Raw genomic sequence first — 72,089 nt, 5'->3', positions numbered from 1 at the left:
GCAAACCACTAAAACTGATGGGAAATTGCAACGACGAAAAGAGTAAATGCCGACAAAAACACTTTGAAAAAAACACTAAAATAAATGCAGGCCAATTCAACAGAACACTTTGCAAACCACTAAAACTGATGGGAAATTGCAACGACAAAAACAGTAAATGCCGACAAAAACACTTTGAAAAAAACCACTAAAATAAATGCAGGCCAATTCAACAGAACACTTTGCAAACCACTAAAACTAATGGGAAATTGCAACGACGAAAACAGTAAATGCCGTCAAAAACACTTTGAAAAAAAACACTAAAATAAATGCAGGCCAATTCAACAGAACACTTTGCAAACCACTAAAACTAATGGGAAATTGCAACGACGAAAACAGTAAATGCCGACAAAAACACTTTGAAAAAAAACACTAAAATAAATGCAGGCCAATTCAACAGAACACTTTGCAAACCATTAAAACTAATGGGAAATTGCAACGACGAAAACAGTAAATGCCGACAAAAACACTTTGAAAAAAAACACTAAAATAAATGCAGGCCAATTCAACAGAACACTTTGCAAACCACTAAAACTGATGGGAAATTGCAACGACGAAAAGAGTAAATGCCGACAAAAACACTTTGAAAAAAACACTAAAATAAATGCAGGCCAATTCAACAGAACACTTTGCAAACCACTAAAACTGATGGGAAATTGCAACGACAAAAACAGTAAATGCCGACAAAAACACTTTGAAAAAAACCACTAAAATAAATGCAGGCCAATTCAACAGAACACTTTGCAAACCACTAAAACTAATGGGAAATTGCAACGACAAAAACAGTTAACACCTGACAAAAACACTTTGAAAAAAACCACTAAAATAAATGCAGGCCAATTCAACAGAACACTTTGCAAACCACTAAAACTAATGGGAAATTGCAACGACGAAAACAGTAAATGCCGTCAAAAACACTTTGAAAAAAAACACTAAAATAAATGCAGGCCAATTCAACAGAACACTTTGCAAACCACTAAAACTAATGGGAAATTGCAACGACGAAAACAGTAAATGCCGACAAAAACACTTTGAAAAAAAACACTAAAATAAATGCAGGCCAATTCAACAGAACACTTTGCAAACCATTAAAACTAATGGGAAATTGCAACGACGAAAACAGTAAATGCCGACAAAAACACTTTGAAAAAAAACACTAAAATAAATGCAGGCCAATTCAACAGAACACTTTGCAAACCACTAAAACTGATGGGAAATTGCAACGACGAAAAGAGTAAATGCCGACAAAAACACTTTGAAAAAAACACTAAAATAAATGCAGGCCAATTCAACAGAACACTTTGCAAACCACTAAAACTGATGGGAAATTGCAACGACAAAAACAGTAAATGCCGACAAAAACACTTTGAAAAAAACCACTAAAATAAATGCAGGCCAATTCAACAGAACACTTTGCAAACCACTAAAACTAATGGGAAATTGCAACGACAAAAACAGTTAACACCTGACAAAAACACTTTGAAAAAAACCACTAAAATAAATGCAGGCCAATTCAACAGAACTTTTTGCAAACCACTAAAACTGATGGGAAATTGCAACGACGAAAACAGTAAATGCCGACAAAAACACTTTGAAAAAAACCACTAAAATAAATGCAGGCCAATTCAACAGAACACTTTGCAAACCACTAAAACTGATGGGAAATTGCAACGACGAAAACAGTAAATGCCGACAAAAACACTTTGAAAAAAACCACTAAAATAAATGCAGGCCAATTCAACAGAACACTTTGCAAACCACTAAAACTAATGGGAAATTGCAACGACAAAAACAGTTAACACCGACAAAAACACTTTGAAAAAAACCACTAAAATAAATGCAGGCCAATTCAACAGAACACTTTGCAAACGACTAAAACTGATGGGAAATTGCAACGACGAAAACAGTAAATGCCGACAAAAACACTTTGAAAAAAACCACTAAAATAAATGCAGGCCAATTCAACAGAACACTTTGCAAACCACTAAAACTAATGGGAAATTGCAACGACAAAAACAGTAAATGCCGACAAAAACACTTTGAAAAAAACCACTAAAATAAATGCAGGCCAATTCAACAGAACACTTTGCAAACCACTAAAACTAATGGGAAATTGCAACGACAAAAACAGTTAACACAGACAAAAACACTTTGAAAAAAACCACTAAAATAAATGCGGGCCAATTCAACAGAACACTTTGCAAACCACTAAAACTAATGGGAAATTGCAACGACGAAAACAGTAAATGCCGACAAAAACACTTTGAATAAAACCACTAAAATAAATGCAGGCCAATTCAACAGAACACTTTGCAAACCACTAAAACTAATGGGAAATTGCAACGACGAAAACAGTAAATGCCGACAAAAACACTTTGAAAAAAAACACTAAAATAAATGCAGGCCAATTCAACAGAACACTTTGCAAACCATTAAAACTAATGGGAAATTGCAACGACGAAAACAGTAAATGCCGACAAAAACACTTTGAAAAAAAACACTAAAATAAATGCAGGCCAATTCAACAGAACACTTTGCAAACCACTAAAACTGATGGGAAATTGCAACGACGAAAACAGTAAATGCCGTCAAAAACACTTTGAAAAAAAACACTAAAATAAATGCAGGCCAATTCAACAGAACACTTTGCAAACCACTAAAACTAATGGGAAATTGCAACGACGAAAACAGTAAATGCCGACAAAAACACTTTGAAAAAAAACACTAAAATAAATGCAGGCCAATTCAACAGAACACTTTGCAAACCATTAAAACTAATGGGAAATTGCAACGACGAAAACAGTAAATGCCGACAAAAACACTTTGAAAAAAAACACTAAAATAAATGCAGGCCAATTCAACAGAACACTTTGCAAACCACTAAAACTGATGGGAAATTGCAACGACGAAAAGAGTAAATGCCGACAAAAACACTTTGAAAAAAACACTAAAATAAATGCAGGCCAATTCAACAGAACACTTTGCAAACCACTAAAACTGATGGGAAATTGCAACGACAAAAACAGTAAATGCCGACAAAAACACTTTGAAAAAAACCACTAAAATAAATGCAGGCCAATTCAACAGAACACTTTGCAAACCACTAAAACTAATGGGAAATTGCAACGACAAAAACAGTAAATGCCGACAAAAACACTTTGAAAAAAACCACTAAAATAAATGCGGGCCAATTCAACAGAACACTTTGCAAACCACTAAAACTAATGGGAAATTGCAACGACGAAAACAGTAAATGCCGACAAAAACACTTTGAAAAAAACCACTAAAATAAATGCAGGCCAATTCAACAGAACACTTTGCAAACCACTAAAACTGATGGGAAATTGCAATGACGAAAACAGTAAATGCCGACAAAAACACTTTGAAAAAAACCACTAAAATAAATGCAGGCCAATTCAACAGAACACTTTGCAAACCACTAAAACTAATGGGAAATTGCAACGACAAAAACAGTTAACACAGACAAAAACACTTTGAAAAAAACCAATAAAATAAATGCGGGCCAATTCAGCAGAACACTTTGCAAACCACTAAAACTAATGGGAAATTGCAACGACGAAAACAGTAAATGCCGACAAAAACACTTTGAAAAAAAACACTAAAACAAATGCAGGCCAATTCAACAGAACACTTTGCAAACCACTAAAACTAATGGGAAATTGCAACGACAAAAACAGTTAACACCGACAAAAACACTTTGAAAAAAACCACTAAAATAAATGCAGGCCAATTCAACAGAACTTTTTGCAAACCACTAAAACTGATGGGAAATTGCAACGACGAAAACAGTAAATGCCGACAAAAACACTTTGAAAAAAACCACTAAAATAAATGCAGGCCAATTCAACAGAACACTTTGCAAACCACTAAAACTAATGGGAAATTGCAACGACAAAAACAGTAAATGCCGACAAAAACACTTTGAAAAAAACCACTAAAATAAATGCGGGCCAATTCAACAGAACACTTTGGAAACCACTAAAACTGATGGGAAATTGTAACGACGAAAACAGTAAATGCCGACAAAAACACTTTGAAAAAAACCACTAAAATAAATGCAGGCCAATTCAACAGAACTTTTTGCAAACCACTAAAACTGATGGGAAATTGCAACGACGAAAACAGTAAATGCCGACAAAAACACTTTGAAAAAAACCACTAAAATAAATGCAGGCCAATTCAACAGAACACTTTGCAAACCACTAAAACTAATGGGAAATTGCAACGACGAAAACAGTAAATGCCGACAAAAACACTTTGAAAAAAACCACTAAAATAAATGCAGGCCAAATCAACAAAAACACTTTGAAAAAAACCACTAAAATAAATGCAGGCCAATTCAACAGAACTTTTTGCAAACCACTAAAACTGATGGGAAATTGCAACGACGAAAACAGTAAATGCCGACAAAAACACTTTGAAAAAAACCACTAAAATAAATGCGGGCCAATTCAACAGAACACTTTGCAAACCACTAAAACTAATGGGAAATTGCAACGACAAAAACAGTTAACACCGACAAAAACACTTTAAAAAAAACCACTAAAATAAATGCGGGCCAATTCAACAGAACACTTTGCAAACCACTAAAACTGATGGGAAATTGCAACGACGAAAACAGTAAATGTCGACAAAAACACTTTAAAAAAAACACTAAAATAAATGCAGGCCAATTCAACAGAACACTTTGCAAACCACTAAAACTGATGGGAAATTGCAACGACGAAAACAGTAAATGCCGACAAAAACACTTTGAAAAAAACCACTAAAATAAATGCAGGCCAATTCAACAGAACACTTTGCAAACCACTAAAACTAATGGGAAATTGCAACGACAAAAACAGTAAATGCCGACAAAAACACTTTGAAAAAAACCACTAAAATAAATGCAGGCCAATTCAACAGAACACTTTGCAAACCACTAAAACTGATGGGAAATTGCAATGACGAAAACAGTAAATGCCGACAAAAACACTTTGAAAAAAACCACTAAAATAAATGCAGGCCAATTCAACAGAACACTTTGCAAACCACTAAAACTAATGGGAAATTGCAACGACAAAAACAGTTAACACAGACAAAAACACTTTGAAAAAAACCAATAAAATAAATGCGGGCCAATTCAGCAGAACACTTTGCAAACCACTAAAACTAATGGGAAATTGCAACGACGAAAACAGTAAATGCCGACAAAAACACTTTGAAAAAAAACACTAAAACAAATGCAGGCCAATTCAACAGAACACTTTGCAAACCACTAAAACTAATGGGAAATTGCAACGACAAAAACAGTTAACACCGACAAAAACACTTTGAAAAAAACCACTAAAATAAATGCAGGCCAATTCAACAGAACTTTTTGCAAACCACTAAAACTGATGGGAAATTGCAACGACGAAAACAGTAAATGCCGACAAAAACACTTTGAAAAAAACCACTAAAATAAATGCAGGCCAATTCAACAGAACACTTTGCAAACCACTAAAACTAATGGGAAATTGCAACGACAAAAACAGTAAATGCCGACAAAAACACTTTGAAAAAAACCACTAAAATAAATGCGGGCCAATTCAACAGAACACTTTGCAAACCACTAAAACTAATTGGAAATTGCAACGACGAAAACAGTAAATGCCGACAAAAACACTTTGAAAAAAACCACTAAAATAAATGCAGGCCAATTCAACAAAAACACTTTGAAAAAAACCACTAAAATAAATGCAGGCCAATTCAACAGAACTTTTTGCAAACCACTAAAACTGATGGGAAATTGCAACGACGAAAACAGTAAATGCCGACAAAAACACTTTGAAAAAAACCACTAAAATAAATGCGGGCCAATTCAACAGAACACTTTGCAAACCACTAAAACTAATGGGAAATTGCAACGACAAAAACAGTTAACACCGACAAAAACACTTTAAAAAAAACCACTAAAATAAATGCGGGCCAATTCAACAGAACACTTTGCAAACCACTAAAACTGATGGGAAATTGCAACGACGAAAACAGTAAATGTCGACAAAAACACTTTAAAAAAAACACTAAAATAAATGCAGGCCAATTCAACAGAACACTTTGCAAACCACTAAAACTGATGGGAAATTGCAACGACGAAAACAGTAAATGCCGACAAAAACACTTTGAAAAAAACCACTAAAATAAATGCAGGCCAATTCAACAGAACACTTTGCAAACCACTAAAACTAATGGGAAATTGCAACGACAAAAACAGTAAATGCCGACAAAAACACTTTGAAAAAAACCACTAAAATAAATGCGGGCCAATTCAACAGAACACTTTGCAAACCACTAAAACTAATGGGAAATTGCAACGACGAAAACAGTAAATGCCGACAAAAACACTTTGAAAAAAACCACTAAAATAAATGCAGGCCAATTCAACAGAACACTTTGCAAACCACTAAAACTAATGGGAAATTGCAACGACAAAAACAGTTAACACAGACAAAAACACTTTGAAAAAAACCAATAAAATAAATGCGGGCCAATTCAGCAGAACACTTTGCAAACCACTAAAACTAATGGGAAATTGCAACGACGAAAACAGTAAATGCCGACAAAAACACTTTGAAAAAAAACACTAAAACAAATGCAGGCCAATTCAACAGAACACTTTGCAAACCACTAAAACTAATGGGAAATTGCAACGACAAAAACAGTTAACACCGACAAAAACACTTTGAAAAAAACCACTAAAATAAATGCGGGCCAATTCAACAGAACACTTTGCAAACCACTAAAACTGATGGGAAATTGTAACGACGAAAACAGTAAATGCCGACAAAAACACTTTGAAAAAAACCACTAAAATAAATGCAGGCCAATTCAACAGAACTTTTTGCAAACCACTAAAACTGATGGGAAATTGCAACGACGAAAACAGTAAATGCCGACAAAAACACTTTGAAAAAAACCACTAAAATAAATGCAGGCCAATTCAACAGAACACTTTGCAAACCACTAAAACTAATGGGAAATTGCAACGACAAAAACAGTAAATGCCGACAAAAACACTTTGAAAAAAACCACTAAAATAAATGCGGGCCAATTCAACAGAACACTTTGCAAACCACTAAAACTAATGGGAAATTGCAACGACGAAAACAGTAAATGCCGACAAAAACACTTTGAAAAAAACCACTAAAATAAATGCAGGCCAATTCAACAAAAACACTTTGAAAAAAACCACTAAAATAAATGCAGGCCAATTCAACAGAACTTTTTGCAAACCACTAAAACTGATGGGAAATTGCAACGACGAAAACAGTAAATGCCGACAAAAACACTTTGAAAAAAACCACTAAAATAAATGCGGGCCAATTCAACAGAACACTTTGCAAACCACTAAAACTAATGGGAAATTGCAACGACAAAAACAGTAAATGCCGACAAAAACACTTTGAAAAAAACCACTAAAATAAATGCAGGCCAATTCAACAGAACTTTTTGCAAACCACTAAAACTAATGGGAAATTGCAACGACAAAAACAGTAAATGCCGACAAAAACACTTTGAAAAAAACCACTAAAATAAATGCGGGCCAATTCAACAGAACACTTTGCAAACCACTAAAACTGATGGGAAATTGCAACGACGAAAACAGTAAATGTCGACAAAAACACTTTAAAAAAACCACTAAAATAAATGCAGGCCAATTCAACAGAACACTTTGCAAACCACTAAAACTGATGGGAAATAGCAATGACGAAAACAGTAAATGCCGACAAAAACACTTTGAAAAAAACCACTAAAATAAATGCAGGCCAATTCAACAGAACACTTTGCAAACCACTAAAACTAATGGGAAATTGCAACGACAAAAACAGTTAACACAGACAAAAACACTTTGAAAAAAACCAATAAAATAAATGCGGGCCAATTCAGCAGAACACTTTGCAAACCACTAAAACTAATGGGAAATTGCAACGACGAAAACAGTAAATGCCGACAAAAACACTTTGAAAAAAAACACTAAAACAAATGCAGGCCAATTCAACAGAACACTTTGCAAACCACTAAAACTAATGGGAAATTGCAACGACAAAAACAGTTAACACCGACAAAAACACTTTGAAAAAAACCACTAAAATAAATGCAGGCCAATTCAACAGAACTTTTTGCAAACCACTAAAACTGATGGGAAATTGCAACGACGAAAACAGTAAATGCCGACAAAAACACTTTGAAAAAAACCACTAAAATAAATGCAGGCCAATTCAACAGAACACTTTGCAAACCACTAAAACTAATGGGAAATTGCAACGACAAAAACAGTAAATGCCGACAAAAACACTTTGAAAAAAACCACTAAAATAAATGCGGGCCAATTCAACAGAACACTTTGCAAACCACTAAAACTGATGGGAAATTGTAACGACGAAAACAGTAAATGCCGACAAAAACACTTTGAAAAAAACCACTAAAATAAATGCAGGCCAATTCAACAGAACTTTTTGCAAACCACTAAAACTGATGGGAAATTGCAACGACGAAAACAGTAAATGCCGACAAAAACACTTTGAAAAAAACCACTAAAATAAATGCAGGCCAATTCAACAGAACACTTTGCAAACCACTAAAACTAATGGGAAATTGCAACGACGAAAACAGTAAATGCCGACAAAAACACTTTGAAAAAAACCACTAAAATAAATGCAGGCCAATTCAACAAAAACACTTTGAAAAAAACCACTAAAATAAATGCAGGCCAATTCAACAGAACTTTTTGCAAACCACTAAAACTGATGGGAAATTGCAACGACGAAAACAGTAAATGCCGACAAAAACACTTTGAAAAAAACCACTAAAATAAATGCGGGCCAATTCAACAGAACACTTTGCAAACCACTAAAACTAATGGGAAATTGCAACGACAAAAACAGTTAACACCGACAAAAACACTTTAAAAAAAACCACTAAAATAAATGCGGGCCAATTCAACAGAACACTTTGCAAACCACTAAAACTGATGGGAAATTGCAACGACGAAAACAGTAAATGTCGACAAAAACACTTTAAAAAAAACACTAAAATAAATGCAGGCCAATTCAACAGAACACTTTGCAAACCACTAAAACTGATGGGAAATTGCAACGACGAAAACAGTAAATGCCGACAAAAACACTTTGAAAAAAACCACTAAAATAAATGCAGGCCAATTCAACAGAACACTTTGCAAACCACTAAAACTAATGGGAAATTGCAACGACAAAAACAGTTAACACAGACAAAAACACTTTGAAAAAAACCAATAAAATAAATGCGGGCCAATTCAGCAGAACACTTTGCAAACCACTAAAACTAATGGGAAATTGCAACGACGAAAACAGTAAATGCCGACAAAAACACTTTGAAAAAAAACACTAAAACAAATGCAGGCCAATTCAACAGAACACTTTGCAAACCACTAAAACTAATGGGAAATTGCAACGACAAAAACAGTTAACACCGACAAAAACACTTTGAAAAAAACCACTAAAATAAATGCAGGCCAATTCAACAGAACTTTTTGCAAACCACTAAAACTGATGGGAAATTGCAACGACGAAAACAGTAAATGCCGACAAAAACACTTTGAAAAAAACCACTAAAATAAATGCAGGCCAATTCAACAGAACACTTTGCAAACCACTAAAACTAATGGGAAATTGCAACGACAAAAACAGTAAATGCCGACAAAAACACTTTGAAAAAAACCACTAAAATAAATGCAGGCCAATTCAACAGAACTTTTTGCAAACCACTAAAACTGATGGGAAATTGCAACGACGAAAACAGTAAATGCCGACAAAAACACTTTGAAAAAAACCACTAAAATAAATGCAGGCCAATTCAACAGAACACTTTGCAAACCACTAAAACTAATGGGAAATTGCAACGACGAAAACAGTAAATGCCGACAAAAACACTTTGAAAAAAACCACTAAAATAAATGCAGGCCAATTCAACAAAAACACTTTGAAAAAAACCACTAAAATAAATGCAGGCCAATTCAACAGAACTTTTTGCAAACCACTAAAACTGATGGGAAATTGCAACGACGAAAACAGTAAATGCCGACAAAAACACTTTGAAAAAAACCACTAAAATAAATGCGGGCCAATTCAACAGAACACTTTGCAAACCACTAAAACTAATGGGAAATTGCAACGACAAAAACAGTTAACACCGACAAAAACACTTTAAAAAAAACCACTAAAATAAATGCGGGCCAATTCAACAGAACACTTTGCAAACCACTAAAACTGATGGGAAATTGCAACGACGAAAACAGTAAATGTCGACAAAAACACTTTAAAAAAAACACTAAAATAAATGCAGGCCAATTCAACAGAACACTTTGCAAACCACTAAAACTGATGGGAAATTGCAACGACGAAAACAGTAAATGCCGACAAAAACACTTTGAAAAAAACCACTAAAATAAATGCAGGCCAATTCAACAGAACACTTTGCAAACCACTAAAACTAATGGGAAATTGCAACGACAAAAACAGTAAATGCCGACAAAAACACTTTGAAAAAAACCACTAAAATAAATGCAGGCCAATTCAACAGAACTTTTTGCAAACCACTAAAACTGATGGGAAATTGCAACGACGAAAACAGTAAATGCCGACAAAAACACTTTGAAAAAAACCACTAAAATAAATGCAGGCCAATTCAACAGAACTTTTTGCAAACCACTAAAACTGATGGGAAATTGCAACGACGAAAACAGTAAATGCCGACAAAAACACTTTGAAAAAAACCACTAAAATAAATGCAGGCCAATTCAATAAAAACACTTTGAAAAAAACCACTAAAATAAATGCAGGCCAATTCAACAGAACTTTTTGCAAACCACTAAAACTGATGGGAAATTGCAACGACGAAAACAGTAAATGCCGACAAAAACACTTTGAAAAAAACCACTAAAATAAATGCGGGCCAATTCAACAGAACACTTTGCAAACCACTAAAACTAATGGGAAATTGCAACAACAAAAACAGTTAACACCGACAAAAACACTTTGAAAAAAACCACTAAAATAAATGCAGGCCAATTCAATAAAAACACTTTGAAAAAAACCACTAAAATAAATGCAGGCCAATTCAACAGAACTTTTTGCAAACCACTAAAACTGATGGGAAATTGCAACGACGAAAACAGTAAATGCCGACAAAAACACTTTGAAAAAAACCACTAAAATAAATGCGGGCCAATTCAACAGAACACTTTGCAAACCACTAAAACTAATGGGAAATTGCAACAACAAAAACAGTTAACACCGACAAAAACACTTTGAAAAAAACCACTAAAATAAATGCAGGCCAATTCAACAGAACTTTTTGCAAACCACTAAAACTAATGGGAAATTGCAACGACAAAAACAGTAAATGCCGACAAAAACACTTTGAAAAAAACCACTAAAATAAATGCGGGCCAATTCAACAGAACACTTTGCAAACCACTAAAACTGATGGGAAATTGCAACGACGAAAACAGTAAATGTCGACAAAAACACTTTAAAAAAAACACTAAAATAAATGCAGGCCAATTCAACAGAACACTTTGCAAACCACTAAAACTGATGGGAAATTGCAACGACGAAAACAGTAAATGCCGACAAAAACACTTTGAAAAAAACCACTAAAATAAATGCAGGCCAATTCAACAGAACACTTTGCAAACCACTAAAACTAATGGGAAATTGCAACGACAAAAACAGTAAATGCCGACAAAAACACTTTGAAAAAAACCACTAAAATAAATGCGGGCCAATTCAACAGAACACTTTGCAAACCACTAAAACTAATGGGAAATTGCAACGACGAAAACAGTAAATGCCGACAAAAACACTTTGAAAAAAACCACTAAAATAAATGCAGGCCAATTCAACAGAACTTTTTGCAAACCACTAAAACTGATGGGAAATTGCAACGACGAAAACAGTAAATGCCGACAAAAACACTTTGAAAAAAACCACTAAAATAAATGCAGGCCAATTCAACAGAACACTTTGCAAACCACTAAAACTAATGGGAAATTGCAACGACAAAAACAGTTAACACAGACAAAAACACTTTGAAAAAAACCACTAAAATAAATGCAGGCCAATTCAACAGAACTTTTTGCAAACCACTAAAACTGATGGGAAATTGCAACGACGAAAACAGTAAATGCCGACAAAAACACTTTGAAAAAACCACTAAAATAAATGCAGGCCAATTCAACAGAACTTTTTGCAAACCACTAAAACTGATGGGAAATTGCAACGACGAAAACAGTAAATGCCGACAAAAACACTTTGAAAAAAAACACTAAAACAAATGCAGGCCAATTCAACAGAACACTTTGCAAACCACTAAAACTGATGGGAAATTGCAACGACGAAAACAGTAAATGCCGACAAAAACACTTTGAAAAAAACCACTAAAATAAATGCAGGCCAATTCAACAAAAACACTTTGAAAAAAACACTAAAATAAATGCAGGCCAATTCAACAGAACTTTTTGCAAACCACTAAAACTGATGGGAAATTGCAACGACGAAAACAGTAAATGCCGACAAAAACACATTGAAAAAAAACACTAAAACAAATGCAGGCCAATTCAACAGAACACTTTGCAAACCACTAAAACTAATGGGAAATTGCAACGACAAAAACAGTTAACACCGACAAAAACACTTTGAAAAAAACCACTAAAATAAATGCAGGCCAATTCAACAGAACTTTTTGCAAACCACTAAAACTGATGGGAAATTGCAACGACGAAAACAGTAAATGCCGACAAAAACACTTTGAAAAAAACCACTAAAATTAATGCAGGCCAATTCAACAGAACACTTTGCAAACCACTAAAACTAATGGGAAATTGCAACGACAAAAACAGTTAACACAGACAAAAACACTTTGAAAAAAACCAATAAAATAAATGCGGGCCAATTCAACAGAACACTTTGCAAACCACTAAAACTAATGGGAAATTGCAACGACAAAAACAGTAAATGCCGACAAAAACACTTTGAAAAAAACCACTAAAATAAATGCAGGCCAATTCAACAGAACTTTTTGCAAACCACTAAAACTGATGGGAAATTGCAACGACGAAAACAGTAAATGCCGACAAAAACACTTTGAAAAAAACCACTAAAATAAATGCAGGCCAATTCAACAGAACACTTTGCAAACCACTAAAACTAATGGGAAATTGCAACGACGAAAACAGTAAATGCCGACAAAAACACTTTGAAAAAAACCACTAAAATAAATGCAGGCCAATTCAACAAAAACACTTTGAAAAAAACCACTAAAATAAATGCAGGCCAATTCAACAGAACTTTTTGCAAACCACTAAAACTGATGGGAAATTGCAACGACGAAAACAGTAAATGCCGACAAAAACACTTTGAAAAAAACCACTAAAATAAATGCGGGCCAATTCAACAGAACACTTTGCAAACCACTAAAACTAATGGGAAATTGCAACGACAAAAACAGTTAACACCGACAAAAACACTTTAAAAAAAACCACTAAAATAAATGCGGGCCAATTCAACAGAACACTTTGCAAACCACTAAAACTGATGGGAAATTGCAACGACGAAAACAGTAAATGTCGACAAAAACACTTTAAAAAAAACACTAAAATAAATGCAGGCCAATTCAACAGAACACTTTGCAAACCACTAAAACTGATGGGAAATTGCAACGACGAAAACAGTAAATGCCGACAAAAACACTTTGAAAAAAACCACTAAAATAAATGCAGGCCAATTCAACAGAACACTTTGCAAACCACTAAAACTAATGGGAAATTGCAACGACAAAAACAGTAAATGCCGACAAAAACACTTTGAAAAAAACCACTAAAATAAATGCAGGCCAATTCAACAGAACTTTTTGCAAACCACTAAAACTGATGGGAAATTGCAACGACGAAAACAGTAAATGCCGACAAAAACACTTTGAAAAAAACCACTAAAATAAATGCAGGCCAATTCAACAGAACTTTTTGCAAACCACTAAAACTGATGGGAAATTGCAACGACGAAAACAGTAAATGCCGACAAAAACACTTTGAAAAAAACCACTAAAATAAATGCAGGCCAATTCAATAAAAACACTTTGAAAAAAACCACTAAAATAAATGCAGGCCAATTCAACAGAACTTTTTGCAAACCACTAAAACTGATGGGAAATTGCAACGACGAAAACAGTAAATGCCGACAAAAACACTTTGAAAAAAACCACTAAAATAAATGCGGGCCAATTCAACAGAACACTTTGCAAACCACTAAAACTAATGGGAAATTGCAACAACAAAAACAGTTAACACCGACAAAAACACTTTGAAAAAAACCACTAAAATAAATGCAGGCCAATTCAATAAAAACACTTTGAAAAAAACCACTAAAATAAATGCAGGCCAATTCAACAGAACTTTTTGCAAACCACTAAAACTGATGGGAAATTGCAACGACGAAAACAGTAAATGCCGACAAAAACACTTTGAAAAAAACCACTAAAATAAATGCGGGCCAATTCAACAGAACACTTTGCAAACCACTAAAACTAATGGGAAATTGCAACAACAAAAACAGTTAACACCGACAAAAACACTTTGAAAAAAACCACTAAAATAAATGCAGGCCAATTCAACAGAACTTTTTGCAAACCACTAAAACTAATGGGAAATTGCAACGACAAAAACAGTAAATGCCGACAAAAACACTTTGAAAAAAACCACTAAAATAAATGCGGGCCAATTCAACAGAACACTTTGCAAACCACTAAAACTGATGGGAAATTGCAACGACGAAAACAGTAAATGTCGACAAAAACACTTTAAAAAAAACACTAAAATAAATGCAGGCCAATTCAACAGAACACTTTGCAAACCACTAAAACTGATGGGAAATTGCAACGACGAAAACAGTAAATGCCGACAAAAACACTTTGAAAAAAACCACTAAAATAAATGCAGGCCAATTCAACAGAACACTTTGCAAACCACTAAAACTAATGGGAAATTGCAACGACAAAAACAGTAAATGCCGACAAAAACACTTTGAAAAAAACCACTAAAATAAATGCGGGCCAATTCAACAGAACACTTTGCAAACCACTAAAACTAATGGGAAATTGCAACGACGAAAACAGTAAATGCCGACAAAAACACTTTGAAAAAAACCACTAAAATAAATGCAGGCCAATTCAACAGAACTTTTTGCAAACCACTAAAACTGATGGGAAATTGCAACGACGAAAACAGTAAATGCCGACAAAAACACTTTGAAAAAAACCACTAAAATAAATGCAGGCCAATTCAACAGAACACTTTGCAAACCACTAAAACTAATGGGAAATTGCAACGACAAAAACAGTTAACACAGACAAAAACACTTTGAAAAAAACCACTAAAATAAATGCAGGCCAATTCAACAGAACTTTTTGCAAACCACTAAAACTGATGGGAAATTGCAACGACGAAAACAGTAAATGCCGACAAAAACACTTTGAAAAAACCACTAAAATAAATGCAGGCCAATTCAACAGAACTTTTTGCAAACCACTAAAACTGATGGGAAATTGCAACGACGAAAACAGTAAATGCCGACAAAAACACTTTGAAAAAAAACACTAAAACAAATGCAGGCCAATTCAACAGAACACTTTGCAAACCACTAAAACTGATGGGAAATTGCAACGACGAAAACAGTAAATGCCGACAAAAACACTTTGAAAAAAACCACTAAAATAAATGCAGGCCAATTCAACAAAAACACTTTGAAAAAAACACTAAAATAAATGCAGGCCAATTCAACAGAACTTTTTGCAAACCACTAAAACTGATGGGAAATTGCAACGACGAAAACAGTAAATGCCGACAAAAACACATTGAAAAAAAACACTAAAACAAATGCAGGCCAATTCAACAGAACACTTTGCAAACCACTAAAACTAATGGGAAATTGCAACGACAAAAACAGTTAACACCGACAAAAACACTTTGAAAAAAACCACTAAAATAAATGCAGGCCAATTCAACAGAACTTTTTGCAAACCACTAAAACTGATGGGAAATTGCAACGACGAAAACAGTAAATGCCGACAAAAACACTTTGAAAAAAACCACTAAAATTAATGCAGGCCAATTCAACAGAACACTTTGCAAACCACTAAAACTAATGGGAAATTGCAACGACAAAAACAGTTAACACAGACAAAAACACTTTGAAAAAAACCAATAAAATAAATGCGGGCCAATTCAACAGAACACTTTGCAAACCACTAAAACTAATGGGAAATTGCAACGACAAAAACAGTTAACACCGACAAAAACACTTTGAAAAAAACCACTAAAATAAATGCAGGCCAATTCAACAGAACTTTTTGCAAACCACTAAAACTGATGGGAAATTGCAACGACGAAAACAGTAAATGCCGACAAAAACACTTTGAAAAAAACCACTAAAATAAATGCAGGCCAATTCAACAGAACTTTTTGCAAACCACTAAAACTGATGGGAAATTGCAACGACGAAAACAGTAAATGCCGACAAAAACACTTTGAAAAAAACCACTAAAATAAATGCAGGCCAATTCAACAAAAACACTTTTTTAAAAAACCACTAAAATAAATGCAGGCCAATTCAACAGAACTTTTTGCAAACCACTAAAACTGATGGGAAATTGCAACGACGAAAACAGTAAATGCCGACAAAAACACTTTGAAAAAAACCACTAAAATAAATGCAGGCCAATTCAACAGAACACTTTGCAAACCACTAAAACTGATGGGAAATTGCAACGACGAAAACAGTAAATGCCGACAAAAACACTTTGAAAAAAACCACTTAAATAAATGCAGGCCAATTCAACAAAAACACTTTGAAAAAAACCACTAAAATAAATGCAGGCCAATTCAACAGAACACTTTGCAAACCACTAAAACTGATGGGAAATTGCAACGACGAAAACAGTAAATGCTGACAAAAACACTTTGAAAAAAACCACTAAAATAAATGCAGGCCAATTCAACAGAACACTTTGCAAACCACTAAAACTGATGGGAAATTGCAACGACGAAAACAGTAAATGCCGACAAAAACACTTTGAAAAAAACCACTAAAATAAATGCAGGCCAATTCAACAGAACACTTTGCAAACCACTAAAACTGATGGGAAATTGCAACGACGAAAACAGTAAATGCCGACAAAAACACTTTGAAAAAAACCACTAAAATAAATGCAGGCCAATTCAACAGAACACTTTGCAAACCACTAAAACTGATGGGAAATTGCAACGACGAAAACAGTAAATGCCGACAAAAACACTTTGAAAAAAACCACTAAAATAAATGCAGGCCAATTCAACAGAACTTTTTGCAAACCACTAAAACTGATGGGAAATTGCAACGACGAAAACAGTAAATGCCGACAAAAACACTTTGAATAAAACCACTAAAATAAATGCAGGCCAATTCAACAGAACACTTTGCAAACCACTAAAACTAATGGGAAATTGCAACGACGAAAACAGTAAATGCCGACAAAAACACTTTGAAAAAAACACTAAAATAAATGCAGACCAATTCAACAGAACACTTTGCAAACCACTAAAACTAATGGGAAATTGCAACGACGAAGACAGTAAATGCCGACAAAAACACTTTGAAAAAAAACACTAAAATAAATGCAGGCCAATTCAACAGAACACTTTGCAAACCACTAAAACTGATGGGAAATTGCAACGACGAAAAGAGTAAATGCCGACAAAAACACTTTGAAAAAAACACTAAAATAAATGCAGGCCAATTCAACAGAACACTTTGCAAACCACTAAAACTGATGGGAAATTGCAACGACAAAAACAGTAAATGCCGACAAAAACACTTTGAAAAAAACCACTAAAATAAATGCAGGCCAATTCAACAGAACACTTTGCAAACCACTAAAACTGATGGGAAATTGCAACGACAAAAACAGTAAATGCCGACAAAAACACTTTGAAAAAAACCACTAAAATAAATGCAGGCCAATTCAACAGAACTTTTTGCAAACCACTAAAACTGATGGGAAATTGCAACGACGAAAACAGTAAATGCCGACAAAAACACTTTGAAAAAAACCACTAAAATAAATGCAGGCCAATTCAACAGAACTTTTTGCAAACCACTAAAACTGATGGGAAATTGCAACGACGAAAACAGTAAATGCCGACAAAAACACTTTGAAAAAAACCACTAAAATAAATGCAGGCCAATTCAACAAAAACACTTTTTTAAAAAACCACTAAAATAAATGCAGGCCAATTCAACAGAACTTTTTGCAAACCACTAAAACTGATGGGAAATTGCAACGACGAAAACAGTAAATGCCGACAAAAACACTTTGAAAAAAACCACTAAAATAAATGCAGGCCAATTCAACAGAACACTTTGCAAACCACTAAAACTGATGGGAAATTGCAACGACGAAAACAGTAAATGCCGACAAAAACACTTTGAAAAAAACCACTTAAATAAATGCAGGCCAATTCAACAAAAACACTTTGAAAAAAACCACTAAAATAAATGCAGGCCAATTCAACAGAACACTTTGCAAACCACTAAAACTGATGGGAAATTGCAACGACGAAAACAGTAAATGCCGACAAAAACACTTTGAAAAAAACCACTAAAATAAATGCAGGCCAATTCAACAGAACACTTTGCAAACCACTAAAACTGATGGGAAATTGCAACGACGAAAACAGTAAATGCCGACAAAAACACTTTGAAAAAAACCACTAAAATAAATGCAGGCCAATTCAACAGAACACTTTGCAAACCACTAAAACTGATGGGAAATTGCAACGACGAAAACAGTAAATGCCGACAAAAACACTTTGAAAAAAACCACTAAAATAAATGCAGGCCAATTCAACAGAACACTTTGCAAACCACTAAAACTGATGGGAAATTGCAACGACGAAAACAGTAAATGCCGACAAAAACACTTTGAAAAAAACCACTAAAATAAATGCAGGCCAATTCAACAGAACTTTTTGCAAACCACTAAAACTGATGGGAAATTGCAACGACGAAAACAGTAAATGCCGACAAAAACACTTTGAATAAAACCACTAAAATAAATGCAGGCCAATTCAACAGAACACTTTGCAAACCACTAAAACTAATGGGAAATTGCAACGACGAAAACAGTAAATGCCGACAAAAACACTTTGAAAAAAACACTAAAATAAATGCAGACCAATTCAACAGAACACTTTGCAAACCACTAAAACTAATGGGAAATTGCAACGACGAAGACAGTAAATGCCGACAAAAACACTTTGAAAAAAAACACTAAAATAAATGCAGGCCAATTCAACAGAACACTTTGCAAACCACTAAAACTGATGGGAAATTGCAACGACGAAAAGAGTAAATGCCGACAAAAACACTTTGAAAAAAACACTAAAATAAATGCAGGCCAATTCAACAGAACACTTTGCAAACCACTAAAACTGATGGGAAATTGCAACGACAAAAACAGTAAATGCCGACAAAAACACTTTGAAAAAAACCACTAAAATAAATGCAGGCCAATTCAACAGAACACTTTGCAAACCACTAAAACTAATGGGAAATTGCAACGACGAAAACAGTAAATGCCGTCAAAAACACTTTGAAAAAAAACACTAAAATAAATGCAGGCCAATTCAACAGAACACTTTGCAAACCACTAAAACTAATGGGAAATTGCAACGACGAAAACAGTAAATGCCGACAAAAACACTTTGAAAAAAAACACTAAAATAAATGCAGGCCAATTCAACAGAACACTTTGCAAACCATTAAAATTAATGGGAAATTGCAACGACGAAAACAATAAATGCCGACAAAAACACTTTGAAAAAAAACACTAAAATAAATGCAGGCCAATTCAACAGAACACTTTGCAAACCACTAAAACTGATGGGAAATTGCAACGACGAAAAGAGTAAATGCCGACAAAAACACTTTGAAAAAACCACTAAAATAAATGCAGGCCAATTCAACAGAACTTTTTGCAAACCACTAAAACTGATGGGAAATTGCAACGACGAAAACAGTAAATGCCGACAAAAACACTTTGAAAAAAACCACTAAAATAAATGCAGGCCAATTCAACAGAACACTTTGCAAACCACTAAAACTGATGGGAAATTGCAACGACGAAAACAGTAAATGCCGACAAAAACACTTTGAAAAAAACCACTAAAATAAATGCAGGCCAATTCAACAGAACACTTTGCAAACCACTAAAACTAATGGGAAATTGCAACGACAAAAACAGTTAACACCGACAAAAACACTTTGAAAAAAACCACTAAAATAAATGCAGGCCAATTCAACAGAACACTTTGCAAACGACTAAAACTGATGGGAAATTGCAACGACGAAAACAGTAAATGCCGACAAAAACACTTTGAAAAAAACCACTAAAATAAATGCAGGCCAATTCAACAGAACACTTTGCAAACCACTAAAACTAATGGGAAATTGCAACGACAAAAACAGTAAATGCCGACAAAAACACTTTGAAAAAAACCACTAAAATAAATGCAGGCCAATTCAACAGAACACTTTGCAAACCACTAAAACTGATGGGAAATTGCAACGACGAAAAGAGTAAATGCCGACAAAAACACTTTGAAAAAAACACTAAAATAAATGCAGGCCAATTCAACAGAACACTTTGCAAACCACTAAAACTGATGGGAAATTGCAACGACAAAAACAGTAAATGCCGACAAAAACACTTTGAAAAAAACCACTAAAATAAATGCAGGCCAATTCAACAGAACACTTTGCAAACCACTAAAACTAATGGGAAATTGCAACGACGAAAACAGTAAATGCCGTCAAAAACACTTTGAAAAAAAACACTAAAATAAATGCAGGCCAATTCAACAGAACACTTTGCAAACCACTAAAACTAATGGGAAATTGCAACGACGAAAACAGTAAATGCCGACAAAAACACTTTGAAAAAAAACACTAAAATAAATGCAGGCCAATTCAACAGAACACTTTGCAAACCATTAAAACTAATGGGAAATTGCAACGACGAAAACAGTAAATGCCGACAAAAACACTTTGAAAAAAAACACTAAAATAAATGCAGGCCAATTCAACAGAACACTTTGCAAACCACTAAAACTGATGGGAAATTGCAACGACGAAAAGAGTAAATGCCGACAAAAACACTTTGAAAAAAACACTAAAATAAATGCAGGCCAATTCAACAGAACACTTTGCAAACCACTAAAACTGATGGGAAATTGCAACGACAAAAACAGTAAATGCCGACAAAAACACTTTGAAAAAAACCACTAAAATAAATGCAGGCCAATTCAACAGAACACTTTGCAAACCACTAAAACTAATGGGAAATTGCAACGACAAAAACAGTTAACACCTGACAAAAACACTTTGAAAAAAACCACTAAAATAAATGCAGGCCAATTCAACAGAACTTTTTGCAAACCACTAAAACTGATGGGAAATTGCAACGACGAAAACAGTAAATGCCGACAAAAACACTTTGAAAAAAACCACTAAAATAAATGCAGGCCAATTCAACAGAACACTTTGCAAACCACTAAAACTGATGGGAAATTGCAACGACGAAAACAGTAAATGCCGACAAAAACACTTTGAAAAAAACCACTAAAATAAATGCAGGCCAATTCAACAGAACACTTTGCAAACCACTAAAACTAATGGGAAATTGCAACGACAAAAACAGTTAACACCGACAAAAACACTTTGAAAAAAACCACTAAAATAAATGCAGGCCAATTCAACAGAACACTTTGCAAACGACTAAAACTGATGGGAAATTGCAACGACGAAAACAGTAAATGCCGACAAAAACACTTTGAAAAAAACCACTAAAATAAATGCAGGCCAATTCAACAGAACACTTTGCAAACCACTAAAACTAATGGGAAATTGCAACGACAAAAACAGTAAATGCCGACAAAAACACTTTGAAAAAAACCACTAAAATAAATGCAGGCCAATTCAACAGAACACTTTGCAAACCACTAAAACTAATGGGAAATTGCAACGACGAAAACAGTAAATGCCGTCAAAAACACTTTGAAAAAAACACTAAAATAAATGCAGGCCAATTCAACAGAACACTTTGCAAACCACTAAAACTGATGGGAAATTGCAACGACGAAAACAGTAAATGCCGACAAAAACACTTTGAAAAAAAACACTAAAATAAATGCAGGCCAATTCAACAGAACACTTTGCAAACCATTAAAACTAATGGGAAATTGCAACGACGAAAACAGTAAATGCCGACAAAAACACTTTGAAAAAAAACACTAAAATAAATGCAGGCCAATTCAACAGAACACTTTGCAAACCACTAAAACTGATGGGAAATTGCAACGACGAAAAGAGTAAATGCCGACAAAAACACTTTGAAAAAAACACTAAAATAAATGCAGGCCAATTCAACAGAACACTTTGCAAACCACTAAAACTGATGGGAAATTGCAACGACAAAAACAGTAAATGCCGACAAAAACACTTTGAAAAAAACCACTAAAATAAATGCAGGCCAATTCAACAGAACACTTTGCAAACCACTAAAACTAATGGGAAATTGCAACGACAAAAACAGTTAACACCTGACAAAAACACTTTGAAAAAAACCACTAAAATAAATGCAGGCCAATTCAACAGAACTTTTTGCAAACCACTAAAACTGATGGGAAATTGCAACGACGAAAACAGTAAATGCCGACAAAAACACTTTGAAAAAAACCACTAAAATAAATGCAGGCCAATTCAACAGAACACTTTGCAAACCACTAAAACTGATGGGAAATTGCAACGACGAAAACAGTAAATGCCGACAAAAACACTTTGAAAAAAACCACTAAAATAAATGCAGGCCAATTCAACAGAACACTTTGCAAACCACTAAAACTAATGGGAAATTGCAACGACAAAAACAGTTAACACCGACAAAAACACTTTGAAAAAAACCACTAAAATAAATGCAGGCCAATTCAACAGAACACTTTGCAAACGACTAAAACTGATGGGAAATTGCAACGACGAAAACAGTAAATGCCGACAAAAACACTTTGAAAAAAACCACTAAAATAAATGCAGGCCAATTCAACAGAACACTTTGCAAACCACTAAAACTAATGGGAAATTGCAACGACAAAAACAGTAAATGCCGACAAAAACACTTTGAAAAAAACCACTAAAATAAATGCAGGCCAATTCAACAGAACACTTTGCAAACCACTAAAACTAATGGGAAATTGCAACGACAAAAACAGTTAACACAGACAAAAACACTTTGAAAAAAACCACTAAAATAAATGCGGGCCAATTCAACAGAACACTTTGCAAACCACTAAAACTAATGGGAAATTGCAACGACGAAAACAGTAAATGCCGACAAAAACACTTTGAATAAAACCACTAAAATAAATGCAGGCCAATTCAACAGAACACTTTGCAAACCACTAAAACTAATGGGAAATTGCAACGACGAAAACAGTAAATGCCGACAAAAACACTTTGAAAAAAAACACTAAAATAAATGCAGGCCAATTCAACAGAACACTTTGCAAACCACTAAAACTGATGGGAAATTGCAACGACGAAAAGAGTAAATGCCGACAAAAACACTTTGAAAAAAACACTAAAATAAATGCAGGCCAATTCAACAGAACACTTTGCAAACCACTAAAACTGATGGGAAATTGCAACGACAAAAACAGTAAATGCCGACAAAAACACTTTGAAAAAAACCACTAAAATAAATGCAGGCCAATTCAACAGAACACTTTGCAAACCACTAAAACTAATGGGAAATTGCAACGACGAAAACAGTAAATGCCGTCAAAAACACTTTGAAAAAAAACACTAAAATAAATGCAGGCCAATTCAACAGAACACTTTGCAAACCACTAAAACTAATGGGAAATTGCAACGACGAAAACAGTAAATGCCGACAAAAACACTTTGAAAAAAAACACTAAAATAAATGCAGGCCAATTCAACAGAACACTTTGCAAACCATTAAAACTAATGGGAAATTGCAACGACGAAAACAGTAAATGCCGACAAAAACACTTTGAAAAAAAACACTAAAATAAATGCAGGCCAATTCAACAGAACACTTTGCAAACCACTAAAACTGATGGGAAATTGCAACGACGAAAAGAGTAAATGCCGACAAAAACACTTTGAAAAAAACACTAAAATAAATGCAGGCCAATTCAACAGAACACTTTGCAAACCACTAAAACTGATGGGAAATTGCAACGACGAAAAGAGTAAATGCCGACAAAAACACTTTGAAAAAACCACTAAAATAAATGCAGGCCAATTCAACAGAACACTTTGCAAACCACTAAAACTAATGGGAAATTGCAACGACAAAAACAGTTAACACCTGACAAAAACACTTTGAAAAAAACCACTAAAATAAATGCAGGCCAATTCAACAGAACTTTTTGCAAACCACTAAAACTGATGGGAAATTGCAACGACGAAAACAGTAAATGCCGACAAAAACACTTTGAAAAAAACCACTAAAATAAATGCAGGCCAATTCAACAGAACACTTTGCAAACCACTAAAACTGATGGGAAATTGCAACGACGAAAACAGTAAATGCCGACAAAAACACTTTGAAAAAAACCACTAAAATAAATGCAGGCCAATTCAACAGAACACTTTGCAAACCACTAAAACTAATGGGAAATTGCAACGACAAAAACAGTTAACACCGACAAAAACACTTTGAAAAAAACCACTAAAATAAATGCAGGCCAATTCAACAGAACACTTTGCAAACGACTAAAACTGATGGGAAATTGCAACGACGAAAACAGTAAATGCCGACAAAAACACTTTGAAAAAAACCACTAAAATAAATGCAGGCCAATTCAACAGAACACTTTGCAAACCACTAAAACTAATGGGAAATTGCAACGACAAAAACAGTAAATGCCGACAAAAACACTTTGAAAAAAACCACTAAAATAAATGCAGGCCAATTCAACAGAACACTTTGCAAACCACTAAAACTGATGGGAAATTGCAACGACGAAAAGAGTAAATGCCGACAAAAACACTTTGAAAAAAACACTAAAATAAATGCAGGCCAATTCAACAGAACACTTTGCAAACCACTAAAACTGATGGGAAATTGCAACGACGAAAACAGTAAATGCCGACAAAAACACTTTGAAAAAAAACACTAAAATAAATGCAGGCCAATTCAACAGAACACTTTGCAAACCACTAAAACTGATGGGAAATTGCAACGACAAAAACAGTTAACACAGACAAAAACACTTTGAAAAAAACCACTAAAATAAATGCGGGCCAATTCAACAGAACACTTTGCAAACCACTAAAACTGATGGGAAATTGCAACGACGAAAAGAGTAAATGCCGACAAAAACACTTTGAAAAAAACACTAAAATAAATGCAGGCCAATTCAACAGAACACTTTGCAAACCACTAAAACTGATGGGAAATTGCAACGACAAAAACAGTAAATGCCGACAAAAACACTTTGAAAAAAACCACTAAAATAAATGCAGGCCAATTCAACAGAACACTTTGCAAACCACTAAAACTAATGGGAAATTGCAACGACGAAAACAGTAAATGCCGTCAAAAACACTTTGAAAAAAAACACTAAAATAAATGCAGGCCAATTCAACAGAACACTTTGCAAACCACTAAAACTAATGGGAAATTGCAACGACGAAAACAGTAAATGCCGACAAAAACACTTTGAAAAAAAACACTAAAATAAATGCAGGCCAATTCAACAGAACACTTTGCAAACCACTAAAACTAATGGGAAATTGCAACGACAAAAACAGTTAACACAGACAAAAACACTTTGAAAAAAACCACTAAAATAAATGCGGGCCAATTCAACAGAACACTTTGCAAACCACTAAAACTAATGGGAAATTGCAACGACGAAAACAGTAAATGCCGACAAAAACACTTTGAATAAAACCACTAAAATAAATGCAGGCCAATTCAACAGAACACTTTGCAAACCACTAAAACTAATGGGAAATTGCAACGACGAAAACAGTAAATGCCGACAAAAACACTTTGAAAAAAAACACTAAAATAAATGCAGGCCAATTCAACAGAACACTTTGCAAACCACTAAAACTGATGGGAAATTGCAACGACGAAAAGAGTAAATGCCGACAAAAACACTTTGAAAAAAACACTAAAATAAATGCAGGCCAATTCAACAGAACACTTTGCAAACCACTAAAACTGATGGGAAATTGCAACGACAAAAACAGTAAATGCCGACAAAAACACTTTGAAAAAAACCACTAAAATAAATGCAGGCCAATTCAACAGAACACTTTGCAAACCACTAAAACTAATGGGAAATTGCAACGACGAAAACAGTAAATGCCGTCAAAAACACTTTGAAAAAAAACACTAAAATAAATGCAGGCCAATTCAACAGAACACTTTGCAAACCACTAAAACTGATGGGAAATTGCAACGACGAAAAGAGTAAATGCCGACAAAAACACTTTGAAAAAAACACTAAAATAAATGCAGGCCAATTCAACAGAACACTTTGCAAACCACTAAAACTGATGGGAAATTGCAACGACAAAAACAGTAAATGCCGACAAAAACACTTTGAAAAAAACCACTAAAATAAATGCAGGCCAATTCAACAGAACACTTTGCAAACCACTAAAACTAATGGGAAATTGCAACGACAAAAACAGTTAACACCTGACAAAAACACTTTGAAAAAAACCACTAAAATAAATGCAGGCCAATTCAACAGAACTTTTTGCAAACCACTAAAACTGATGGGAAATTGCAACGACGAAAACAGTAAATGCCGACAAAAACACTTTGAAAAAAACCACTAAAATAAATGCAGGCCAATTCAACAGAACACTTTGCAAACCATTAAAACTAATGGGAAATTGCAACGACGAAAACAGTAAATGCCGACAAAAACACTTTGAAAAAAAACACTAAAATAAATGCAGGCCAATTCAACAGAACACTTTGCAAACCATTAAAATTAATGGGAAATTGCAACGACGAAAACAGTAAATGCCGACAAAAACACTTTGAAAAAAACCACTAAAATAAATGCAGGCCAATTCAACAGAACACTTTGCAAACCACTAAAACTGATGGGAAATTGCAACGACGAAAACAGTAAATGCCGACAAAAACACTTTGAAAAAAACCACTAAAATAAATGCAGGCCAATTCAACAGAACACTTTGCAAACCACTAAAACTAATGGGAAATTGCAACGACAAAAACAGTAAATGCCGACAAAAACACTTTGAAAAAAACCACTAAAATAAATGCAGGCCAATTCAACAGAACACTTTGCAAACCACTAAAACTGATGGGAAATTGCAACGACGAAAAGAGTAAATGCCGACAAAAACACTTTGAAAAAAACACTAAAATAAATGCAGGCCAATTCAACAGAACACTTTGCAAACCACTAAAACTGATGGGAAATTGCAACGACAAAAACAGTAAATGCCGACAAAAACACTTTGAAAAAAAACACTAAAATAAATGCAGGCCAATTCAACAGAACACTTTGCAAACCACTAAAACTAATGGGAAATTGCAACGACAAAAACAGTTAACACCTGACAAAAACACTTTGAAAAAAACCACTAAAATAAATGCAGGCCAATTCAACAGAACTTTTTGCAAACCACTAAAACTGATGGGAAATTGCAACGACGAAAACAGTAAATGCCGACAAAAACACTTTGAAAAAAACCACTAAAATAAATGCAGGCCAATTCAACAGAACACTTTGCAAACCACTAAAACTGATGGGAAATTGCAACGACGAAAACAGTAAATGCCGACAAAAACACTTTGAAAAAAACCACTAAAATAAATGCAGGCCAATTCAACAGAACACTTTGCAAACCACTAAAACTAATGGGAAATTGCAACGACAAAAACAGTTAACACCGACAAAAACACTTTGAAAAAAACCACTAAAATAAATGCAGGCCAATTCAACAGAACACTTTGCAAACGACTAAAACTGATGGGAAATTGCAACGACGAAAACAGTAAATGCCGACAAAAACACTTTGAAAAAAACCACTAAAATAAATGCAGGCCAATTCAACAGAACACTTTGCAAACCACTAAAACTAATGGGAAATTGCAACGACAAAAACAGTAAATGCCGACAAAAACACTTTGAAAAAAACCACTAAAATAAATGCAGGCCAATTCAACAGAACACTTTGCAAACCACTAAAACTGATGGGAAATTGCAACGACGAAAAGAGTAAATGCCGACAAAAACACTTTGAAAAAAACACTAAAATAAATGCAGGCCAATTCAACAGAACACTTTGCAAACCACTAAAACTGATGGGAAATTGCAACGACAAAAACAGTAAATGCCGACAAAAACACTTTGAAAAAAACCACTAAAATAAATGCAGGCCAATTCAACAGAACACTTTGCAAACCACTAAAACTAATGGGAAATTGCAACGACGAAAACAGTAAATGCCGTCAAAAACACTTTGAAAAAAAACACTAAAATAAATGCAGGCCAATTCAACAGAACACTTTGCAAACCACTAAAACTAATGGGAAATTGCAACGACGAAAACAGTAAATGCCGACAAAAACACTTTGAAAAAAAACACTAAAATAAATGCAGGCCAATTCAACAGAACACTTTGCAAACCACTAAAACTAATGGGAAATTGCAACGACAAAAACAGTTAACACAGACAAAAACACTTTGAAAAAAACCACTAAAATAAATGCGGGCCAATTCAACAGAACACTTTGCAAACCACTAAAACTAATGGGAAATTGCAACGACGAAAACAGTAAATGCCGACAAAAACACTTTGAATAAAACCACTAAAATAAATGCAGGCCAATTCAACAGAACACTTTGCAAACCACTAAAACTAATGGGAAATTGCAACGACGAAAACAGTAAATGCCGACAAAAACACTTTGAAAAAAAACACTAAAATAAATGCAGGCCAATTCAACAGAACACTTTGCAAACCACTAAAACTGATGGGAAATTGCAACGACGAAAAGAGTAAATGCCGACAAAAACACTTTGAAAAAAACACTAAAATAAATGCAGGCCAATTCAACAGAACACTTTGCAAACCACTAAAACTGATGGGAAATTGCAACGACAAAAACAGTAAATGCCGACAAAAACACTTTGAAAAAAACCACTAAAATAAATGCAGGCCAATTCAACAGAACACTTTGCAAACCACTAAAACTAATGGGAAATTGCAACGACGAAAACAGTAAATGCCGTCAAAAACACTTTGAAAAAAAACACTAAAATAAATGCAGGCCAATTCAACAGAACACTTTGCAAACCACTAAAACTGATGGGAAATTGCAACGACGAAAAGAGTAAATGCCGACAAAAACACTTTGAAAAAAACACTAAAATAAATGCAGGCCAATTCAACAGAACACTTTGCAAACCACTAAAACTGATGGGAAATTGCAACGACAAAAACAGTAAATGCCGACAAAAACACTTTGAAAAAAACCACTAAAATAAATGCAGGCCAATTCAACAGAACACTTTGCAAACCACTAAAACTAATGGGAAATTGCAACGACAAAAACAGTTAACACCTGACAAAAACACTTTGAAAAAAACCACTAAAATAAATGCAGGCCAATTCAACAGAACTTTTTGCAAACCACTAAAACTGATGGGAAATTGCAACGACGAAAACAGTAAATGCCGACAAAAACACTTTGAAAAAAAACACTAAAATAAATGCAGGCCAATTCAACAGAACACTTTGCAAACGACTAAAACTGATGGGAAATTGCAACGACGAAAACAGTAAATGCCGACAAAAACACTTTGAAAAAAACCACTAAAATAAATGCAGGCCAATTCAACAGAACACTTTGCAAACCACTAAAACTAATGGGAAATTGCAACGACAAAAACAGTAAATGCCGACAAAAACACTTTGAAAAAAACCACTAAAATAAATGCAGGCCAATTCAACAGAACACTTTGCAAACCACTAAAACTGATGGGAAATTGCAACGACGAAAAGAGTAAATGCCGACAAAAACACTTTGAAAAAAACACTAAAATAAATGCAGGCCAATTCAACAGAACACTTTGCAAACCACTAAAACTGATGGGAAATTGCAACGACAAAAACAGTAAATGCCGACAAAAACACTTTGAAAAAAACCACTAAAATAAATGCAGGCCAATTCAACAGAACACTTTGCAAACCACTAAAACTAATGGGAAATTGCAACGACGAAAACAGTAAATGCCGTCAAAAACACTTTGAAAAAAACACTAAAATAAATGCAGGCCAATTCAACAGAACACTTTGCAAACCACTAAAACTAATGGGAAATTGCAACGACGAAAACAGTAAATGCCGACAAAAACACTTTGAAAAAAAACACTAAAATAAATGCAGGCCAATTCAACAGAACACTTTGCAAACCATTAAAACTAATGGGAAATTGCAACGACGAAAACAGTAAATGCCGACAAAAACACTTTGAAAAAAAACACTAAAATAAATGCAGGCCAATTCAACAGAACACTTTGCAAACCACTAAAACTGATGGGAAATTGCAACGACGAAAAGAGTAAATGCCGACAAAAACACTTTGAAAAAAACACTAAAATAAATGCAGGCCAATTCAACAGAACACTTTGCAAACCACTAAAACTGATGGGAAATTGCAACGACAAAAACAGTAAATGCCGACAAAAACACTTTGAAAAAAACCACTAAAATAAATGCAGGCCAATTCAACAGAACACTTTGCAAACCACTAAAACTAATGGGAAATTGCAACGACAAAAACAGTTAACACCTGACAAAAACACTTTGAAAAAAACCACTAAAATAAATGCAGGCCAATTCAACAGAACTTTTTGCAAACCACTAAAACTGATGGGAAATTGCAACGACGAAAACAGTAAATGCCGACAAAAACACTTTGAAAAAAACCACTAAAATAAATGCAGGCCAATTCAACAGAACTTTTTGCAAACCACTAAAACTGATGGGAAATTGCAACGACGAAAACAGTAAATGCCGACAAAAACACTTTGAATAAAACCACTAAAATAAATGCAGGCCAATTCAACAGAACACTTTGCAAACCACTAAAACTAATGGGAAATTGCAACGACGAAAACAGTAAATGCCGACAAAAACACTTTGAAAAAAAACACTAAAATAAATGCAGGCCAATTCAACAGAACACTTTGCAAACCATTAAAACTAATGGGAAATTGCAACGACGAAAACAGTAAATGCCGACAAAAACACTTTGAAAAAAAACACTAAACTAAATGCAGGCCAATTCAACAGAACACTTTGCAAACCACTAAAACTGATGGGAAATTGCAACGACGAAAACAGTAAATGCCGACAAAAACACTCTGAAAAAAACCACTAAAATAAATGCAGGCCAATTCAACAGAACACTTTGCAAACCACTAAAACTAATGGGAAATTGCAACGACGAAAACAGTAAATGCCGACAAAAACACTTTGAAAAAAACACTAAAATAAATGCAGACCAATTCAACAGAACACTTTGCAAACCACTAAAACTAATGGGAAATTGCAACGACGAAGACAGTAAATGCCGACAAAAACACTTTGAAAAAAAACACTAAAATAAATGCAGGCCAATTCAACAGAACACTTTGCAAACCACTAAAACTGATGGGAAATTGCAACGACGAAAAGAGTAAATGCCGACAAAAACACTTTGAAAAAAACACTAAAATAAATGCAGGCCAATTCAACAGAACACTTTGCAAACCACTAAAACTGATGGGAAATTGCAACGACAAAAACAGTAAATGCCGACAAAAACACTTTGAAAAAAACCACTAAAATAAATGCAGGCCAATTCAACAGAACACTTTGCAAACCACTAAAACTAATGGGAAATTGCAACGACGAAAACAGTAAATGCCGTCAAAAACACTTTGAAAAAAAACACTAAAATAAATGCAGGCCAATTCAACAGAACACTTTGCAAACCACTAAAACTAATGGGAAATTGCAACGACGAAAACAGTAAATGCCGACAAAAACACTTTGAAAAAAAACACTAAAATAAATGCAGGCCAATTCAACAGAACACTTTGCAAACCATTAAAACTAATGGGAAATTGCAACGACGAAAACAGTAAATGCCGACAAAAACACTTTGAAAAAAAACACTAAAATAAATGCAGGCCAATTCAACAGAACACTTTGCAAACCACTAAAACTGATGGGAAATTGCAACGACGAAAAGAGTAAATGCCGACAAAAACACTTTGAAAAAAACACTAAAATAAATGCAGGCCAATTCAACAGAACACTTTGCAAACCACTAAAACTGATGGGAAATTGCAACGACAAAAACAGTAAATGCCGACAAAAACACTTTGAAAAAAACCACTAAAATAAATGCAGGCCAATTCAACAGAACACTTTGCAAACCACTAAAACTAATGGGAAATTGCAACGACAAAAACAGTTAACACCTGACAAAAACACTTTGAAAAAAACCACTAAAATAAATGCAGGCCAATTCAACAGAACTTTTTGCAAACCACTAAAACTGATGGGAAATTGCAACGACGAAAACAGTAAATGCCGACAAAAACACTTTGAAAAAAACCACTAAAATAAATGCAGGCCAATTCAACAGAACACTTTGCAAACCACTAAAACTGATGGGAAATTGCAACGACGAAAACAGTAAATGCCGACAAAAACACTTTGAAAAAAACCACTAAAATAAATGCAGGCCAATTCAACAGAACACTTTGCAAACCACTAAAACTAATGGGAAATTGCAACGACAAAAACAGTTAACACCGACAAAAACACTTTGAAAAAAACCACTAAAATAAATGCAGGCCAATTCAACAGAACACTTTGCAAACGACTAAAACTGATGGGAAATTGCAACGACGAAAACAGTAAATGCCGACAAAAACACTTTGAAAAAAACCACTAAAATAAATGCAGGCCAATTCAACAGAACACTTTGCAAACCACTAAAACTAATGGGAAATTGCAACGACAAAAACAGTAAATGCCGACAAAAACACTTTGAAAAAAACCACTAAAATAAATGCAGGCCAATTCAACAGAACACTTTGCAAACCACTAAAACTGATGGGAAATTGCAACGACGAAAAGAGTAAATGCCGACAAAAACACTTTGAAAAAAACACTAAAATAAATGCAGGCCAATTCAACAGAACACTTTGCAAACCACTAAAACTGATGGGAAATTGCAACGACAAAAACAGTAAATGCCGACAAAAACACTTTGAAAAAAACCACTAAAATAAATGCAGGCCAATTCAACAGAACACTTTGCAAACGACTAAAACTAATGGGAAATTGCAACGACAAAAACAGTTAACACCGACAAAAACACTTTGAAAAAAACCACTAAAATAAATGCAGGCCAATTCAACAGAACACTTTGCAAACCACTAAAACTAATGGGAAATTGCAACGACAAAAACAGTAAATGCCGACAAAAACACTTTGAAAAAAACCACTAAAATAAATGCAGGCCAATTCAACAGAACACTTTGCAAACCACTAAAACTAATGGGAAATTGCAACGACAAAAACAGTTAACACAGACAAAAACACTTTGAAAAAAAACACTAAAATAAATGCGGGCCAATTCAACAGAACACTTTGCAAACCACTAAAACTAATGGGAAATTGCAACGACAAAAACAGTAAATGCCGACAAAAACACTTTGAATAAAACCACTAAAATAAATGCAGGCCAATTCAACAGAACACTTTGCAAACCACTAAAACTAATGGGAAATTGCAACGACGAAAACAGTAAATGCCGACAAAAACACTTTGAAAAAAAACACTAAAATAAATGCAGGCCAATTCAACAGAACACTTTGCAAACCACTAAAACTGATGGGAAATTGCAACGACGAAAAGAGTAAATGCCGACAAAAACACTTTGAAAAAAACACTAAAATAAATGCAGGCCAATTCAACAGAACACTTTGCAAACCACTAAAACTGATGGGAAATTGCAACGACAAAAACAGTAAATGCCGACAAAAACACTTTGAAAAAAACCACTAAAATAAATGCAGGCCAATTCAACAGAACACTTTGCAAACCACTAAAACTAATGGGAAATTGCAACGACGAAAACAGTAAATGCCGTCAAAAACACTTTGAAAAAAAACACTAAAATAAATGCAGGCCAATTCAACAGAACACTTTGCAAACCACTAAAACTAATGGGAAATTGCAACGACGAAAACAGTAAATGCCGACAAAAACACTTTGAAAAAAAACACTAAAATAAATGCAGGCCAATTCAACAGAACACTTTGCAAACCATTAAAACTAATGGGAAATTGCAACGACGAAAACAGTAAATGCCGACAAAAACACTTTGAAAAAAAACACTAAAATAAATGCAGGCCAATTCAACAGAACACTTTGCAAACCACTAAAACTGATGGGAAATTGCAACGACGAAAAGAGTAAATGCCGACAAAAACACTTTGAAAAAAAACACTAAAATAAATGCAGGCCAATTCAACAGAACACTTTGCAAACCACTAAAACTGATGGGAAATTGCAACGACAAAAACAGTAAATGCCGACAAAAACACTTTGAAAAAAACCACTAAAATAAATGCAGGCCAATTCAACAGAACACTTTGCAAACCACTAAAACTAATGGGAAATTGCAACGACAAAAACAGTAAATGCCGACAAAAACACTTTGAAAAAAACCACTAAAATAAATGCAGGCCAATTCAACAGAACTTTTTGCAAACCACTAAAACTGATGGGAAATTGCAACGACGAAAACAGTAAATGCCGACAAAAACACTTTGAAAAAAACCACTAAAATAAATGCAGGCCAATTCAACAGAACACTTTGCAAACCACTAAAACTGATGGGAAATTGCAACGACGAAAACAGTAAATGCCGACAAAAACACTTTGAAAAAAACCACTAAAATAAATGCAGGCCAATTCAACAGAACACTTTGCAAACCACTAAAACTAATGGGAAATTGCAACGACAAAAACAGTTAACACCGACAAAAACACTTTGAAAAAAACCACTAAAATAAATGCAGGCCAATTCAACAGAACACTTTGCAAACGACTAAAACTGATGGGAAATTGCAACGACGAAAACAGTAAATGCCGACAAAAACACTTTGAAAAAAACCACTAAAATAAATGCAGGCCAATTCAACAGAACACTTTGCAAACCACTAAAACTAATGGGAAATTGCAACGACAAAAACAGTAAATGCCGACAAAAACACTTTGAAAAAAACCACTAAAATAAATGCAGGCCAATTCAACAGAACACTTTGCAAACCACTAAAACTGATGGGAAATTGCAACGACGAAAAGAGTAAATGCCGACAAAAACACTTTGAAAAAAACACTAAAATAAATGCAGGCCAATTCAACAGAACACTTTGCAAACCACTAAAACTGATGGGAAATTGCAACGACAAAAACAGTAAATGCCGACAAAAACACTTTGAAAAAAACCACTAAAATAAATGCAGGCCAATTCAACAGAACACTTTGCAAACCACTAAAACTAATGGGAAATTGCAACGACGAAAACAGTAAATGCCGTCAAAAACACTTTGAAAAAAAACACTAAAATAAATGCAGGCCAATTCAACAGAACACTTTGCAAACCACTAAAACTAATGGGAAATTGCAACGACGAAAACAGTAAATGCCGACAAAAACACTTTGAAAAAAAACACTAAAATAAATGCAGGCCAATTTAACAGAACACTTTGCAAACCACTAAAACTAATGGGAAATTGCAACGACAAAAACAGTTAACACAGACAAAAACACTTTGAAAAAAACCACTAAAATAAATGCGGGCCAATTCAACAGAACACTTTGCAAACCACTAAAACTAATGGGAAATTGCAACGACGAAAACAGTAAATGCCGACAAAAACACTTTGAATAAAACCACTAAAATAAATGCAGGCCAATTCAACAGAACACTTTGCAAACCACTAAAACTAATGGGAAATTGCAACGACGAAAACAGTAAATGCCGACAAAAACACTTTGAAAAAAAACACTAAAATAAATGCAGGCCAATTCAACAGAACACTTTGCAAACCACTAAAACTGATGGGAAATTGCAACGACGAAAAGAGTAAATGCCGACAAAAACACTTTGAAAAAAACACTAAAATAAATGCAGGCCAATTCAACAGAACACTTTGCAAACCACTAAAACTGATGGGAAATTGCAACGACAAAAACAGTAAATGCCGACAAAAACACTTTGAAAAAAACCACTAAAATAAATGCAGGCCAATTCAACAGAACACTTTGCAAACCACTAAAACTAATGGGAAATTGCAACGACGAAAACAGTAAATGCCGTCAAAAACACTTTGAAAAAAAACACTAAAATAAATGCAGGCCAATTCAACAGAACACTTTGCAAACCACTAAAACTAATGGGAAATTGCAACGACGAAAACAGTAAATGCCGTCAAAAACACTTTGAAAAAAAACACTAAAATAAATGCAGGCCAATTCAACAGAACACTTTGCAAACCACTAAAACTAATGGGAAATTGCAACGACGAAAACAGTAAATGCCGACAAAAACACTTTGAAAAAAACCACTAAAATAAATGCAGGCCAATTCAACAGAACACTTTGCAAACCACTAAAACTAATGGGAAATTGCAACGACGAAAACAGTAAATGCCGACAAAAACACTTTGAAAAAAAACACTAAAATAAATGCAGGCCAATTCAACAGAACACTTTGCAAACCACTAAAACTAATGGGAAATTGCAACGACGAAAACAGTAAATGCCGTCAAAAACACTTTGAAAAAAAACACTAAAATAAATGCAGGCCAATTCAACAGAACACTTTGCAAACCACTAAAACTAATGGGAAATTGCAACGACGAAAACAGTAAATGCCGACAAAAACACTTTGAAAAAAACCACTAAAATAAATGCAGGCCAATTCAACAGAACACTTTGCAAACCACTAAAACTGATGGGAAATTGCAACGACGAAAAGAGTAAATGCCGACAAAAACACTTTGAAAAAAACACTAAAATAAATGCAGGCCAATTCAACAGAACACTTTGCAAACCACTAAAACTGATGGGAAATTGCAACGACAAAAACAGTAAATGCCGACAAAAACACTTTGAAAAAAACCACTAAAATAAATGCAGGCCAATTCAACAGAACACTTTGCAAACCACTAAAACTAATGGGAAATTGCAACGACGAAAACAGTAAATGCCGTCAAAAACACTTTGAAAAAAAACACTAAAATAAATGCAGGCCAATTCAACAGAACACTTTGCAAACCACTAAAACTAATGGGAAATTGCAACGACGAAAACAGTAAATGCCGACAAAAACACTTTGAAAAAAAACACTAAAATAAATGCAGGCCAATTTAACAGAACACTTTGCAAACCACTAAAACTAATGGGAAATTGCAACGACAAAAACAGTTAACACAGACAAAAACACTTTGAAAAAAACCACTAAAATAAATGCGGGCCAATTCAACAGAACACTTTGCAAACCACTAAAACTAATGGGAAATTGCAACGACGAAAACAGTAAATGCCGACAAAAACACTTTGAATAAAACCACTAAAATAAATGCAGACCAATTCAACAGAACACTTTGCAAACCACTAAAACTAATGGGAAATTGCAACGACGAAAACAGTAAATGCCGACAAAAACACTTTGAAAAAAAACACTAAAATAAATGCAGGCCAATTCAACAGAACACTTTGCAAACCACTAAAACTGATGGGAAATTGCAACGACGAAAAGAGTAAATGCCGACAAAAACACTTTGAAAAAAACACTAAAATAAATGCAGGCCAATTCAACAGAACACTTTGCAAACCACTAAAACTGATGGGAAATTGCAACGACAAAAACAGTAAATGCCGACAAAAACACTTTGAAAAAAACCACTAAAATAAATGCAGGCCAATTCAACAGAACACTTTGCAAACCACTAAAACTAATGGGAAATTGCAACGACGAAAACAGTAAATGCCGTCAAAAACACTTTGAAAAAAAACACTAAAATAAATGCAGGCCAATTCAACAGAACACTTTGCAAACCACTAAAACTAATGGGAAATTGCAACGACGAAAACAGTAAATGCCGACAAAAACACTTTGAAAAAAAACACTAAAATAAATGCAGGCCAATTCAACAGAACACTTTGCAAACCATTAAAACTAATGGGAAATTGCAACGACGAAAACAGTAAATGCCGACAAAAACACTTTGAAAAAAAACACTAAAATAAATGCAGGCCAATTCAACAGAACACTTTGCAAACCACTAAAACTGATGGGAAATTGCAACGACGAAAAGAGTAAATGCCGACAAAAACACTTTGAAAAAAACACTAAAATAAATGCAGGCCAATTCAACAGAACACTTTGCAAACCACTAAAACTGATGGGAAATTGCAACGACGAAAACAGTAAATGCCGACAAAAACACTTTGAAAAAAACCACTAAAATAAATGCAGGCCAATTCAACAGAACACTTTGCAAACCACTAAAACTAATGGGAAATTGCAACGACAAAAACAGTAAATGCCGACAAAAACACTTTGAAAAAAACCACTAAAATAAATGCAGGCCAATTCAACAGAACACTTTGCAAACCACTAAAACTGATGGGAAATTGCAACGACGAAAAGAGTAAATGCCGACAAAAACACTTTGAAAAAAACACTAAAATAAATGCAGGCCAATTCAACAGAACACTTTGCAAACCACTAAAACTGATGGGAAATTGCAACGACAAAAACAGTAAATGCCGACAAAAACACTTTGAAAAAAACCACTAAAATAAATGCAGGCCAATTCAACAGAACACTTTGCAAACCACTAAAACTAATGGGAAATTGCAACGACGAAAACAGTAAATGCCGTCAAAAACACTTTGAAAAAAAACACTAAAATAAATGCAGGCCAATTCAACAGAACACTTTGCAAACCACTAAAACTAATGGGAAATTGCAACGACGAAAACAGTAAATGCCGACAAAAACACTTTGAAAAAAAACACTAAAATAAATGCAGGCCAATTCAACAGAACACTTTGCAAACCATTAAAACTAATGGGAAATTGCAACGACGAAAACAGTAAATGCCGACAAAAACACTTTGAAAAAAAACACTAAAATAAATGCAGGCCAATTCAACAGAACACTTTGCAAACCACTAAAACTGATGGGAAATTGCAACGACGAAAAGAGTAAATGCCGACAAAAACACTTTGAAAAAAACACTAAAATAAATGCAGGCCAATTCAACAGAACACTTTGCAAACCACTAAAACTGATGGGAAATTGCAACGACAAAAACAGTAAATGCCGACAAAAACACTTTGAAAAAAACCACTAAAATAAATGCAGGCCAATTCAACAGAACACTTTGCAAACCACTAAAACTAATGGGAAATTGCAACGACAAAAACAGTTAACACCTGACAAAAACACTTTGAAAAAAACCACTAAAATAAATGCAGGCCAATTCAACAGAACTTTTTGCAAACCACTAAAACTGATGGGAAATTGCAACGACGAAAACAGTAAATGCCGACAAAAACACTTTGAAAAAAACCACTAAAATAAATGCAGGCCAATTCAACAGAACACTTTGCAAACCACTAAAACTGATGGGAAATTGCAACGACGAAAACAGTAAATGCCGACAAAAACACTTTGAAAAAAACCACTAAAATAAATGCAGGCCAATTCAACAGAACACTTTGCAAACCACTAAAACTAATGGGAAATTGCAACGACAAAAACAGTTAACACCGACAAAAACACTTTGAAAAAAACCACTAAAATAAATGCAGGCCAATTCAACAGAACACTTTGCAAACCACTAAAACTGATGGGAAATTGCAACGACGAAAACAGTAAATGCCGACAAAAACACTTTGAAAAAAACCACTAAAATAAATGCAGGCCAATTCAACAGAACACTTTGCAAACCACTAAAACTAATGGGAAATTGCAACGACAAAAACAGTTAACACAGACAAAAACACTTTGAAAAAAACCACTAAAATAAATGCGGGCCAATTCAACAGAACACTTTGCAAACCACTAAAACTAATGGGAAATTGCAACGACGAAAACAGTAAATGCCGACAAAAACACTTTGAATAAAACCACTAAAATAAATGCAGGCCAATTCAACAGAACACTTTGCAAACCACTAAAACTAATGGGAAATTGCAACGACGAAAACAGTAAATGCCGACAAAAACACTTTGAAAAAAAACACTAAAATAAATGCAGGCCAATTCAACAGAACACTTTGCAAACCATTAAAACTAATGGGAAATTGCAACGACGAAAACAGTAAATGCCGACAAAAACACTTTGAAAAAAAACACTAAAATAAATGCAGGCCAATTCAACAGAACACTTTGCAAACCACTAAAACTGATGGGAAATTGCAACGACGAAAAGAGTAAATGCCGACAAAAACACTTTGAAAAAAACACTAAAATAAATGCAGGCCAATTCAACAGAACACTTTGCAAACCATTAAAACTAATGGGAAATTGCAACGACGAAAACAGTAAATGCCGACAAAAACACTTTGAAAAAAAACACTAAAATAAATGCAGGCCAATTCAACAGAACACTTTGCAAACCACTAAAACTGATGGGAAATTGCAACGACGAAAAGAGTAAATGCCGACAAAAACACTTTGAAAAAAACACTAAAATAAATGCAGGCCAATTCAACAGAACACTTTGCAAACCACTAAAACTGATGGGAAATTGCAACGACAAAAACAGTAAATGCCGACAAAAACACTTTGAAAAAAACCACTAAAATAAATGCAGGCCAATTCAACAGAACACTTTGCAAACCACTAAAACTAATGGGAAATTGCAACGACGAAAACAGTAAATGCCGTCAAAAACACTTTGAATAAAACCACTAAAATAAATGCAGGCCAATTCAACAGAACACTTTGCAAACCACTAAAACTAATGGGAAATTGCAACGACGAAAACAGTAAATGCCGACAAAAACACTTTGAAAAAAAACACTAAAATAAATGCAGGCCAATTCAACAGAACACTTTGCAAACCATTAAAACTAATGGGAAATTGCAACGACGAAAACAGTAAATGCCGACAAAAACACTTTGAAAAAAAACACTAAAATAAATGCAGGCCAATTCAACAGAACACTTTGCAAACCACTAAAACTGATGGGAAATTGCAACGACGAAAAGAGTAAATGCCGACAAAAACACTTTGAAAAAAACACTAAAATAAATGCAGGCCAATTCAACAGAACACTTTGCAAACCATTAAAACTAATGGGAAATTGCAACGACGAAAACAGTAAATGCCGACAAAAACACTTTGAAAAAAAACACTAAAATAAATGCAGGCCAATTCAACAGAACACTTTGCAAACCACTAAAACTGATGGGAAATTGCAACGACGAAAAGAGTAAATGCCGACAAAAACACTTTGAAAAAAACACTAAAATAAATGCAGGCCAATTCAACAGAACACTTTGCAAACCACTAAAACTGATGGGAAATTGCAACGACAAAAACAGTAAATGCCGACAAAAACACTTTGAAAAAAACCACTAAAATAAATGCAGGCCAATTCAACAGAACACTTTGCAAACCACTAAAACTAATGGGAAATTGCAACGACGAAAACAGTAAATGCCGTCAAAAACACTTTGAAAAAAAACACTAAAATAAATGCAGGCCAATTCAACAGAACACTTTGCCAACCACTAAAACTAATGGGAAATTGCAACGACGAAAACAGTAAATGCCGACAAAAACACTTTGAAAAAAACCACTAAAATAAATTCAGGCCAATTCAACAGAACACTTTGCAAACCACTAAAACTAATGGGAAATTGCAACGACAAAAACAGTTAACACCGACAAAACACTTTGAAAAAAACCACTAAAAGAACCCAGCGAGTTCTCGCGAGATGGCGGGTCGCTATCGCTCGGGTCTAACTCTCACGTCTAATCGGCTCGCTTCGGCCCACTGGGCTCCACGGAACACGCGTTAGCCCCGTGAGGTCCATCCGTGCGTGCAGCACCCCGATCGGCCACAAGCATGCACAAACCGACAGAAAACAAAAATCACACACACATTCACACCATAAAGACTCGAAATAATAAACGAAATTCAAGCTCAAACGATCACAATCAAACAATTCACCTCACGCTCCGTTCACTCCGCACTCCTTCCACTCAGAGAGAGAGAGAGAGAGAGAGAGATTTTTTTTTGATTTTTAAAAAACCTTTATTTTTTCGTAAAGCAATATCAATTTTTAGACAATCTAACGGTATATAATTTATTTAATATAATCAATTTGGACGATCTGGAGTCTCTTTTCCAATGGGCCGCCCCGCTCAGGAACCTCCTCAGCCGGACTGACGCCTCACTCGGTCCCGGTTGTGCTCCCCCCTTCTCGGTTGAGCTTGAGGAGGAACTTTCTCAGCCTGTAGACTGTAGAGAGAGAGAGAGAGAGAGAAAGAGACAGAGACGGAGCAAGAGGGAGCCAGAGAGCCAGAGACGGAGCGAGAGGAATAGATTGATTTTTTTTTTAAACGCTTTATTTACATCTTTATAGTCCTTTAAAATTCAGACGTGCTAAAAGTTCACGTTGTTTTGTTTTCCTTTAAAAAAGTACACATTTCTTTAAAAACTGGAGCAAACACCAATTCATTTTCGATTACAGAACAAACAACATCATTAAAACACCAGCGTTGTTTAAAAGCGTCTACGTCTCCAATGTGCTTATAAAAACTGAACTCGAGCCAGAGTCTGGCCCTGATGTTCCCCAGCCACACTGCCCTGGCTTCCTGCCCCTCTCCGCTCTTTACCTTGGCTTTCCGGCTTAGGTAGATGGCCATTTTTGCTTCTCCCGAGAGATAGTTGAGGAGCTGCAACTTTTCTTTTTCTGTTTTCTTGTAGGTAGCTCCCATGATAAAAATTTTCTCTGTAAAAACCACATTAAAAAGACTAAAAACCAATGTTAAAAGAGAGAAGAAACTCGCAAGTCTCTTGCACTCTTTAAAAACATGATAAATAGTCTCTCGGAGGTCATAGAAGGGGCACTTGCTCAGAACAGTGGGGTTGATGACAGAAATAAAAGCACTGGAGGCGACAGCACCATGTAAAATTCTCCACTAGAGGTCGGCAGTCCGTTTTTTTAGGGGAGGTTTGTATAAAATCCTCCACTGTGGGCCAGGTCCATTTTGTCCCAGTCTGTTTGACCACACAGTGGGGAGCCTGTTGCATAGTCCAGCCCGGTTTATGCCCTTGACACAGAGTCTTCTTATCTGCTTCGTGTAATGTCAGCGCCTCCGGGCGTGTTGTAGCGAGCAGGGGGCCGGTGAGGTCCCCCAGCCCCGGGCTCAAGTAGATCTCGGGGAAAGGGTCTGCAGGGTAAGGCTCCACTTGGCTCTGGCTGTAGTTTTTGAGGAGGGTCCTTTCTTCTCCTGTCAGCCCCTGGTTCCACAGCTCAAGGACCCTCCTTGCCACTCGGACGGAATGCAGTCCCAGTAAAGAGCCCAGGGCCAGGGCGTCGTTCAGAATCGGCCCCACTGCGTCCACCAGCTGCTGCATGCACAGGACTCGTGCCCTCAGCAGCGCCCCCGTCCGGCCAGGGGTACTACTGCTGCAGATGTCCAGCTTCGCTACATGAATCAAAGGTTCTCTCAACAACCAGTACAGAGAGGAAGACTGTGGGCACCTTTTACGATTAAAGAACTTTAAATAATTAGAATCAATTAAAAACAGAGCAGTATCCAGCCTCATGTTGTTTGCACGCCTGAGAATGCAGCTGGCCACGTCTCTCCACACTAAATCATCTAGATCTGTGACCTGTATTTTTGTATAAACTGGAGTCTAAAAGTGGCCGTCCGGCTGGCCAGGTGGACGAAGCCCTGTCCCCCCTCCTCCCTGGCTAAAAACAGCACCCCTTGTGGCACCCAGTGTAGACCCCCCCAAAAGAAATCTACAATTTTTTTGTATGTGGGCCAGGAAGCCCAAGGGAGGGTCTAAACAAGTGATTCGGTGCCACAACTGAGATGCAATCAAGTTGTTTAAAAACAGAATTCTATCTTTAAAAGACATTTGAGGGAGCAGCAAATCCATTTAGAAAGTTTCCCCTCAATTCTTTCTCTGACGCCCTCCTAATTCTTCTGGATTATGCTCTCTTGTCTGAGATATATTCCAAGGTATCTAAAGCCGTCCTTCTTCCACACTATGTTCTGGGGAAGTATTCGCGCCTCCCGCCAGAGACGTGTCCGCCGCGGGCCCCGCCTGCGGAGCGGAGGCGGCGACGGCGGCGGCCGCGGAGACGACGGAAGCGGAGGCGACGGAGGCGGCGGCGGCGGCGCGCACCTGCGACTATTGGAGGGCGCGAGGACAACAAGGGGTGGAGGGGGGTGACGGCTGAAAGCGTGACGTGTGTGCGACTACCGGAGGGCGGGGGGTGTGAAGGATGAACGCGTGACGTAGGCGCGTACGTGCGTGCGACTACCGGAGGGCGGGGGGTGTGAAGGCTGAACGCGTGACGTAGGCGCGTACGTGCGTGCGACTACCGGAGGGCGGGGGGTGTGAAGGCTGAACGCGTGACGTAGGCGCGTACGTGCGTGCGACTACCGGAGGGCGGGGGGTGTGAAGGCTGAATGCGTGACGTAGGCGCGTACGTGCGTGCGACTACCGGAGGGCGGGGGGTGTGAAGGCTGAACGCGTGACGTAGGCGCGTACGTGCGTGCGACTACCGGAAGCAAACATTCTAGTGTCATCGCTTCTCGGCCTTTTGGCTAAGATCAAGTGTAGTATCTGTTCTTATCAGAGGAAGTCAGAGCTGTGCGGTGTATGGAGCAGCGGGTGGAGGGTTCGATTTGACGCTACACACCCAAGCCCTGTACGATAGAGTGATGGAGACCGCGAGGGAAAAAGCGGAAGAAGAGCCCTTCTCAAAGTTCCGAGTCGAGGCGCTCTGCAAGAGGAATTAAAAAATTATTACAGTCCATATGTACAACCCATATGTGGGCGATGAGTCAGTAATTTCCTGGTTGGCGAAGTATGGGAAGGTGGAGTCCTCAGTGAGATACCTGAGGGACAGTTTCGGCATCTTGTCTGGGCGACGGCAATTTAAAGTTCATCTAGAAGACAATCCTGGTGGCTGCGGTGGGTTACGGCATCCTTCGGCTTATTTTAGCATTGGAGAAGACAGGGGTTTCCTCTTTTACTCCGGTCAACCCAGTTTTTGCAGACAATGCCGCAGTTTTGGGCACATTGCGACGGACTGCACTGAAGGTCGATGCCGCAACTGTGGTGGAAGGGGACATAGCGTGGCCACGTGTGGGGCCCCATAGACCTGTCATGGCTGCGGAGGAGAGGGGCACATTGTCCGGGACTGCCCAGTTCGAGCGCGAAGCTATGCGGAGGTGGCAGTACAGGAAGAGGTCTCAATCCTTACCCCATTGGAGGAGGCGTTGCAGGGGCTTTCCGAAGAGGATGGACGGGTTGCTGCAAGGGATGACGCTGCAATGAACGAGGCCGGCGCAAATGTGGGTGAGGAGCAGATGGACACACAGGTGGTAGTGGGCCTGGGAGACTCTCTGCCGCTGATGGGGTCCTGGGCGGATTGTGTGGTCAGCTCAGAGGAGGAGGACACCAGAAACGAAACAGCAAAGGGGTCAGGAAGAGGAGCACTTCATCCGGAGGTGAGCTGGCTAAGTCCTCGGCAGAGTCAACTGAGGCAAGACCACAGGTGCAGAGGCCAAATAGGAGAAAGAAGAAGTTGGCAACAAAATGTGCAAGGGAGGATGACGGCAAATCCCCCCTGAAGGTAACCCCAGTAACCGAGTCGGACATTAGAAGCCAACAGTCTTCTGGGCAGACTACATTGGAGGCTGAAGGAACTGAAAATGGGGAGGGGACTCAACGGACGGAGCTGCCCCGGAATAGTTCACAAAGCCCAGTACAGCTTATGGTGACAAAGGACAGGCATATGCTGCAGGAGGTTTCCCAACAAAGACCGACTGGAAGAAGGATTTGGACCAACACCAGACAAGCAGGGGACCGAGGGTAATGGGGCGGAAGGGGAACATCTATGATGTATTGAATGGCCTTATTTTCAGTACTGACCATAAATGTCAGGGGTATGAGGAATGTGGTGAAGAGGGCAAGTATTTACCAATACCTGTTTCAGACGCCTTTACATGTTTGCTTTCTGCAGGAAGTGCATCTGAGGGATGGTGGGGATGTCAGGGCCTTTTCGGAGGCCTGGCTCAAGGCCGAGTCCAGATGGGGAGTCGGGGGGGTACACTCCTCAGGGGTCGGAATCCTCTTTGAGAATAAAGAGTTTCAAATTCGGGACAGTTTTTCAGTGGTCCAGGGGAGGGTCCTGGTGGTGGATGCATTTTGGAGGGGAGTTTCATTTAGATTTATTAATGTGTATGCACCAGCGGAGCCGAAGGGACGTAAGGCCCTATTTATTGCACTAACAGAGGTGTGTGTCACAAACAACGTGGTGGTTCTAGGGGGGGATTTCAATGTCTCTTTTGAGGGGTCGGGGGATTTTAGTTTGCCGTATTTGACAGATTTGGTGAAGGGGTTCATGCTGAAAGACGGGTACAGGGCTGTGGAGCCAACAGGGGAGGGTACAACATGGTCAAATTCACGGGGTGCAAATAGTAGGATTGATTTTGTTTTTGTGCTGTTGCTGTACGTAAGGCAGTTGTGAGACCAGTGTGATTCTCTGACCACAACCAACTGGAGGTGGCCTTTTTAGTGGTGGCCCCAAGTTTTGGAAGGGGGTACTGGAAGTTAAATTGTAGGGTTTTGGGGGAGGAGGCTTTCCGTATAGCCTTCATTTCACACTATGAGGGGTGGGTCTCACTGAAGCCCTTTTTTGGCAATATTGTGGACTGGTGGGAATACATAAAGGTAGACATCAGGAGGTTGACGGTTGAATATTGTTCAGAAAGAGCAAGGGAAGAGAGGGGGGGTTTTAGGAGGCTTCAACAGGAGTTGCATACTTTAATGGAGGCAGAGAACAAGAGGGGAATACGGGATAAGCAGAGGTACAGGGAAGTGAGGGAACAATTGGGCCTGTATTTTAAAGGGAAAGCTGATGACTTCCTGAAAAGATATAGGATGGAATCATTAAATGTGGCAGAGACCTGTACACCCATGTTTTTTAAACAGGTGAGGGATGCCCGGTCAAGGGCGTGTATTCCCGGGCTACGGGAGAAAGATGGTAACCTTGTCTCGGATCCAAGAGGCATGGTTGGGATTGCCTCCAAATTTTTTGGGGATACCATGGGGCCACAAGAGGTGGACGGACCAGAAGAAGGAGGTTTTTTAAAGGGCCTTGAGGTTAAGGTGCCAGGGGAAGTGGTGGAGGCCTTAGAACGTCCGGTGGGTCTTGCGGAATTGGAGGAAGCTATGAGAGGGTTGGGAGCGGGAAAGGTGCCGGGGATTGATGGGTTACCAAAGGAATTTTATGCAACTTTTTGGGGAATCCTGGGGGAGGATTTTTTTTAAAGTAGTGGGGTCAGTGATAGAAGGGGGGCTGTTGGGGAAGACAATGAGGGAGGGGGTGTTGACACTGTTACACAAAAAAGGGGAAAAAGAGGACCTGGGAAATTTCAGGCCAATAACTCTCCTCTGCGTTGATTACAAGATCATCGCCAGAGTGTTGGCTAGACGACTCCGATCGGCTCTACCTCATGTGGTAAATGTGGATCAGACATGCAGGGTGGAGGGGAGACACATCCAATGGAATTTAGGGCTGGTGAGGGATTGTATCCACTGGGCGGAGGAACGTGGGGTGCCTCTCATGCTGGTGGGGTTGGACATGGAAAAGGCGTTTGATAGGGTCAACCAAGGTTTTTTGGCAGCTGTCTTAGAGAGGATGGGTTTCGGACCAATTTTTCAGAGGTGGTCAGGGATTATGTATACAGGGGTTGGGAGTAGGGTGGAAGTGAATGGGCATATGGGGGATCTGGTGCCACAGCCAACAGGGGTGAGGCAAGTGTGTCCACTCTCACCACTGCTTTTTGTTTTATATGTTGAACCTCTAGCTTTAGCTATTAGGGCGGATGCTGAGGTTAAAGGATTGCGCCTTCCAGGAGGGGGAGAAAGAGACTTGAGGATGTCTCAGTATGCAGATGACATGACTCTATTTTTAACAACGGAGAGCTCCTTGCTTCGTGTTTTGGACATCTTGGAGTCCTTTTCCAAAGTATCCGGGGCAAAGGTCCATGTGGGAAAATCCAAAGTCAAGTATTTTGGACCATGGAAGGGGAGAGGGGGGGTGCAGTTTGGATTGTCAGAGTGCCAGGGTCCAATGAGAATACTGGGGGTGGATTTCGATAAAAGCGAGAGTGGGCGGGTGAACTGGAGAAGGCGACTGGCTGGTGTGAGGTCAAGAATAGGGCTGTGGAAGACCCAACGTTTATCCTTAACTGGGAGGGTTTTGGCACTCAAGGCGTATGTTTTCCCGCTGCCTCCGGAGTATAGGAGAAGATTGGTGTGGGATGTTTTCTCCTTTGTGTGGGGGGGATATGAGTATGTGAGGAGGGACTGGATGAAGCAAGGCGTAACAGAGGGTGGGAGGGGAGTGCCTGATGTTCCGCTTAAATTAGATGTTCTTTTCTTTTCTTTTTGCTGCAATGGGGTAAGATCCCCCAGTGGGCACTGGTACCACGTGCTGCTCATGTTTTGGCTGTCCTTTCCCCTGAGTAATTTGGTGAAATGGGAGAATGGGCGGCCGAAAGGGGAAATTATTCCACCACATTACAAGCAGATGATAGGCTGGGCTAAGAGGCACAAGGAGTGCGGGGAAGGGGACCTATGTCTGGATCATAGGAGGCTATACAAGGCCTTACTGGCAAAACAGGGACCTGTGAGGGTTCTCGGAGTCGGCAGAGACGAGTGGAGTTTTACGCAGCACAAGGAGCTGCCAAACCGACTGAAAGACATCAACTGGCTATGCCTACATAAGAGGATGCCTGTGAGGGATACTTTGTACAGGCATGGCCTGTCAAGGCTACGCTCCTGTCCACTGTTAGGTTGCGGCAGAGACGAGGATTTGTGCCATGTTTTTTGGGGATGTGGGTTTGCAAGAGCAATGTGGGGAGAGCTGGGGTTATTTTTTCCGAGATTAGGGAGACTGTTTTATGAGGTTTTGATGTTGGGTGTGGGATTAAGAAGACGAGGGAGGGAGGGATTTTTGTTGTGGTTAATTCTGTCAATGGGGAAGGCAGCACTGTGGGATGCCAGAATGGCCCTTATTAAAAGTAATGAGGGAAACAAGGTAGAAAGTATTGTCGCGAGGGTGAGGGAGAAGCTGCGCCAGATGAAAAGGGGGGAGGAGGAAAAGTATGGCTACCATGCAGCTAAGGAACGATGGAAGGGAGTGTGGCCCTAGGTGGTAGGGTTTGAGTTCTACAAACTGTATTATGTATGAGTTCTGCATTGTATTATCTACAACACATCAGTCCGTGGGGTCGGCAATCTCTTTTTTCTTCAAGGCGTTTTTATTGTATTTTTGCTGGTGTAATGGATGATGTAAGGTAATGATGTGTAATTAAATTTTTTTTTTTTTTAAATCTGTTCTTATCAGTTTAATATCTGATACGTCCTCTATATGAGGACTACATATTAAGCCGATTTTTAGCTCTGGGAGATGAAAAAGGGGCTTGCTCTGTTCACTTCAAGCATTGACCCGGTATTGCAGCACTTCCGGGAATGGTGCAACTTTCATCTTGTGAAAAAAATAACTGGTGACCCAATTCAGTGGTGTAGTCTAGCTAGTTGGTTTTGCTCTGTGTACAAGTCTCAACTGGAGATAGTCCTTTAGGCTGAGACTTTTGGCAAGCAAATGATATGTTTACTCATCAATTGTGCCTTTATTTTGCATTTCTCACTGATCACTGAAATTCACTGATCTGTGAGGACGGCGCCATCCGGGAACCGTCACCCCAAGTGCTCTGTCTGGGAATACCATCCCTGTCTCTGTCACTACCAACTTAAACTTACCTGGCAGGGGATACCAATGATCACAAAGGTGGTTCACCTAGGGAATGGCTTCATCTATACCCCGTAGAAATGCAGTCCGTTTTGAGCTGCAGGACAACCTGGAAATGGACAGACTTCGTTTCAGCCGAAACGTCATCCAGAAGGAATGGAGCTTCACCCCGCAACAACTGGACTATGTTTTTGCCCTTCCTGGAAAGAGAACCTTTGAGGTAATCTTTACTTCTTATGCCTTGTTTGAGCAATGTATCAAACGTTTTGTCCAGAAAAAAGACAACAACCCTAGACTTTAGAAAGTCCATCTCATTCCTCTATCCGAGCGTGAATCAAAAGCTGTCATTGTCATTATGTACTCGGGAAAAGTTACTACTGAAGACATGGTTGTCCTTCCATTGCTCTGTTTCCCGGAGTATGGAGCTGAAAGATGAAGATGGTTGCAGGACTGGAGCAAGGCGTTTTTACGTACGCCTGAAGAGAGGCAGAGACTGTGGAAAACTTCAGCACCTCCCTTCCAACATTTAGCTTGGTCCAATTAGGGGCCACATCTTCTAAGCTGGACAACCCAAAAACTGTAGGAAGTGTAGCTCCTCAACTCATCTTGCAGCAAATTGCACTACGACCTTCTGCAGGAACTGCAAGACCACCAACCATACTACCAAAGACTGTGATCAACCAATGAGATGTAACCTTTGTGGCTCTAATATTCATGTATTCAGAGATTGCCTTGAATCATATGAAAATCGAGCCAGAGGCTTTAACCAAAACGTCCCCTCCTCCAATCCACGGCCTGAGCAAGACCCAAACAACACTAAACCGGAACCTTCAAATCAGAACCCAGAGCAACTGGGGCTCTTTGGTCACGACCGCCCTCAAGCAACAGAAGGAGTCAATCAGCAGCCCCCCTTCCCCCCAGAGGTTTGCAGAGAGACCAGAATGGAGTGCCACAAACCGGATACTAATGAGAGGTTTTGCGCCCAATCCCCCCAGATCACTCAACAGGTGCAACCTGACCAATTAAACATGGACATTGAGAAACCCCAAGAGGCTCTACCAGCCGGACCAACAACGCAGCCTTCAACGTGTGAGGGTCCTGTTTGATCTAAGGATTGCAGACAATTACTGGACACGATACTAGCAGACGCCACACACCCTGGCCACACAGTTTGCACACCACCCCATGACGACAATCAGACACCATTGGGGGACACAGAGAAACCCCCCACCCTTCCCAACTCCTCCCTGGAGAGTACACCATCCCGAAAGAGGCCTCAGAATCCAGCAGTGGATACGTCCAATTCCAGCCAAGAACTTCAGGTGTGGTCCGACCCGCTGTCCACCTCGTCCTCTTTCCTGGACCCCCAGTCTCTGTCCACTTTCTCAGCCACCACCCAAATGAGTTGTAGCATGGGCAGGGCAGAGGAGAGTATTAGAGGCCAAAGGAAGAAGAAGAAGAAGAAAAAAGAGATTGCCGACCCCACGGACTGATGTGTTGTAGAACTTTGATCTTCATCCCCCTAAAAATAAATAAAAAAGGGTAATGCCATTCCTCAAGGTAGTCACTATTAACACTAGAGGCCTCAATGACCCCACCAAATGTCAGTCTGTATTCAGTTTTCTTCACAGAAGTGAGGGGGACATATTTCTACTCCAGGAGTGTTCGATTAGTTTTAAGAGAAATTACAAACTATACAAAAACAGATGTACATTTGGACCGTCAGTATGGTCAGGAGACAACCAAAACAGAGCCTCTGGGGTTGCAATACTCTTCAGAGGCCAACATATTGTTATCCAAAAAGTAGATAGCAGTAGATGGCAGACTGCTAATGGTGGACATAGAAGGGAGGGGGATCAGATTAAGGGTTATAAACATCTACTGCCCCACTGAGCTGCAGGAACGTGTAAAAGTGCTCCAAGCTATTCAACCTTTAGCTCACTGCGGGAGGGAAGTTATTGTTGGGGGAGACTTTAACTGTATTTTTGACGCAGCAGACAGAAGATCAACCTCTGCTGTAAAATTAGATGCTAGTTCCCATACACTCCAAGGCATCATAAAAGATTACAAACTGGTTGATACAAAAAAATCCAACATCTCCTGGGTTTACTTGGACTAATGGGAGAACCTTCTCACGTGTAGATCTCTTGCTCACTACACCGGGAGTCACAACGCTTAACAGCACAATCGATCCTGCCCCCTTCTCAGACCACCAAAAACTTACCAGTGCCCTGGAAATACAGGGGCCGTGTGAGCTCGGTCCAGGTAACTGGAAACTAAACATAAGCCTGCTAGACAACAAAGAGGTGACAACTAGGTATAGGGAAAAATTTAACCAATGGCTCACCCTGCATATATTGTTTGACTCCTTGGGAGAATGGTGGGAGGATATTAAACGTAAAACGAGATGTTTTTTCATGTCCGAAAGGAAAAAAGCAGCTGTAAAAAAACGAGCTTTTCAAAAAAGAATGCAGGAAAAGTTACAACGTTACTACCTACTGCTACTGTCTGGCTATGAGGTGAATGAAGACATACAAAAACTGAAGAAAAAAGAATTGACAATTAGGGAGCTAACTATGGCAATGAAGAGCATGCAGTGCAGTAGAACCCCAGGTCACGACGGGTTACCAACAGAGTTCTATAACACCTTTTGGGATGAGCTAAAAGCTCCCTTACTGGCAGTGTTAAACGAAAGCTTCTTAAGAGGGGTTTTACCCACATCTCTACGAACAGGCTCCAGTTCTCTACTTTTTTAAAAAGGTGATAAGAAGGACCTGAAAAATTGGAGACCATTGACGTTGCTGGGAGTGGACCTTAAGATACTATCAAAGTCCCTCTTTTTCCGAATACAACCGCTGGTTAATCAATTGGTCGGAATAGAACAAACATGTGGGGTACAAGGCAGGTCCATGAACGACAACCTGGCCCTAGTCAGAGACGCCTATTTGTTTGCAAAAGATCGTAACCTCCCTCTATGCATATTGGGGCTAGACTTGGAGAAGGCTTTTAGTAGTGTAAGTCACCAGTACCTAAAAGCCATTTTGTCTCATTTTAAATACGGCAACCATTTTAGGACATGGCTAGACTTGCTGTATACCGATATAACAAGCACAGTCTCTATAAATAAAACAAATACAGTACCTTTTTTGATCAAATCAGGCGTTCGACAGGGTTGTCAACTTTCCCCCCCATTGTTTATCCTTGCAATAGAACCCCTAGCGTGTGTCTTAAGGAAATCCCATAATATCAGAGGCCTTCCCATGCCTGGGGCAACAGGAAAAGAGGCAAAACTTAGCTTGTACATGGACGACCTAACACTTATCCTCACAGACAATAGATCCGTAAGAGAGACATTGGCGATTTGTGACATTTCACTGCGGCTTCTGGAACCAAAATCAACAAAGAAAATGCTTCGCCTAAACTGGAGAGAGCCCGTGGAACATTTAGGCCGCATACAAAAAAACGACGTAATCAAAGTCCTAGGATTACAAATAGGTAAAGACATGGAAAACAATGCAGTGCAAAATGCCCCCGCCTTGCCTGCGGGGATAGTGAAACTACACAACACCTTTTTTGGTCATGCCCAGCAGCCAAAGGGTCTGGTTGATAGTGTCACCCTGGCTACAAGCATTATTCAAACTCCCTGTCTGTTATAATGACATAGCTTACGGCAGCCTTTAAAACTTTTAAAATTGAATTCGTTCACCCAGGGCGGGGCTCAGCCATTGCACTCCGGCTGTGTTGACCACTGCGAATTCCTCAAATGTGGGAATCTCGACTGCATAATTTGTGGTAGTAGGGGACTGCATCCACGCTCTTCCCTGATATTAGTGTAAAAGAAAAAACAGTGCTTTTCACTTGTATGCTTGCCCACATCTCTTTGAACTACAGTTGGTCCCCAAGATTGAGCCTCTTTGCCAACAATGGACCTGTTTACTCACGACTGGAGTGTTAACTCACTGATTGTATGAATTAACAGTAAACCAACAACATTTCAGGAGGACCTTACACTTTTGATTGATAAAAAATCAATGATTTTTGAGGTTTGTTTGCGGTGGTTCCATTTTCGGACAGAGGTGCCTAAAAGTGAAAAACAAACCAAGGTTCTGTTTACACATCACTGGAGTCGCTGATTAAGCTTTGGAACAAGTCTCAAATCACTGTCCGAATTTAAAGTGAAATCAACAAGATTTCAGCAGGAGCTTACACTTTTGACTGGAAAAAAATCATAGATTTTGAGAAAAGGGGGCTGGGAAATGGGTTAGGCATTGGACACCCGCAGCTCAACCACTCCCTACCGCAAGAGGGATTACTGGTTCGACAGGGATATAGGGCTGCCTTCCACCTGATTGTGCTACCAACTTTGGTTTCTCTTCAATACGCATAAGTCTTTCGCCTTTTACTAAAGACTTTCATGGAGAGGAACAACAATGAATTGACCTTATTTTTTGTCAGGCTCTGTTATTTGGCTAAGCCTCATGTACTTGTAAGAAAAAGAAACTAGTAGGACAGAAGAGCCTGTTGTTTGAGTAAACTTATTACTATAGTCTCTGGTTGAGCATTGGATCAAGTCTTAAATTACTGTCTGAATTCAGTGAAATCAGCAAGATTTACGCCGGAGCTTACACTTTTGATTGCAAAAAAACCCAATGATCTTTCAGGGCTGTTTGGGGTTGGTTCCATTTTCGGACAGAGGTGCCTAAAAGTGAAATCATTGTCAGAATTAAAAGTGAATTCAACAAGAGTTTATCAGGAGTTTACACTTTTGATTGGAAGGAAATAAAAAGTAACAATAATGGTCAAAACGTAGTTGAGTAAATCAGGTTCTAAAACTAAACCTAATCCTTCATACCATAATGATAATGATGAAAAAAGGTCATTGGCTTGATGGAAACAGTGTAAGCTAAAGCATTATTCATACATTCCGTTTTAGCTGTTTCTCCTTCTGCAAAAGCTTTGAAAGTAACAATAATGGTCAAAACGTAGTTGAGTTAATCAGGTTCTAAAACTAAACCTAATCCTTCATACCATAATGATAATGATGAAAAAAGGTCATTGGCTTGATGGAAACAGTGTAAGCTAAAGTATTAATCATTAAATTCCGTTTTAGCTGTTTCTCCTTCTGCAAAAGCTTTGAAAGTAACAATAATGGTCAAAACGTAAGTTGAGTGAATCAGGTTCTAAAACTTAACCTAATCCTTCATACCATAATGATAATGATGAAAAAAGGTAATTTGCTTGATGGAAACAGTTTAAGCTAAAGCATTCTTCATACAGTCCGTTTTAGCTGTTTCTCCTTCTGCAAAAGCTTTGAAAGTAACAACAATGGTCAAAACGTAGTTGAGTTAATCAGGTTCTAAAACCAAGCCTATTCCATCATACCATAATGATAATGATGAAAAAAGGTCATTGGCTTGATGGAAACAGTGTAAGCTAGAGCATTATTCATTAGATTTCGTTTTAGCTGTTTCTCCTTCTGCAAAAGCTTTGAAAGTAACAATAATGGTCAAAACGTAGTTGAGTTAATCAGGTTCTAAAACCAAGCCTATTCCATCATACCATAATGAAAATGATGAAAAAAGGTAATTTGCTTTATGGAAACAGTGTAAGCTAAAGCATTCTTCATACAGTCGGTTTTAGCTGTTTTCTCCTTCTGCAAAAGCTTTGAAAGTAACAATAATGGTCAAAACGTAGTTGAGTGAATCAGGTTCTAAAACTAAACCTAATCCTTCATACCATAATGATAATGATGAAAAAAGGTAATTTGCTTGATGGAAACAGTGTAAGCTAAAGCATTCTTCATACAGTCCGTTTTAGCTGTTTCTCCTTCTGCAAAAGCTTTGAAAGTAACAATAATGGTCAAAACGTAGTTGAGTTAATCAGGTTCTAAAACTAAGCCTATTCCATCATACCATAATGAAAATGGACAAAAAAGGTAATTTGCTTGATGGAAACAGTGTAAGCTAAAGCATTCTTCATACAGTCGGTTTTAGCTGTTTTCTCCTTCTGCAAAAGCTTTGAAAGTAACAATAATGGTCAAAACGTAGTTGAGTGAATCAGGTTCTAAAACTAAACCTAATCCTTCATACCATAATGATAATGATGAAAAAAGGTAATTTGCTTGATGGAAACAGTGTAAGCTAAAGCATTCTTCATACAGTCCGTTTTAGCTGTTTCTCCTTCTGCAAAAGCTTTGAAAGTAACAATAATGGTCAAAACGTAGTTGAGTTAATCAGGTTCTAAAACTAAACCTAATCCTTCATACCATAATGATAATTGTTACGTCTCTCTCTCTATTTTTGTCTAGGGGTTCCATGAGGGACGTAACAAAACAAAAGAAAATGTTAAACATGGAGAAATCACCTTCTCTACTCCCAGCTCTGACCACACTTTACATTGAACTTCCAGAAGAAATGACACAACACCCTTAGATTCTAACGCGGTCACAAAAGGGAAACAGAACAAATGTAAAGTATTTATAGTTTTATTAATAGGTTTAATAAAACCTTAGGGTAGGGCAGATCAACTCTTAACAAAACGGCAAACAAACAAATGGTAACCAAATCGTCAGGAGAGGGCCAGGCCAAAATAACAAACAAAACAAGGCTTCCTTAAGATTATGAGGAGCTACCTTCCCTAACAAACAAAAGGGATAAAACAAAAGACAGTCATCTTACCTCGCTCCCTGACTAATAGAAAAACAAGAGAAAAAGTTAGTGAGGTGAACCTCCAAACAAAATGGCACCCAACTCCCTACACCATTTACACCGTTTACACCGTTTGTGGTGAGACCAACTCCACAGACAGGTCTCTACCATGAACACACGCTGTGATAGCTCGCAGGGGAAGAATCCTCCCTCCATCTGGTTTCCTTGCTGCCTTATACCCACTGCCAGGCTCCAGCTAATGGACATCAGCTGGGGATCGTTTGAGGGCTGCATGGCAGAGAGAGAGAGAGAGAGAAAGGCAGGAGGAGGGGAGAAAACATCACCAGCAAATGCACCATCACTATTACGTCAGGGGACGTAACACCCCCACCGTTAAGATTATAAATAGGCACACAGCATTTATAATAAACAGTCACCAATGCACTTACATATTTAAAAAGCAAGAGCATTCACATGCTACCGTACTTATCCGTTAGTAAACCAGTTATGACCTAGACAATGCGTCTGCAACAACATTTTCTGGGCCTTTTTTGTAGCGGATGTCAAGATTAAATTCTTGAACGGCGAGAGACCACCGCATAATCCGCTGACTCGAGTTAGACATGCGCTGAAGAAAAATTAACGGATTATGTTCCGTGTACACTACTATTGGCGCAAGACTACCCCCTACGTACACTTCAAAGTGCTGTAGTGCCATCAACATTGCCAGGGCCTTCTTCTCAATGACACTATAGTTCTGCTGACACCTTGAGAACTTTTTAGAGAAGTATGAAACTGGATGCTCTACACCAAGATTGTCCTCCTGTAGAAGGACCGCACCGGCTGCTGTAGCTGAGGCATCAACTTCTAACTTAAACGGGGCATCAAATTGAGGGGCTTTGAGTATGGGGGCACTGCAGAGCAAGTCCTTCGCTGCCTCGAAAGCATACCCACAACTGGGTGTCCAGACAAACCTCTTTGTAGTGCTTAGTAAATCAGTTAGTGGAGAGACCACGGAGGAAAAGTTTGGGCAGAAAGCACGGTAGTATCCACACATTCCAAGGAACCTGCGCAGTTCCCGTTTATTAGAGGGAACGTTGTAGTCAAGGACGGCCGCAATTTTGGCGTCGACAGGCTTCACCATTCCCTGTCCCACTTGTTTACCCAGGTAGCAGATCATCCCCTTAGCGAACTCGCACTTCGCAAGGTTCAAGGTCAACGAGGCATCAGCCAAGCGCTGAAAAACCTTCTCAAGGGTGGCAAGATGTTCGGTCCAAGTATGCGAGTGGATGACCACATCATCCAGGTATATTGCACAGTTTTCTACACCCGTTAACACATTATACATTAAACGTTGGAACGTTGCGGGAGCGTTTCGCATACCAAAAGCTAAGACCGAATACTGCAGAAAATTGTCTGGGGTGACAAAAGCTGATATTTCCGATGCCCGCGCAGTCAGAGGGATCTGCCAGTATCCTTTCAAGAGGTCTAGCTTTGTTACAAACTTGGCGTTACCCACTCGGTCCACACAATCTTCCATTCTAGGAAGAGGGAAGGAATCAGCTTTAGTCACGTTGTTGACTTTGCGAAAGTCTGTGCAGAAGCGATAGGTGGAGTCAGGTTTTGGTACCAATAGGCAGGGCGAACTCCAGGGGCTCTGACTTGGCACAGCAATTCCATTCTGCAACATATACTTCACTTCAGTCGTCATTATGTTACGCTTTTGGGGATTGACTCGATAAGGATGCTGCTTGATGGGAGAGGCCGTTCCAACATCAATGTCATGGGAGCACAGTGCAGTTCTGCCAGGCACATCTGAGAACAGACTAGGGAACTTGTACATCAGCTCAGTCAGTTCTTTAGCTTGTGCTTCACCAAGATGAGCATGGTAAGTCTTAAGGTCACTTAGGATTGCCGAATTTGTTAACCGGGTGGAAGGAACTGGTACTTCCTTGTTACACAATCCGTCATCTTCCATGGTATAGGTGGTAACCATATTAACAGTAGCGGGGGGTACACTTGGGGTCTCACTTTTCTTTTCCTTCGTGGGTTTGTCACACTTTGTCTCACCTTTCTCTCGCACAGTCACATACCCTTTCAGCATGTTGATGTGGCACAACCGGCTTTTACATCTGCGGTCGGGTGTGTCAATAACGTAATTTACGTTACTCACTTTCTTCTTGACAACATAGGGACCCGTAAACTTGGCCTGGAACACCGAACCAGGAGTGGTTAGCAAAGCTAGAACCAAATCGCCAGGCTGAAAAGATCTGTTAACAGACTTCAGGTCATAGTGTGCTTTCATTCTTCCTTGGGATGTTTCAAGATGTTTGGCTGCCACTTCACGAGCGTTCCTTAGTCTCTGACGGAGAGTTTGGACGTATTCAGGGATACTCACAGGAGTTAGGTGTTCAGTCAACAGTTGCTCGCTCAACAACTTTAACGGCCCTCGCACCACATGACCGAAGACAAGCTCCGCTGGACTAAACCCTAGTGACTCTTGTACCGTTTCTCTCACAGCGAACAGAAGAAAGGGGAGACCCTCTTCCCAATCTTTTCCGGTCTCTACACAATAGCTGCGCAGCATCGCTTTAAGAGTTTGATGGAACCTCTCAATTGCACCCTGTGACTCTGGATGGTAAGCAGTTGATAACTGGTGCTTACCGTCAAGCTCCTTTAGAATCTGCTCAAACATCCTTGACGTGAAGTTGGTGCCACGGTCTGTCTGGATTACTTTTGGCAGACCGAAGGTGGAACAGAACTTTATCAGCTCTTTCGCAACTGTTTTGGCTTTCAAGCTGCGTAAAGGAACTGCTTCGGGAAAGCGGGTCGCAGCACACATGATAGTTAGCATATATTGATGTCCTGTCTTTGATTTGGGCAAGGGGCCCACACAATCTATGATCAATCGCTCAAATGGCTCACCCATCACAGGAATTGGCAAAAGAGGAGCGACAGGCACTCTTTGGTTTGGCTTTCCTGCGAATTGGCATACTTTACAAGATTTGCAAAAGGCAGACACAGCAGACTTTATACCAGGCCAATAGAAGTATCTGGAAAGTCGATAGTACGTCTTTGTGACTCCTAGATGACCGGACATTACATGCTCATGAGCCAGCTTCAACACATGCGTGCGGTATCCAGAAGGCAAAACGATTTGCTGCACCATCTGACAGTTTTCATCGTCTTCGTCTGGCTTCCATCTACGCATCAGCAGTCCATTATCCCAGAAATACATTACCCCCGAGTTAGGTGTTTTCCCAAGATCTGTAGCTTTAGCACACTTAGCTAGTGTTGGGTCTTCTCTCTGCGCAACTATCAGATGTTCCCGGCTCACTTTAAAGGGGGGGTTTGGCTCTGAACAAGGATCAGGCATTGGCTCCGGTTCTGTGGTCAGCGTATACTCACATGGGGTAGTACCAGGGACTAGGAAAGAATCCGCAAGATCCACCACTTCCTTGAATTTATGTGCTTGTGCACGGGTCACTGCACAGGCAGGGAATGCCGAGGGATACAAAGTAACAAGGTTAGGCTTCTCCCCCACACTTGGGGTATGTGTCACTATTGGAAAAGGAAAAACTTCGCCCCCTGCCAAATCATTCCCTATGAGTACGTCTATGCCTTCTACAGGTAACTGTCGACGGACACCCAGTTTAACAGCACCACTGACAAGACCTGATTTTAAGTGAACCGTATGCAAAGGTACATTAGCACAGAGCATCTCAATACCACGGACCAACACATCATGTCCTGTGTACGTTTCCGCAGAAAATGGTAAGCTACGCTCAAGAATAAAGGACTGCGCCGCCCCTGTATCTCTAAGCATTACTACTGGCTTAAACTCAGTATCCGGATATATAGAAACCATGCCCTCCAGAAGAAATGGCTGGTAACTTTCTACATCAGCCGGGCTTAACGTTGGTAAGGACTGAGCCAGTGCTACGTTCTTCGTTTTCGAACCCTTTTGCTTCCATCTGTGGCAGTCTGCAATCAAATGTTCAGGGCTTAGACAGAAAAAACATTCACGTCTCTCACTATTTAGCGACTTAAACCTACGAGCACCTTTTGGGAAATTTTCAGCTCCAACAGGGCGGGTTACAGGAGGAATCATGTTCAACGTATCGGCCGCATATGGCATGGCCAATCTTGTCTGCCGAGGAGCAGAGAAAACGGTACGATGGGTCAACACAAACTCGTCAGCCAAGACAGCAGCGTTAGACAGACAAGCAACTTTTTGCTCGTTCAAATGAACTACCACATTCTCTGGCACACAATTCTTAAAGTCTTCTAGCATGATTAACTCCTGTAATTGTTCCAGAGTTGTTATCTTGCTAGAGAGACACCATTTTTCAAAGAGAATCTTTTTCTCTCTTGCGAACTCTACGTAAGACTGTCTGGCTGTTTTCACATGTCGCCGAAATTTTTGCCGGTATGCCTCAGGGACAAGTTCAAATGCGCGCAAAACCGCTGCCTTGATTATATCATAATCAAGAGAAGACTCGATTGGCAGGGAAGAACAGACCTCCTGCGCTTTTCCAGTTAGGCTACACTGCAATAACAGAGCCCACATCTCTTTTGGCCACGCTAACTTTCCTGCAACTCGCTCAAATGTGACAAAATAGGAATCTACCTCCGCTTCCCTGAACGGCGGTACCAGTTTAATATATCGACTGGGGTCAAAAGGACCGGCAGGAGAGACATGGCTATGCTCATCCGCCAAAGGCCTACTAGGTGTCAATGTAGGAGAGGAAATTGAAGAGGTTTTGGTATCTGGCAACGGCACAGCCGTACGCTGAGCTTCCAAAGCCAATCTTTGCAACTTAATATCCCGCTCAGCCTCTATTTCAACAGTTCTCAATTTAATCATCTGAGCTTCACATTCCTGCTTCTTTATTTCCAATTCCAACTCTTTTAACCTCACCGCCAACCTAGGGTCCTGTAAAGCCACAAAGTCAGTTTCAGGCTGACCTTCACTATGTTCCTCTTTATCTGCTGCTACACGTTGCTCTACCTCCTCACCATCATCACTTTCACTTGCCAAAATTCCATCACTTACCAATTTGGCATACACCCTTTCTTTAATGACCTGTTTGGTAGCTTCTTTGACAATGAGGATATTAAAAAACTCTGCTATCTGAATAAGATCTCGCTTTCTACAGCGATTAAAGACGTCAATAGTCGGTGCAAGAGTAAACGAGACTAGATCAAATTCCATCTTTTAATCTCCCCACTATGCTCTCCTCTTTCACACAAAACAGAAAACAGCCAGCAATCAAGAACAAAGTTGTACTCACCAAAGTAGAGTTGCTTGCAAACGAATTTTCAAATTAAATAACGATGAGCTAATTGTCACAGGGCAAATGTATGTATTGCACATACCGCAAGCTTCACAACATTACACTAACGCATAGGACGAGCCCCCAATTGTTACGTCTCTCTCTCTATTTTTGTCTAGGGGTTCCATGAGGGACGTAACAAAACAAAAGAAAATGTTAAACATGGAGAAATCACCTTCTCTACTCCCAGCTCTGACCGCACTTTACACTGAACTTCCAGAAGAAATGACACAACACCCTTAGATTCTAACGCGGTCACAAAAGGGAAACAGAACAAATGTAAAGTATTTATAGTTTTATTAATAGGTTTAATAAAACCTTAGGGTAGGGCAGATCAACTCTTAACAAAACGGCAAACAAACAAATGGTAACCAAATCGTCAGGAGAGGGCCAGGCCAAAATAACAAACAAAACAAGGCTTCCTTAAGATTATGAGGAGCTACCTTCCCTAACAAACAAAAGGGATAAAACAAAAGACAGTCATCTTACCTCGCTCCCTGACTAATAGAAAAACAAGAGAAAAAGTTAGTGAGGTGAACCTCCAAACAAAATGGCACCCAACTCCCTACACCATTTACACCGTTTACACCGTTTGTGGTGAGACCAACTCCACAGACAGGTCTCTACCATGAACACACGCTGTGATAGCTCGCAGGGGAAGAATCCTCCCTCCATCTGGTTTCCTTGCTGCCTTATACCCACTGCCAGGCTCCAGCTAATGGACATCAGCTGGGGATCGTTTGAGGGCTGCATGGCAGAGAGAGAGAGAGAGAGAAAGGCAGGAGGAGGGGAGAAAACATCACCAGCAAATGCACCATCACTATTACGTCAGGGGACGTAACACCCCCACCGTTAAGATTATAAATAGGCACACAGCATTTATAATAAACAGTCACCAATGCACTTACATATTTAAAAAGCAAGAGCATTCACATGCTACCGTACTTATCCGTTAGTAAACCAGTTATGACCTAGACAATGCGTCTGCAACAACATTTTCTGGGCCTTTTTTGTAGCGGATGTCAAGATTAAATTCTTGAACGGCGAGAGACCACCGCATAATCCGCTGACTCGAGTTAGACATGCGCTGAAGAAAAATTAACGGATTATGTTCCGTGTACACTACTATTGGCGCAAGACTACCCCCTACGTACACTTCAAAGTGCTGTAGTGCCATCAACATTGCCAGGGCCTCCTTCTCAATGACACTATAGTTCTGCTGACACCTTGAGAACTTTTTAGAGAAGTATGAAACTGGATGCTCTACACCAAGATTGTCCTCCTGTAGAAGGACCGCACCGGCTGCTGTAGCTGAGGCATCAACTTCTAACTTAAACGGGGCATCAAATTGAGGGGCTTTGAGTATGGGGGCACTGCAGAGCAAGTCCTTCGCTGCCTCGAAAGCATACCCACAACTGGGTGTCCAGACAAACCTCTTTGTAGTGCTTAGTAAATCAGTTAGTGGAGAGACCACGGAGGAAAAGTTTGGGCAGAAAGCACGGTAGTATCCACACATTCCAAGGAACCTGCGCAGTTCCCGTTTATTAGAGGGAACGTTGTAGTCAAGGACGGCCGCAATTTTGGCGTCGACAGGCTTCACCATTCCCTGTCCCACTTGTTTACCCAGGTAGCAGATCATCCCCTTAGCGAACTCGCACTTCGCAAGGTTCAAGGTCAACGAGGCATCAGCCAAGCGCTGAAAAACCTTCTCAAGGGTGGCAAGATGTTCGGTCCAAGTATGCGAGTGGATGACCACATCATCCAGGTATATTGCACAGTTTTCTACACCCGTTAACACATTATACATTAAACGTTGGAACGTTGCGGGAGCGTTTCGCATACCAAAAGCTAAGACCGAATACTGCAGAAAATTGTCTGGGGTGACAAAAGCTGATATTTCCGATGCCCGCGCAGTCAGAGGGATCTGCCAGTATCCTTTCAAGAGGTCTAGCTTTGTTACAAACTTGGCGTTACCCACTCGGTCCACACAATCTTCCATTCTAGGAAGAGGGAAGGAATCAGCTTTAGTCACGTTGTTGACTTTGCGAAAGTCTGTGCAGAAGCGATAGGTGGAGTCAGGTTTTGGTACCAATAGGCAGGGCGAACTCCAGGGGCTCTGACTTGGCACAGCAATTCCATTCTGCAACATATACTTCACTTCAGTCGTCATTATGTTACGCTTTTGGGGATTGACTCGATAAGGATGCTGCTTGATGGGAGAGGCCGTTCCAACATCAATGTCATGGGAGCACAGTGCAGTTCTGCCAGGCACATCTGAGAACAGACTAGGGAACTTGTACATCAGCTCAGTCAGTTCTTTAGCTTGTGCTTCACCAAGATGAGCATGGTAAGTCTTAAGGTCACTTAGGATTGCCGAATTTGTTAACCGGGTGGAAGGAACTGGTACTTCCTTGTTACACAATCCGTCATCTTCCATGGTATAGGTGGTAACCATATTAACAGTAGCGGGGGGTACACTTGGGGTCTCACTTTTCTTTTCCTTCGTGGGTTTGTCACACTTTGTCTCACCTTTCTCTCGCACAGTCACATACCCTTTCAGCATGTTGATGTGGCACAACCGGCTTTTACATCTGCGGTCGGGTGTGTCAATAACGTAATTTACGTTACTCACTTTCTTCTTGACAACATAGGGACCCGTAAACTTGGCCTGGAACACCGAACCAGGAGTGGTTAGCAAAGCTAGAACCAAATCGCCAGGCTGAAAAGATCTGTTAACAGACTTCAGGTCATAGTGTGCTTTCATTCTTCCTTGGGATGTTTCAAGATGTTTGGCTGCCACTTCACGAGCGTTCCTTAGTCTCTGACGGAGAGTTTGGACGTATTCAGGGATACTCACAGGAGTTAGGTGTTCAGTCAACAGTTGCTCGCTCAACAACTTTAACGGCCCTCGCACCACATGACCGAAGACAAGCTCCGCTGGACTAAACCCTAGTGACTCTTGTACCGTTTCTCTCACAGCGAACAGAAGAAAGGGGAGACCCTCTTCCCAATCTTTTCCGGTCTCTACACAATAGCTGCGCAGCATCGCTTTAAGAGTTTGATGGAACCTCTCAATTGCACCCTGTGACTCTGGATGGTAAGCAGTTGATAACTGGTGCTTACCGTCAAGCTCCTTTAGAATCTGCTCAAACATCCTTGACGTGAAGTTGGTGCCACGGTCTGTCTGGATTACTTTTGGCAGACCGAAGGTGGAACAGAACTTTATCAGCTCTTTCGCAACTGTTTTGGCTTTCAAGCTGCGTAAAGGAACTGCTTCGGGAAAGCGGGTCGCAGCACACATGATAGTTAGCATATATTGATGTCCTGTCTTTGATTTGGGCAAGGGGCCCACACAATCTATGATCAATCGCTCAAATGGCTCACCCATCACAGGAATTGGCAAAAGAGGAGCGACAGGCACTCTTTGGTTTGGCTTTCCTGCGAATTGGCATACTTTACAAGATTTGCAAAAGGCAGACACAGCAGACTTTATACCAGGCCAATAGAAGTATCTGGAAAGTCGATAGTACGTCTTTGTGACTCCTAGATGACCGGACATTACATGCTCATGAGCCAGCTTCAACACATGCGTGCGGTATCCAGAAGGCAAAACGATTTGCTGCACCATCTGACAGTTTTCATCGTCTTCGTCTGGCTTCCATCTACGCATCAGCAGTCCATTATCCCAGAAATACATTACCCCCGAGTTAGGTGTTTTCCCAAGATCTGTAGCTTTAGCACACTTAGCTAGTGTTGGGTCTTCTCTCTGCGCAACTATCAGATGTTCCCGGCTCACTTTAAAGGGGGGGTTTGGCTCTGAACAAGGATCAGGCATTGGCTCCGGTTCTGTGGTCAGCGTATACTCACATGGGGTAGTACCAGGGACTAGGAAAGAATCCGCAAGATCCACCACTTCCTTGAATTTATGTGCTTGTGCACGGGTCACTGCACAGGCAGGGAATGCCGAGGGATACAAAGTAACAAGGTTAGGCTTCTCCCCCACACTTGGGGTATGTGTCACTATTGGAAAAGGAAAAACTTCGCCCCCTGCCAAATCATTCCCTATGAGTACGTCTATGCCTTCTACAGGTAACTGTCGACGGACACCCAGTTTAACAGCACCACTGACAAGACCTGATTTTAAGTGAACCGTATGCAAAGGTACATTAGCACAGAGCATCTCAATACCACGGACCAACACATCATGTCCTGTGTACGTTTCCGCAGAAAATGGTAAGCTACGCTCAAGAATAAAGGACTGCGCCGCCCCTGTATCTCTAAGCATTACTACTGGCTTAAACTCAGTATCCGGATATATAGAAACCATGCCCTCCAGAAGAAATGGCTGGTAACTTTCTACATCAGCCGGGCTTAACGTTGGTAAGGACTGAGCCAGTGCTACGTTCTTCGTTTTCGAACCCTTTTGCGTCCATCTGTGGCAGTCTGCAATCAAATGTTCAGGGCTTAGACAGAAAAAACATTCACGTCTCTCACTATTTAGCGACTTAAACCTACGAGCACCTTTTGGGAAATTTTCAGCTCCAACAGGGCGGGTTACAGGAGGAATCATGTTCAACGTATCGGCCGCATATGGCATGGCCAATCTTGTCTGCCGAGGAGCAGAGAAAACGGTACGATGGGTCAACACAAACTCGTCAGCCAAGACAGCAGCGTTAGACAGACAAGCAACTTTTTGCTCGTTCAAATGAACTACCACATTCTCTGGCACACAATTCTTAAAGTCTTCTAGCATGATTAACTCCTGTAATTGTTCCAGAGTTGTTATCTTGCTAGAGAGACACCATTTTTCAAAGAGAATCTTTTTCTCTCTTGCGAACTCTACGTAAGACTGTCTGGCTGTTTTCACATGTCGCCGAAATTTTTGCCGGTATGCCTCAGGGACAAGTTCAAATGCGCGCAAAACCGCTGCCTTGATTATATCATAATCAAGAGAAGACTCGATTGGCAGGGAAGAACAGACCTCCTGCGCTTTTCCAGTTAGGCTACACTGCAATAACAGAGCCCACATCTCTTTTGGCCACGCTAACTTTCCTGCAACTCGCTCAAATGTGACAAAATAGGAATCTACCTCCGCTTCCCTGAACGGCGGTACCAGTTTAATATATCGACTGGGGTCAAAAGGACCGGCAGGAGAGACATGGCTATGCTCATCCGCCAAAGGCCTACTAGGTGTCAATGTAGGAGAGGAAATTGAAGAGGTTTTGGTATCTGGCAACGGCACAGCCGTACGCTGAGCTTCCAAAGCCAATCTTTGCAACTTAATATCCCGCTCAGCCTCTATTTCAACAGTTCTCAATTTAATCATCTGAGCTTCACATTCCTGCTTCTTTATTTCCAATTCCAACTCTTTTAACCTCACCGCCAACCTAGGGTCCTGTAAAGCCACAAAGTCAGTTTCAGGCTGACCTTCACTATGTTCCTCTTTATCTGCTGCTACACGTTGCTCTACCTCCTCACCATCATCACTTTCACTTGCCAAAATTCCATCACTTACCAATTTGGCATACACCCTTTCTTTAATGACCTGTTTGGTAGCTTCTTTGACAATGAGGATATTAAAAAACTCTGCTATCTGAATAAGATCTCGCTTTCTACAGCGATTAAAGACGTCAATAGTCGGTGCAAGAGTAAACGAGACTAGATCAAATTCCATCTTTTAATCTCCCCACTATGCTCTCCTCTTTCACACAAAACAGAAAACAGCCAGCAATCAAGAACAAAGTTGTACTCACCAAAGTAGAGTTGCTTGCAAACGAATTTTCAAATTAAATAACGATGAGCTAATTGTCACAGGGCAAATGTATGTATTGCACATACCGCAAGCTTCACAACATTACACTAACGCATAGGACGAGCCCCCAATTGTTACGTCTCTCTCTCTATTTTTGTCTAGGGGTTCCATGAGGGACGTAACAAAACAAAAGAAAATGTTAAACATGGAGAAATCACCTTCTCTACTCCCAGCTCTGACCGCACTTTACACTGAACTTCCAGAAGAAATGACACAACACCCTTAGATTCTAACGCGGTCACAAAAGGGAAACAGAACAAATGTAAAGTATTTATAGTTTTATTAATAGGTTTAATAAAACCTTAGGGTAGGGCAGATCAACTCTTAACAAAACGGCAAACAAACAAATGGTAACCAAATCGTCAGGAGAGGGCCAGGCCAAAATAACAAACAAAACAAGGCTTCCTTAAGATTATGAGGAGCTACCTTCCCTAACAAACAAAAGGGATAAAACAAAAGACAGTCATCTTACCTCGCTCCCTGACTAATAGAAAAACAAGAGAAAAAGTTAGTGAGGTGAACCTCCAAACAAAATGGCACCCAACTCCCTACACCATTTACACCGTTTACACCGTTTGTGGTGAGACCAACTCCACAGACAGGTCTCTACCATGAACACACGCTGTGATAGCTCGCAGGGGAAGAATCCTCCCTCCATCTGGTTTCCTTGCTGCCTTATACCCACTGCCAGGCTCCAGCTAATGGACATCAGCTGGGGATCGTTTGAGGGCTGCATGGCAGAGAGAGAGAGAGAGAGAAAGGCAGGAGGAGGGGAGAAAACATCACCAGCAAATGCACCATCACTATTACGTCAGGGGACGTAACACCCCCACCGTTAAGATTATAAATAGGCACACAGCATTTATAATAAACAGTCACCAATGCACTTACATATTTAAAAAGCAAGAGCATTCACATGCTACCGTACTTATCCGTTAGTAAACCAGTTATGACCTAGACAATGCGTCTGCAACAACATTTTCTGGGCCTTTTTTGTAGCGGATGTCAAGATTAAATTCTTGAACGGCGAGAGACCACCGCATAATCCGCTGACTCGAGTTAGACATGCGCTGAAGAAAAATTAACGGATTATGTTCCGTGTACACTACTATTGGCGCAAGACTACCCCCTACGTACACTTCAAAGTGCTGTAGTGCCATCAACATTGCCAGGGCCTCCTTCTCAATGACACTATAGTTCTGCTGACACCTTGAGAACTTTTTAGAGAAGTATGAAACTGGATGCTCTACACCAAGATTGTCCTCCTGTAGAAGGACCGCACCGGCTGCTGTAGCTGAGGCATCAACTTCTAACTTAAACGGGGCATCAAATTGAGGGGCTTTGAGTATGGGGGCACTGCAGAGCAAGTCCTTCGCTGCCTCGAAAGCATACCCACAACTGGGTGTCCAGACAAACCTCTTTGTAGTGCTTAGTAAATCAGTTAGTGGAGAGACCACGGAGGAAAAGTTTGGGCAGAAAGCACGGTAGTATCCACACATTCCAAGGAACCTGCGCAGTTCCCGTTTATTAGAGGGAACGTTGTAGTCAAGGACGGCCGCAATTTTGGCGTCGACAGGCTTCACCATTCCCTGTCCCACTTGTTTACCCAGGTAGCAGATCATCCCCTTAGCGAACTCGCACTTCGCAAGGTTCAAGGTCAACGAGGCATCAGCCAAGCGCTGAAAAACCTTCTCAAGGGTGGCAAGATGTTCGGTCCAAGTATGCGAGTGGATGACCACATCATCCAGGTATATTGCACAGTTTTCTACACCCGTTAACACATTATACATTAAACGTTGGAACGTTGCGGGAGCGTTTCGCATACCAAAAGCTAAGACCGAATACTGCAGAAAATTGTCTGGGGTGACAAAAGCTGATATTTCCGATGCCCGCGCAGTCAGAGGGATCTGCCAGTATCCTTTCAAGAGGTCTAGCTTTGTTACAAACTTGGCGTTACCCACTCGGTCCACACAATCTTCCATTCTAGGAAGAGGGAAGGAATCAGCTTTAGTCACGTTGTTGACTTTGCGAAAGTCTGTGCAGAAGCGATAGGTGGAGTCAGGTTTTGGTACCAATAGGCAGGGCGAACTCCAGGGGCTCTGACTTGGCACAGCAATTCCATTCTGCAACATATACTTCACTTCAGTCGTCATTATGTTACGCTTTTGGGGATTGACTCGATAAGGATGCTGCTTGATGGGAGAGGCCGTTCCAACATCAATGTCATGGGAGCACAGTGCAGTTCTGCCAGGCACATCTGAGAACAGACTAGGGAACTTGTACATCAGCTCAGTCAGTTCTTTAGCTTGTGCTTCACCAAGATGAGCATGGTAAGTCTTAAGGTCACTTAGGATTGCCGAATTTGTTAACCGGGTGGAAGGAACTGGTACTTCCTTGTTACACAATCCGTCATCTTCCATGGTATAGGTGGTAACCATATTAACAGTAGCGGGGGGTACACTTGGGGTCTCACTTTTCTTTTCCTTCGTGGGTTTGTCACACTTTGTCTCACCTTTCTCTCGCACAGTCACATACCCTTTCAGCATGTTGATGTGGCACAACCGGCTTTTACATCTGCGGTCGGGTGTGTCAATAACGTAATTTACGTTACTCACTTTCTTCTTGACAACATAGGGACCCGTAAACTTGGCCTGGAACACCGAACCAGGAGTGGTTAGCAAAGCTAGAACCAAATCGCCAGGCTGAAAAGATCTGTTAACAGACTTCAGGTCATAGTGTGCTTTCATTCTTCCTTGGGATGTTTCAAGATGTTTGGCTGCCACTTCACGAGCGTTCCTTAGTCTCTGACGGAGAGTTTGGACGTATTCAGGGATACTCACAGGAGTTAGGTGTTCAGTCAACAGTTGCTCGCTCAACAACTTTAACGGCCCTCGCACCACATGACCGAAGACAAGCTCCGCTGGACTAAACCCTAGTGACTCTTGTACCGTTTCTCTCACAGCGAACAGAAGAAAGGGGAGACCCTCTTCCCAATCTTTTCCGGTCTCTACACAATAGCTGCGCAGCATCGCTTTAAGAGTTTGATGGAACCTCTCAATTGCACCCTGTGACTCTGGATGGTAAGCAGTTGATAACTGGTGCTTACCGTCAAGCTCCTTTAGAATCTGCTCAAACATCCTTGACGTGAAGTTGGTGCCACGGTCTGTCTGGATTACTTTTGGCAGACCGAAGGTGGAACAGAACTTTATCAGCTCTTTCGCAACTGTTTTGGCTTTCAAGCTGCGTAAAGGAACTGCTTCGGGAAAGCGGGTCGCAGCACACATGATAGTTAGCATATATTGATGTCCTGTCTTTGATTTGGGCAAGGGGCCCACACAATCTATGATCAATCGCTCAAATGGCTCACCCATCACAGGAATTGGCAAAAGAGGAGCGACAGGCACTCTTTGGTTTGGCTTTCCTGCGAATTGGCATACTTTACAAGATTTGCAAAAGGCAGACACAGCAGACTTTATACCAGGCCAATAGAAGTATCTGGAAAGTCGATAGTACGTCTTTGTGACTCCTAGATGACCGGACATTACATGCTCATGAGCCAGCTTCAACACATGCGTGCGGTATCCAGAAGGCAAAACGATTTGCTGCACCATCTGACAGTTTTCATCGTCTTCGTCTGGCTTCCATCTACGCATCAGCAGTCCATTATCCCAGAAATACATTACCCCCGAGTTAGGTGTTTTCCCAAGATCTGTAGCTTTAGCACACTTAGCTAGTGTTGGGTCTTCTCTCTGCGCAACTATCAGATGTTCCCGGCTCACTTTAAAGGGGGGGTTTGGCTCTGAACAAGGATCAGGCATTGGCTCCGGTTCTGTGGTCAGCGTATACTCACATGGGGTAGTACCAGGGACTAGGAAAGAATCCGCAAGATCCACCACTTCCTTGAATTTATGTGCTTGTGCACGGGTCACTGCACAGGCAGGGAATGCCG

General features: G+C 39.3%; 2 non-coding genes and 2 pseudogenes across 2 annotated transcripts; all 4 read left to right on the top strand.

The window, feature by feature from the left end:
* Positions 1 to 45,103: 45,103 nt before the first annotated feature.
* Positions 45,104 to 45,221, top strand: LOC119206542 (U2 spliceosomal RNA; annotated as a pseudogene).
* A 4,687-nt stretch (positions 45,222 to 49,908) lies between these two features.
* On the top strand, positions 49,909 to 50,079 carry LOC119206541 (U2 spliceosomal RNA; annotated as a pseudogene).
* Positions 50,080 to 54,006: 3,927 nt separating this feature from the next.
* On the top strand, positions 54,007 to 54,169 carry LOC119206540 (U1 spliceosomal RNA). The gene has a single exon (XR_005118200.1). It is a non-coding gene; the product is annotated as a U1 spliceosomal RNA (small nuclear RNA).
* A 534-nt stretch (positions 54,170 to 54,703) lies between these two features.
* On the top strand, positions 54,704 to 54,817 carry LOC119206543 (U5 spliceosomal RNA). Its single transcript, XR_005118201.2, has one exon. It is a non-coding gene; the product is annotated as a U5 spliceosomal RNA (small nuclear RNA).
* The last annotated feature ends 17,272 nt before the right edge of the window (positions 54,818 to 72,089 follow it).

This window comes from Pungitius pungitius, chromosome 20 (assembly GCF_949316345.1).
Source record: "Pungitius pungitius chromosome 20, fPunPun2.1, whole genome shotgun sequence".
Classification (NCBI taxonomy): domain Eukaryota; kingdom Metazoa; phylum Chordata; class Actinopteri; order Perciformes; family Gasterosteidae; genus Pungitius; species Pungitius pungitius.
The sequence above is the reverse complement of the archived record's forward strand: the minus strand, read 5'-3'. Positions and strand labels throughout refer to the sequence as shown.